The sequence below is a fragment of the Mytilus edulis genome, chromosome 7, assembly GCF_963676685.1.
Source record: "Mytilus edulis chromosome 7, xbMytEdul2.2, whole genome shotgun sequence".
In the NCBI taxonomy this organism is placed as follows: Eukaryota; Metazoa; Mollusca; class Bivalvia; order Mytilida; family Mytilidae; genus Mytilus; species Mytilus edulis.
Window position 1 is genome coordinate 61768523 of NC_092350.1, and position 72089 is coordinate 61840611.

Sequence of the window (72089 nt, forward strand, 5' to 3'; positions counted from 1 at the left end):
TGCAACGTTACATTATCCGTCTTGTTAACTTATCATGAATTAGAATTCACAGCGTTAATTTAAAAAAAAAATAGAGGAAAACGTCTTTACGTCACTCTCATTTAAGGAAATTTTCAAAATAATTTCAACAGTGTCCACTTACCATATCTTATTTCATTTAACGTCTTTGAAACAGTCGGCTGTAAGATATGCAACCAGAAATTATTTCCAGGGCCCACCCGTTGTTGCTCTTACTCCAAAATGCATCAGGTTTTGTAGAACAGCAGCAAATCCCAACATTCAATTCTAAAGGATTTTTTTAAGAAAAAGTCTCTGAAATATTAAAACATGCGAACATTTAATTATGTCTTTGTCTTTCTATAAATACATATTAAGTTTTCTGTATGCTTGCATCTTCTTTATTTTTGTTATTTTATATAGTATATAACCATCAATTTACAATTTCTATTTTAGGAGTCAATTTTCTATTTTATGAAGTCAAACTAAATATTTTAATAAAATAACTAGATAGTAATTTGATAAATTATCTCATGAAAATTTAAATATGTAGTTAGGATAATCGAGGACTACATCAAAATGTAAGCTAGTATCACTGGATTTCCTTCAGCTGTTCGATTTTCCCTTGATTAAAAATTTGATTGCTAGTTATACCTTGTGGACAAACTAAATCGAAAAAGGTTTGATGACAGCTACACTGGGCCACTATATGGGTATATTTGAAACGCCAATCATTAAATGGACGATATGGGCCAAATAATATAGTTAGAGATTCATAGCATTTATATGTGATCAAGCAGAGTATGAATTGAAATAAAAGCGACTGAGCATTAGGCTGGACATCCATGTATCAAATATTACTACATAAGACTTAGCCTGTTCTGACATTAGATATTCTAAAGTAATCTTGTTTTAAATGCAAACTAGCTTTTAAAGCATTAACCCAAGACAAATAATAAAAGACAAATTATCAAACGTATTAATTTTGTATTTTAACTGTTTATTTTTCAGTGTCAAGTACAGGTTATAGGTGAGTTTTTATTTATATTTCATGTATTATGATAACATAAGATATTCTTTTATTTGATTTTAATCATCAAGAAATCATCAACAAGATATTTTGCATGACAATACAGGAACGAGGCGGGAGAATTAAGTGTGTTTTGTATATAATGCTTTGTTCTGTATTTTGAGAATTTCAAATATGCATATCTTTCTTTGTTTTTTCCTTCATTTACCTTTAAGGTCTTTTCAGTAAATAACCTCTACGGTAGGCAACACTTGCATAATAATTCTCATTGTAATAAATATGTTTGTGTTAACTTCATCAAGGTAGCAATGAGTACGTTGGATGTTTTATTGATACATGGACAAGACTGTTACCTCATGCATATTTGTTGAATAACGGAAGTCATCCACCAGATATGGAAAACAACTTGTGTTGGCTTTACTGTAAAGAACAGGGTTATATGTATTCTGGAACAGAGGTAATATTGTAATAAAACAAAAACAAATTAACACCTGGCAAGTGGTATCATCAAAGGACAGCTAAAACCATAAATGAAAACATGTTGAGTCCTAAAATGTTCTTCAGCCGTGAGAAAAATGATTAATAAATTCAGACCTATTAGAAAACCAAATATGAACATTAGAACAGTACTTAAATTCCAGAAAATAATTATTGCTTTTGACCTTCTTTCCGCGGTTTTTACTTGCAATTAGACTTAGAAAACAAAATATGTTGTAACAATTTATTGGAAACACACGTCAATAGTCAAACAGATCTGTATAAATGGTTAGAAATGTTGCCTATTGGTAGTACGTTCAGTACAGTTGTTTTTTTAAATGAATTACAATTGAATGCATGAAACAGTATATGTAACACGTGTGAGGAATATATGCAACGGAAATATACCGCTGTTCAAAAGTCATTAATTGATTTACAAAAACAAAAATCTATGCTACAAACCAAAACCGGAAAACACATTTACTATAAATGAAAACAACGGAACAGCAGAAACACTGAAGTGAATCAAAATAGAAAAACACTCAAAAACATCAACATATATAGAAACGAACTGTGTGATAATAACTTAAATATCAAGGGAAGTCATTTTCATTAATAAATTAAAACATACAAATTTGAAAAGCGGTTAATTAATTTATCCACATATACAACATTTTCAAAATATCAAATGCTAACACTAGTAGCACGATTTCAGTCTGAAACGGTCATTTTGGTCTGATCATATCTTAATTGACTTGATTTACCGTTAGAGAAAAACATTAAGACTTTTAAGACCGTTAAGACGCCGTTCCGATTGATAGGCTCATCAGGTAAAACATCCGTTAAGGCATATCAAGATTAACAAGACTGAGTCTTCTAGCGAGCTGTTTAAATATTAGAAAGAAAACGGTTTAAGTTATCTGAAACTATACCACGTCCACTTAATCATGTTAATAAAATAATAAAAATTATCAATTTTAATTCTTACTTCTTCTTGTTTAATCATTTAACATTTTTTGATATTATAAAAATAAGTTCCTCAAAATCATACTGCTGCACAAACCGCAGCGAGTTGATTGCCGAAATAATATTCATGTATTGAATATAATCATCTGAAACTTTATATGGTTTACAAGTGATTTACAAGTGATTGCAAATAGATACTTGTGCAATTACAGACTGGTGCCGTGGTGAAAAAATTGTCAACTTGACGTAACAGATCATTTGTTTACCCTTACAAAATTACGAATGTCGAGGTGAACACTTGAAAACGTGATCTAAATATGTTTAATTAAATTTTTTATGTAACTTTTTTAAATATTGTAAATGAATCTGAATTATCATATAACTTTTTATGTTACCTATATAAATTACATTTGAGTTATTGTAAATTTGAAGCAGGGGAAAACTATAACTATGACTTTTATCGTTTTCCGTTTATTGTCATGGCATTGTTTGTTCTTTTTTCCAGACGTGTGCGTTTGACCTTCAATCTTTATTTTTATTGTGTCTATAATTCAAGATCCTTTTATAACTTTTTTTTACATACCAGAAGCCTTCGTTAAAAAATAAAGTTTGAATATTATTGCAGAAAAAGGCTAATGAAATTCATTCACATTTTTACTTGAAATAGGTTCGATAAATTATCATGAAAATGTTACGTCGGTGTACCTGAAGTAAAGACTAAGTTACTAGATATAGGAAGATGTGGTGTGAGTGCCAATGAGACAACTCTCCATACAAATAACAATTTAAAAAGTAAACCATTATAGGTTAAAGTACGGCCTTCAACACGGAGCCTTGGCTCAAACCGAACAACAAGCTATATATACATATATATTACATGATTACAGCAAAATAAAGCTTGTTTAATTTGATTTACTATATATCTATTAGGGACATTTTCCTATGATAATTAAAATCAAATCTGTCAAGTTTTATTAAAAACGGAAAATAATTCTTCACCCGTAAACGATTTAACGTTACCGTACCCTTCTTATTGTTGTTGCATGCAATGTCGGCAGAACATCGGTTTGGCAAACTTATTTTACACAAAATCGTAGACATGCATGATGGAGAAGGGAACCTACAGTACAATATAAGCTGAGCTGGACATTGCAATTGGTGAGTAGAAATGAATGATATTTTAAAACATGCCTATCAGAATAATCATGGATCCAAGATTTTGAAGGGAAAATGTGCACATTTGATACATTTGTTCATAGATGTATGAATCGACGTTCTATTAGAGAATTTTATGTTTCAAACGAAACTTACGTACGTTAACGCAAGTAACTTAGGCTTACAATTATACGGCCTTATAAAACATAATATGAATTGTGGTTGTCTCCCTTCGCCGGTTTCAACACTTCAGATTTTAGCCGGATAGTTATAGAATTGTTTTAATTTTTCTTTTAAATTTCATCTATTAGATTTTCGGGGGTGAGAGGGGGCTGTGAATTTTAAATGAAGATATTTCTGGCCCTGATTTTGACTGAATGAAATTGATTTTTTCACAGTTGGCCAGCACCTTCAGTTAAAAAAAAGATCTACATTATAATCACTTGAAAATTTTCCAAACAAAGATTCCGCTTCAAAATCTCCCCCTCCCCCCTCCCGAAAAAGTAAATGATCGATGACTTATAGGCAAATTAGACAAATGTGTGCGTTAAACATAATTCTTTATACAATCATAACTATTTAGTAGGGGCCTAGATAAAATTTTGAATAAACAGGCAGGACCCTCGAATTTATGGAGTATTTACAAAATCAAAAAGGCAGAATGAAAAAATAACCGCAATACAAGATGATTGGAATATAGAAAAATCATGTTGGCAAGCTAGGACAAATAAGGCTCAATTAAATTTATCCGAAAAAATTAGAAATAAAACAAATTTATCCATGCAACCCTCCCCTAAAAATAAAAGGGTTGCTTTCTTATCAAAAACATGGACACTTATTTAGCTGATAATCTGTAAATGTGTAAAACAATTAGAAAATAACACATTTACAGATTATCATATTTACCACAAACGTTTTTGGTATAATTTGAAAGTTAATATTTTCCGTTCCTTTTTATTTGTCTTCCGTCTTCTTGACACTGAGGGAATTTATCGACCTCACTATACCAGAATACATGCAAATAGGTCTGCATGGTCGGCGTTCTACCGAACTGACAGAAAGGAGTTTAAATACCTGACTATACCTCATAAGGTTGGGTCAAGTAAGATAAACGGTACAGTAGTTCCATGGGAAAACGGAGGAGTAAATCGGTTTAACGTAAGAAGTAAATCGGTTTATATGTATATAAGTTGGCAAAGTAACAGGTCGACAGTTTGACACTAAAAAGGTTGACAGGTTGACTTTTAAAAAGTCTACAAGTGTTTAGACCGACAGGTTGACAGGTCGACATGTTAAAAAGTCGATAAATGCATAGGTCGACAAGTGTAAAGGTTAACAGGTTGACAAGTCTACATGTTGAAAATTCGATAAAAGTAGGTCGACAGGTCGACAAGTGTAAAGGTTAACTCTCTAGTATAGTTGAGTTATATGCAGGACTTTCAAAGAGAAGGCTTGAATTTATAACCGATCTTGATTAAGAACAAGATGTTCCTCCGATTGCAGAATAAGGCCATGCAAGATTAGTTTTTTTTTTCTCTCGGTCTTATAAGATGAAATTGTCAAGATTTAAAAACCTTTTCAGTCCATTTTTCAAATTACAGTCCTTGCGGTAAATTAAAATTGGAGGAGTCCTTTTCATTTATTCATACCAAGTCGTGTAGGTGAGTGAGATTTGAACAGATTCAACTGTGATCTAAAAATTGGACTGTAAAAACTGAAAAATCTAAACATTTTATTTCTCGTTTATTTATGTTTAAGACTTTTCAGTTTGATTTGGCCATTTCAGTCTGAATATTGGTAACTAGTGACAAGTTTTACGTCGTCACTACGAAAAATGTTTGTGCATCAAGTTTAATTAAGAATAAACAAGTTTAATAACTTAAACGTTTGTCTCATGATTATATGACTTGAAACACAATATTCAGAGGCGGATTCAGGGGAACAGGGGGCCCGGGACCCAATTTTCTGGGAAAACTTTGGTAGCTTATATAGGAAATAACTAAAGTATGACCGGAGTGGGCCCCCTCTTAGGCAGTCAATGGGCCCCCACTTATGAAAATTTCTTGATCCGGCACTGATTATTGTAACTTAAATACAACGAGGAAAAGAGATATACTGAACAATAATGATATATTATCTATAATAATTCAAAGAAAAATTATGACTCAGAAAATAAAATAAATAAAATGTCAAATGTCAGGTTTATCACTTATGAAATTATGCGCTCAATTTCAGTTGATACCCAGAAATTCAAGTATCGTTGGTAATACTCGGTAGTTCCCTTGTAGACCATGCATACTTACATTGTACTACAGATAAAAACTTACAAACAATTTACTCAGTTGCTGTACCAGGGATGGGGGTGTGTGATTGGATACTACCTTTTTTCGGTAAATTAGAAAAATTACGTGAATATTACAGAAAAGAAGACAACAATTTTTTTTTGTTCTTTCATTCTGGAACCCCTCTTTTTGAAATATCTGGATCCGCCCATGTTACTAATCTTCCACTTTAGAACCAAGGTTTTGCTATATATTCAAGTTTGTTGTAGTCTGGATTATCATGAATCAGATAAAGTCTGGATTTCTTTTGGTCGACATGCCAACATTTTTTTCTTCCAGCGACAGCATTTTTTCCAGAGTAATTATACCCCTCCAAAGCGATGCTGCGAAAGGTAATCATAACACAATGGTACCGTCAACCCCTCTGCCTGTCCGTCGGTCCGTCCGTTCGTAACACCCCTGTTAACACTCTTGAATCTGCATCCTTCAAGAGATTATAAGCATGGCAAATTTATCACACCGCGATATGTTTTTTTTTTCAATTTGCCATTATGAACTTTCTAGGTAAACATTCTCAAACTGCTTTTCTTAATAGATCATGGAACACACGACACAGATCATTCATTTAAAAAAAGCTGAGCTATCAATAAGACAACAAAAAAATTGTTTAATATTTTCACATATATTTACAAAAGTTCTTATTCATTTTAAAGGCAATCAAATAAAATAACCCCTAAATAATCCAGGTGTTTTAATATGTTTAAATATTAGAAAAACATTACACTATTCATCATTGTTCATGTATAAATTTACCTAAATTACTGAACTAGTATAAGTTCCTTAATTTTTTATCAATTTTATCCTTTTTAGAATAAATATATTCAAAAACTCATTATCCCATATACTCTTTAAAGAACCTCTTTTGTATGAAAATAGGAAAAATGTTAACTGTATATCATTCAAAATATGTCTGTGTCCCCTGGGAACAAAATTTGCCTTTTCGTATGTTTAGATATAAGACAAGTGTAAAATCTCGGTCGTGGAATACGCTATATTAAAAAGATTTGAACTAAATGGAGGAAGGGAGACAAACACAATTTTACAACGACCAAGTTAAGGTGTATTACGTACGTCAAAATATACGATTTTTGTTCAATTTCCAAGTTAAATGGTCAAAGGCAGATAACAATGAACATTGTTTTGTAATGTTAAGGTGTTTTACGTTTAGGTACGTCCAAAACCTAAAATTCTCTAGTTCAACACACTCGTGCATAGTAGCTTGTTCAAACGCAAAAGTTAGGGTTTGGGTTTGTTAAAAATACCACCCCCTTTTTTTGGAAGATCAATGCATTTGAAAGGGTACCTATACAGATATAAACTATAGTTTGTATTCCCCCTTTTAAAAATGGCTGCATCCACCCCTGTTCATTGTCTTACTGTTAACCCCTGTTTGGTTGTGCGGGATGGCCTATTAAAAGACCTAACCCTACATATTGTATGGTAATGTATTGATAACTGTTAGTCCTAAATTTGCATGAAACGTTTGTCACTGGATTTTTTATAACCAAAAACTAACCAATCTTCACATGTACATATTCGTATAGCCGCTGGTGGATGATGTACAATAATTAGTATTACAAATAGAAATTGAGAAATTCAAGTTGAATATTAATACTACAAACATGGCAAAGCAAATATTTATATAAAATGTAAAATGTTGTGAAATATTTAATTTTATTGACTCATTTAGCATGAATGCATTTTCAGTATAGTTTTCAAATAATTCCTGAGTCGTGGAAACCAGGATAACAAAACATGAATATATTTTATGGTTATAAGGCATTGAAAATGAATATCTAATAGATGGTTCGTTTCATCATGTAACAAAGTAAGGATTGATATTGAACAAGTGTTGTGGAGGTTGCATCTCTTCTCAAAATGAATAAAATGTCTAAAGGTATATATATTATATCATGTTGTAGTGGAGGAACGACACTCTGCACATGGCACGCAATTATCAATCCAAAGAACTTCAAATCAAAATAGTGTGGCCTAAACTATTTATTTTCATGTGAACTCTGTCAGTTTTATATTAATTTTGCCCTGTGAGCATGATTTATGTATGCATTTTTACTTGTTTTTTTGGTGTTGGGCTGCTTTATTTATAATTATTTTTATATACACCTGTTTAACATCCAGTATGTGGGGAAAGCAAATACAAAAAATCTTTCTGTAAGGCAAGCATATTTTTTTGTATATAAATCTGGTATAAACTTAAGTATTGTATGAACTTTAAAGAAAGTGTATTACATAACACAGGTAAGTTGTCACAAAATGGAATATCTATAATTCAACTTCAAAGTAAATAATTATAAAAATATATTTACTGAGCCTGAATTCATGACCATGTAAATGCGATATTATAATAAGTAATAATCAGGACTTCTTATTTACATGTTATATGTAATTATGAACAGATTAAGACACAACACTAACAGTTTATTGCCTTTAAGGGTGAATATTAAAATGTCATGGGTATTGAAGATGATTGTACAATAATGTTCACAAATTTTAAATGTCCTCTCCAATTGTTGATAAATTAATAATTTATTTTAATTAAAAAAAATTGAAAAATATGAAATACCAGGATATAATTTTACTATGGTAGTTGTATTTTGGATATATATATATATATATATATATAGATAGATTCTACCACTGCATCGAGTGTAATACGATATTTATTAACTCGAGACAGTTAAATTTTCAAATTTAAAACGCGAGGCTTGCCGGAGCGTTTTAAATATTTAAAATTTAACTGTCGAGAGTGGATAAATATCGTATTACACGAGATTTGGTGGTGGAATCTGTTTCTCTAATGATTTTCTAACATTATGCAGGCAAACTTATTCCTTCTTTTCGAATGATCTGCAAAAAGATGTGTTCTTTCTATGTGACGTCATCAGGCATGGTCGCCTTTTTTCATGCCGTCACTATAAGAAATTCAGAGGAAAGCAAGAAAATTCGACGTCATAATCGGATTTTAACCAATGAAGTTCTGAGATCAAACGAACCACACGTTGATTAATTTTTTTTTATACAATGGGTGCAGAAAGGGATAAATTGACGAAGAATTAGAGAAATATATATATATATATATAATGCAAGTTTTAAAAGTTATATTAGTATTGATTGATCAACATGAAAATGGGTAAATAACTAATATATAAAGAAAATATGTTATCTGGGGTAAATAAACTGCAAAGCATTATTTAACACAAGCTGTAATAAGTAAAAAGTATACCGGGTAATGTTAAGATGTCAAATTAAACTCAAAGTTAATAATTTAATATAACAAGAAAATACTAGCGTTTTAAGATGCTTACAATTCTAAAGGAAAGGTTAATCTTTGGACAAAGATTCATGATTTCCCCATAAAAAAGTTTATTTAGTTTATTCATTTATGATACAAAAGTCTTTCATATATATGCACTTTACAAAAAGAAAGTCTATAGGGTAGCAACAGTGCATTTATTTCTTGTTTTTTTTTCATTTGTAATCTCATCTTTGTTAAAGTAATTTATTTCGTAACAAAATGATCAATGGAAATTACCAGTTGTGTTTTATAGAGAAATAACTATGATTGACTTTAAAGAATTGATCAAAACAAGTATGGTGCTAGCCTCAATTTGAAAATAACCCTTCAATGAGGTATACACCTAATAAGATATTAATGTAGAAAGAGAGAACATTTCTTTTTAGAAATATAATCTCATAAAAGGGTTTTATTCTTCTTCTCATATGGGACTTATAAATTAAATTGTATAAGTCATAAATTCATTTGTTAACATCATTGAACTTTGTTGTCAAGCAAATTAGGATCGCTAGTTTTTCTTGTAGATAAATAAAAGTTAATATATACAATATAATATAAGTTTCAATAATTTATTCTTAATGTATTGAATTTTTGTTTTGTAGATTTCACATTGGTTTGAGCATGATTCCCAGCCAGATTATGAAGCCTGCATATATCATGTATATATATAGGAAATATATAGGTGTCACTAAGTTACTCTCATACCTCATTTGTACCTGTAGCTGTAAATTGTGAAACAGTAGATTCATTTTGTTACTTAATGCGTCTGAAAATAACTTAAATTGGGCTTACAGCATTATGCCATGATATTGATGGGATGTTCTGATTGGTCAAAAAGGAAATTGTACATTGAACAAATAGCAAAATAGCAAACTTCAATTTGTAAGAAAGACTACATTACTTGATGACAGTGTATACCTTGATAACTATTCATTTGAAATAAGTTAATAACAATTAAGAATAAAGATAATTCATAGTTTTCAGGGCATATCTATAGTGCATCATATCTGAATTTCATGATTATCTTGGATAATTATTCATTTAGAATTGCAATTTGGAATAATGAAAATTCAGAGTTTCCGTGAATATAAATACTAAAAGTGCATCATATCTTAATTCATGAATACCTTGGATAAATATTTATTTAAAATAATAATTTGGATATAATAAGAATTTAAATGCTGGCATTGCTATTGTTAGCTACATGTACCACCAGGGTGTGTTAAACCTCCTTGACTTCCCATTAGGGTCTGTCACGGTCCGTCACTATTGGTTAGTGTCATATGTATGATGATCGAAGTTTGTAACTAGACTGAGTTTACAGCCCTGGCATGGCTGTTGGTTAGTGTCAAATGACTGCTTGCTATACTTATAAGAGTCTGAATGTATATACACGTATTTTGATAATCTTCTAAATTACTGTACATTCTGAAACTTGCATTTTATACTAGTTAAACATATTAAACAATACTTGTAATTCCTTTATTATCTCGTCTAACACAAAAGTCTTGAAAATTGGTTGTATGCGAGAAATAGGTATTACGATCTGGGGGTGGTGATGTAAACTATTTTTATAAAGCTTTATATTTTAAAAAATAAAAGAGCTTCTTTATCTTGTATTCAGTAACTAGCAGCTAATATGTTATGAAGTTTCAGTCTGTCATTTTATGTTCATTGCACCTGACCTCATTTTCATGGTTCAATGACTGCAAAAATTACTGTTATTTTATCGGCGAAATACTCTCTTATCATATACTTATACTGTACATGTTACATAAGTATTTGGATACATTTTTTGTATGAGTATCTTGCATGGTCTATTTCTCTATCCGGGTTGACCTGACTTTGACTTCATTTCATGGATAAGTGATTAATGTTATTTCAGTTTAATATAATGTCAACATGGTTAAGTTTGTTTATCAGAAACTATATATATATATATATATATTCATTAAATAAAATAATAAAATGAGTAAAAAGTTAACAGTTCCATTCTATCGATTTCATCCTTCCATTTGGGACTCTTCAGGATAACTGATGTAGTGTCGTTATAGGCGACGTCGTTAAGGAGGTTTATGACGTTCCGTCATTGTTCGGAGATATCACTGCTTCAAACCAGAAAACACCGATTTGAAGAAAAAATTCTGTCAATAGACGCAACAGTATTAGCCGAGATATCCGAAAAATGTAAAGGCAATATTGAAGCAAAACTTCACGATATGTGGACACAGGACACAAAATGTGAAGAAGAGAAATCAAAAGCGGTGTGGCAGAAACATCAAGAACATTTCGATAATTACGAAAAGAATTATGGCGATGAGTCCATAATGAAACTAAAACCGCAACGACCAGCTAGAACAAAGGGAAACAACGATATACACATGAATAATGTAAATATCAATACCACCCCTAATCAACCAAATGTTTCACAGAATACAAATACTGGAACATATGCCGCCGTTGCTTCTAAATCAACTCAAAAGAAAATTGACAACACCGCATTAAGGAATAAATCGTCAAAAAGACCGAACACTCAAAGCCGCAATCCGTCCCCAGAAAATTTTCAACAAAATAATGATGAATGGAAAGTTATCAATAATAGAGGCAGAGGACGCGGAGGAAGACGTGGACGAGATCGTGGAAGAATCGATAACTCTAATCGCGGTGGTATAGGTGGGGGCATCACTAAACATGGTGGAAACAGCAGAGGTCGAGGAAGAGGTGCACGACAGCCTTTTTAGAGAGATGCCAAAACTTGCAATCACCCGACCCGATTTCGACTGCAAACCAACATCCGAACCGACGATAGACTCCAACATTATAAACCTTTCACAAAGAACATTAAACGAAAATGAAATTTATTTGTTATCAAAAGGTTTTTAATTTGCTCCCGTTCCATACTCAAATGTTCCGGAATTAAAAGCTGACCATGATAAATCTCTCGTAAGAAACAAATCAACCTAAGACCGGGGAAAGATGATTATTTAGATTCTTACATTGAGACAATAACAAAATTTCCCGTCCGTACACATAAATGTAAACAGAATTTAACCCCAAAATGAACAGGATGCGTTAAACAGTCTTAAAGATGACGACTCCATTACCATTAAAGAAGCAGATAAAGGAGGAGCCATCATCATTATGGATACCGACTTTTATAAAGAAAAAGTTTTGGAACAGCTTTATGATGAGGAATACTACAAACAAATAACAAATAACCCGGACAAAGCAACTAAAAAGAGATTAAAGAAACTCATAAAAGTCTACGATCAATGTCTAACCGAGAAGGAAATAGCGTACTTGTGTGACTTTGATCCGAAAGAGAGTAATTTTTATGGACTTCCAAAAGTACATAAAAGTGCACAAATACAAGATACTGTTCGAGATCAAAACAATATTTACGTTGAAACATTCCGTCCCGCCGATTTGAAATTAAGACCAATTATAGCCGGACCGGAATCATTAACTCAAAGACTAAGTCATTTTATCGACCTTGTTATCAAACATCCATGTCCGTCAATTCCAAGTTATATCAAAGATGATATGGAATTTTTACATCACATGCCTGCCATAGTTCCGGAAGAAACACTATTAACAAGCTTTGATGTTACAAGTATATGCACACATATTCCCCATGATCTAGGTCTTACAGCCGTAAAATACTGGATCGAAGAAAAACGGGATGAAATTGACAGATTTGAAACAAACTTCATACTAGAAGCTACTAAAATAGTTCTGGAAGAAAATACATTTTATTTCGACGGAAACAAATACAAACAAATTAAAGGTACAGCCATGGGAACTTAAGTTGCCCCCACATACGCAAATTGAATGATGGGATACTTAGAGCAACAGATGTATCGACAAATATCTGTCTAATTCGATAAAAATTTCTGTGATTATGTCATTAAATTTTGAAAAAGATATTTAGATGACTGTATAATATTTTGGAGCAGATCAGAAAAAGATTTTATATAAATTTAAAGATCTTATCAACTCCTTACATCCTTCGATTAAATTCACCATGGAAACCAGTGACACACAACTACCATTTTTGGATATCCTCATCTTAAAATCAGGCAGGCATAAAAGAACGGATATTTGTTATAAATCCACAGATACTCATCAATACTTAAATTTTCATTCGTGTCATCCGTCCCATACAAAACGAAATATACCTCACTGTATGGCCAGACGAATTTGTGCTATAGTATCTGACCATAACATTCGAGAAGTACGTTTGAAGGAATTAAAAAGCTATTTGACACAACAGCTATACCCAGAGGGTTTAATCGAAAGTGGAATTCGAAAATCTAAACTCTTGACACTTCAAGAATTACGAACCCCGAAAGTGAAAGACACGGACGAAACCTTAAAGAAAATACCGTTTGTTAGTAAACATGACCAGTATTTAACAAACGTTTTTATTACAATTAAATCAAACCTTCTGATTCTACACGAAAGTGAAACTATGAAAAAATTGATACCGGAAGAAAACTTAATCTACAGCCAAAGACAACCTAAAAACTTAAAGAAACACTTAACCAGAGCTCGGTTCGAACCGGAGGTTAATGACTTTGAAATAAAGTCTTGCGGAGATTCAAGATGCGGAATTTGTGGCCAAGATACGAAATATTTAGAAACGGGTAAAATGAAATCATTTAAAGATGGCAAAAATTTCATGTGAACGCCAATATGACTTGTAAGACAACAAACCTTATTTACTGCGTCACATGTCCTTGTTGTCACGAAAATTATATTGGACAGACCGGGAATAGCCGTGAACGGGTGCGAGTTCACAAAAAACAAATAAAACACCCACAATACAGAAATTCGCCAATTAGTGCCCATCTTGACAGTTGTGGTAAAAAGCATTTTCAAATAATGCCTATTTTTAAATGTAGACGGGATGAAGCATATAGAAAAGAGACGGAACGTTGTTTCATAACAACGTTCCGATCAAAATTAAATCCAGAGAACTTTTAATAACGAACAATGACGGAACGTCATAAACCTCTTTAACGACGTCGCCTATAGCGACACTACATCAGTTATCATGCAGAGTCCCAATGGAAAGATGAAATCGATAGAATGGACTGTTAACTGTTTACTCATTTTATTATTTCATTTAATGAATATATATATCTGCACATGTGAAAATTATTTTTTACGCCTATATATATATATATATATATACACACACATTTATATATAAGCAGTACTCCAGTGATCAACTGCATGTATATTTAATGTATAGACATAAGGGAACAATTGTAGGTGTCTATGCCTGATTGGCAGGGGATAATCAGACATTGACCTGAATGTCATGGGTTCATTGAACAATAGTGAGTTTTTGTGGTTTGGTCTATTTTTCAATGTTATGATATAAGCTTCATTGTGCATGTATAGGGTCACTATTTTTGGCATATGGAATGAGTTAAAGGAGTACATGTTTGACATGTTTGATTGACTGGTTTTATCTGACAATGACACATTTTCATGGTTTGGATGTTTAGTCTTTTCTCTGTCACTATAAACCATACATTTTGGGTATGGAAGAACTGTAAGGTATACATTATCTGTCTGGCATGGTCTTTTTTGACTGGACGTCATTTTAATGGGTTATTGATAATGTAAATTTTATGTGATATTGGTTGATGCCACTGCTGGTGGAGATTTATTTCCCCGAGGGTACCACAAGCCCAGTAGTCAGCACTTTTTGTGCTGACATGAATTGTCATTGATATGGTTATATTTATAAATTTACTGTTTACAAATTTTTGATTTTTTTTTGAAATACTAAGGCTTTTCTACCTCAGACATAGATTACCTTAGCTGAATTTGGCAACTCTTTTAGAAATGTTGGTCCTCAATGCTCTTTAACGTCGTACTTTCATTGGCCTTTTTAACTTTTTTGGATTCGGGCGTCACTGATTAGTCTTTTGTAGACGAAACGCCCGCCAGGCGTATATACTAAATTTAGTCCTGGTATCTATGATGAGTTTATTTACAACCACTGGGTCGATGCTACTGCTGGTGGAGATTTATTTCCCTGAGGGTACCACAAGCCCAGTAGTCAGCACTTGTTGTGCTGACATGAATTGTCATTGATATGGTTATATTTATAAATTTACTGTTTACTAAGTTTTGATTTTTTTGAAATACTAAGGCTTTTCTACCTCAGACATACATTACCTTAGCTGAACTTGGCAACACTGTTAGGGATTTTGGTCCACAATGCTCTTCAACTTCGTACTTTATTTGGCCTTTTTAACTTTTTTGGATTCGAGATTCACTGAATTGTCTTTTGTAGACGAAACGCCCGTCTGGCGTATATACTAAATTTAGTCCTGTTATCTATGATGAGTTTATTTACAACCACTGGGTCGATGCCACTGCTGGTGGAGATTTATTTCCCCGAGGGTATCACAAGCGTAGTAGTCAGCACTTTTTGTGCTGACATGAATTGTCATTGATATGGTTATATTTATAAATTTACTATTTACAAATTTTTGATTTTTTTGAAATACTAAGGCGTTTCCTTAACGTTTTTGGAATCGAGCGTCACTGATGAGTATTTTGTAGACGAAACGCGCGTCTGGCGTATATACTAAATTTAGTCCTGGTATCTATAATGAGTTTATTGTAGGCTAGTACAATTTTCTTATCATGCTTATTGCAGAATTTTAATGAAAAATCATGAATAAGGAGATGTGGTATGAGACGACCATCAATCATAAACCATGTAGACCAAGTGATATACTTGTTAGTAACTATAAAATTGGTCACTGCACACCCTTCAACAATGACCAAAACTAAAACTTCATAATCAGTACCCTATAAAAGGTTCAGCCTGTCATGATGCCTCTAACACAGTTAATGTAAAACATTCAGACGAAAAACCTTACAGTGATGACAGTTTGATTTGTACTAGTATACAAAAGCTACAAACAAATACTAGTATACAAAAGCTACAAACAAATACTAGTATACAAAAGCTACAAACAAATACTAGTATACAAAAGCTACAAACAAATACAAGTATACAAAAGCTATAAACAAACACTAGTATACAAAAGCTACAAACAAATACTAGTATACAAAAGCTACAAACAAATAAATACATGATAAACAGCAACCAACAATACATTGAATAATATTAGCCTGTGGCAGGGTGGGCCAACCTACCATTTTAGCATAAAAGAAAAATATTGAAAAAAACCGAGATATATACATGTATAAAAAAAAGATTGGAACCAGAATATCATATATGACTACCAACACAATCTTATCAATATAAGATCAGCATGATCAGTGTTAAATTGTTTTACTGCATGCTGAAGAATATCTTAAGAACGGTTTGCGGGAAAATATAAAATGCCTACTCAAATGTCATCTATTAGAAAAAATCAAATCATTACAGAAGAGTTTCTATCACATGCACTAATATTAAAATAGTAGAATATATATATAGAAAGATGTATTCAATTAGAAGAAAAAATATATATACAGTGAAACCTGGGTAAACCGAACCCTGATAAAACCGAATTTCAGTTTAAACCGAACAATTTTCAAAGTCCCACAAAATTTCCCTATCAATTAACGTTAATTTAACCTGAAAAAACCGAACCCTGTCAACACCGAATTCCGAACGCTTTTTGAAGGCTCGTTAGACAATTTGTATCTAAAAATTACCTGTCAAAATCGATCAATACCAATCAAAACAATAAAATATAATTAATAATTTGCATGATTTAATTAAACAAACACAGGATGGCAGAGTATTCCCGAAGGTATTTGAGGTTTAATGAACTTGTGAGTTGTTATTACAAACTAATTAGCATGTCTGTGTCCATGTATAAAGTTATTGTTTTGTAAAGAAACGTTAAACTGGTCAGCTACCCCCATCGCCGATAATGACAAGAAAGGAACTTTCCCTCAGATCAATTAAATGCACCTTACTCAAATAATTACGGTCACAAAATCGAAACTGCCGTTCTGTAGCTAAACTGTTTAATCAAATAATAGTTTTAAAGCCTTTCACCGGATTAAGAAGTCGTGCAACACAACAAGGTCAATGTATTTCGATTGCTGGATTCCCTTTAGAGGCCCTATATATTTGATTCGAATTCTCCCGCAGACTTCCGTTAGCTATTTAGCAACGATAAAGTGCGAGAATAAACTGGACGCCTGCTGTTGTTTCACTGTTATCGTTTGCCGAAGTATAAATCAGCGGGTGACCAGTTTAGTCCGAGAACTCGTGTACAATGACATTCCCAATTCAACTACGGAATCGTCATGCATATGACAGTGACTGTGAATCTGAATTGGTCAGTGAATTAACGGATGAGAAAATAATTATAAAACGCAAAATCGCTCCACGTCGGACATCTCCCAACGACGACCGTGATTGACGGAGTGGCGTTTGATTTATAAACAAAAATGTAGCAAAACGTCTATCTTTTAAATTTTTTTACATTTACATCTAAATCAACACAAAAATAAACTGTCGGCTGTTGTGTCACCTATTATTGCTGCCAAAATTATTTTGGTGTCGACTTCCGTCTACCTCTACAATCCGAACACCTGTGAAAACCGAACAAAACGCAAAGTCCCGTGGGTGTTCGGTTTGGACAGGTTTCACTGTATATATAACAACAAACCACACACTTCTGGATTGTTTCACTACATTACAATAGTTAGTACAGTGAGGTTAAATTTCCTGTCATTAAATTTATTTGCACGAACTTATCTCTGTACACACGGTACATTTATTTCACTTATAGGTTTAGATATATGTGATTTATTTTCTGAGACCAGAACTCGCGGTAATCCGATGTTCAGTACTTCATTACTTTGATAATATTATATAAGTATCAGCAAAGGGGAATGTTATTGTCCAAAATTGTAAAATTTCGGGTGAGCGTAGTGAGTCAAAAATGTGTGTAAAATCTAAGGTGCACCCGAATCAGTTCTGCTGGTATAACTGTTTTCATCACTGATTGAATTTAAATGTAATCGGAATAATCCATTTGCAGGATTTATGTGACCATTTTCAGGTAAAAATTGTTGGTTTTCTATCTACTGGATACGTAATATCTCTAAATCAAGAATACATTTATATGACGAAAGGAAAAAAGATTGGTTCGCCTCTCTTTCTTTTCAGTCAGTACCAAAGTTTGTAAAATCAAAATTATATTTTCTGACAATGCACATATATATTGTATATGTTATTCCAACACTTACATTTTTCTTATTCATTTAATTGTGAGGCTATTTAATGACCATTTATATTTAAAGCCTCGATTTTCACCCTTCATTCTTAAGTGATCCTACATAGATCACAGTTAATAAAAGTTTTCTGTTAAACGTCAAGCAATCCACACATAAAAAAAAAGACATCTAGAGGACATAAATAGATTTTTCGCCTTGCAAAACGTATAAACCACAGTTATCCTAAAGTACAAAAGAAATGGAACAAAAATATGCTTTTTTATGACAAAACTGATAGGCCGAGGTGATCCATGCGTTTAGCTGCTGTTATGTTTCGATTTATTTAAAATTCATGTTAATGAAATTTTAGTTACTTTTGAATATTATACCACATGAAAACTTCACCGGAAGGTTCCATGTCATAAAACCACAGTTCGTCTTGAACATGCATGAAATATTTGCCACTGGACTTAAAGCAACCAAAAATTCATCGTATATATATTTTAAGGTTACGTTTAAGATTTTTCCACTACTGATTTTCAAATACGAAAAACATTTTCACAAAGGGTTCACAACATGTTAAGGTTAAATGTATGGCAAACATGTTTGTGTGTATACAATTAGCATACGTCCTTGCATTTAATAAGGCATATAAGTGAATAAACTTACATTCATTCAAAAATAAGCAAAATATATAGACTAATAATTTATTAGTTCCTCAAAACAACAACAGAAATTAAGAATCAACAGAGGATTTAATCTAAATTTTTCCTTTTTTTATTATTATTAATTCGAGAGATTATACTTCAAATTGCAATAAATATATACATTAACCTTAAATGCATTATCAAGCAGGAGGGGCGTAACTCGTAGTATCATACCGGCATACTGAACGGATCTAAACATGGTCTGAAAATTTTGAAAGTTAATTTTGAGATTTGATCTGTTTTGGGCTGACACCGTCGTAACGGATGCAAACAGCTCGCCAGAAGATTCAGTCTTGATAATCTTGACATGCCTTAATGGAATGATTTACCTAATGAAACTATCGATCGTCTTAATGGTCTTAAAAGTCTTTACCTTTTTCTCTAGCGGTAAATCAAGTCATTTAAGATATAATAAAACTGAAATCGTGCTACTAGTGTAGTATTCTGATAATTTGAAACTGATAGAGCAACTGCAAATAGCGGTTTGATAGTTTAAAATACTGGTGTAAATGCTATGGTTTAATTCATTTAGAAATTCCCTTTACGTCATTTCATATTTAATTACGTCACAAGTTAATTATGTAGCTATTGACATTTGAACAAAATGGCACATAGGTCAGGGAAACTTTGATAATAAATTACTTATGTTTCATATTGTAACCATCTTTGAAGTTACAAGATAAATTATGTAAAAGAAACACATAAGACTTTGTAAAGGAATAATGCTGTTAATGTAACATAAAAATTCCTTCCATAAGATATTTTACCTTTGTTAGATTGAGAATACTCATCGAATCGAAGACTTCTAATATAGACAGGAGAACCTGGATTTATTGCTATGACATGCAGTGGTGTCTTTACATTCAGACCTTTACTTTTACGTTGGACTTATAAACAATAAAATTGAGAATGGAAATGGGGAATGTGCCAAAGAGACAACAACCCGACCATAGAAAAAAACAACAGCAGAAGGTCACCAACAAGTCTTCAATGTAGCGAGAAATTCCCGCACCCGGAGGCGTCCTTCAACTGGCCCCTAAACAAATATATACTAGTTCAGTGATAATGAACGCCATACTAATTTCCAAATTGTACACAAGAAACTGAAATTAAAATAATACAAGACTAACAAAGGCCAGAGGCTCCTGACTTGGGACAGGCGCAAAAATGCGGCGGGGTTAAACATGTTTGTGAGATCTCAACCCTCCCCCTATACCTCTAGCCAATGTAGAAAAGTAAACGCTAAACAATACGCACATTAAAATTCAGTTCAAGAGAAGTCCGAGTCTGATGTCAGAAGATGTAACCAAAGAAAATAAACAAAATGACAATAATACATAAATAACAACAAACTACTAGCAGTTAACTGACATGCCAGCTCCAGACTTCAATTAAACTGACTGAAAGATTATGATTTCATCATATGAACATCAGGCACAATCCTTCCCGTTAGGGGTTTAGTATCATACCATCATAACATATATGAGAAGAACATAACCCGTGTCATGCCAACAACTGGTTTTTGAATACATGTGTTTAGTTCCGATGCAAAAACCCTATAAGTGAATCAATATTAACGCCAAAATATGCAATCTTTAATGACCTGACAACAGTATCGGAACTATATCCCTTCTTAATAAGTCTATTCAAAGGTTTTGTTAGTTTTTGAGGTGAATACTGACACCTTTGTGATTTATAAAGAATATTTCCATAAAAAATTGGATGTGCAATACCTGAACGTGTAAGAAGTCTGCATGTTGAGCTATATTTACGAATGATGTCCTTATACCGATGATAAAATTTAGTAAATGTTTTGACATTACAAATATTTGGTAAACATTTAATCTAAACTGAATGATTTTTTATTAGTTGTTCGTGGCTTTGAACTAGCTGTGAGTAACTGCAAGAAATCGCAGATCTGTACTTAGTGTTGTTTTGTTGTTGAGATATACAGGTTCTTAGCCGCGTCCAATCTGTGTAGTATTTCTTTTTGTATCCATCTGACGAGTTAAGCCTTTTTCAACTGATTTTCATAGTTCGTTCCTACGTTGTAATTTTACATCACTCTCCCAGATGAGAGGGAGGGTTGGGATCCCGCTAACATGTTAAACCCCGCTACATTCTGTATGAATCTGATGCACCAAGTCAGGAGCCTGTAATTCAGTGGTTTTCGTTTATAGATGTGTTACATATTTGTTTTTCTTTCATTTTTGTACATAAAGTAGGCCGTTAGTTTTCTAGTTTGAATTGTTTTACATTTTTAATTTCGGGGCCATTTATAGCTGACTATGCGGTATGGGTTTAGTTTATTGTCGAAGGCAGCACGGTGAATCTTAGTTGTTAGTTTCTGTATTGTTTGAGCTCTTGTGGTGAGTTGTCTCAGTGGCAAGTATACCATCTTCTGTTTTATTTGTTTGTCAATAGTGAGATATCCAGCTTTGTATGCACAAAAGACGATAAACGAGTATCGAAAAAGCCCTGTCAACTTATCCCATAGTTCACCAATATCCTGGCAATCGTTATAAATTCAATAGCTTTATTTAAAAGAAATCAAGAAATCACAATGCACGAATTCTATTTTACAATGCGTATTTTCTTCCACATTTGGATTACTGTTGTTCAGTATGGAGAAACTGTAACACGTTTTTAGTTGGCAGTTGACTTAAATTGCAAAAAAGGCAGCTACAATTATTTAAAACGAACACGATATTCGTAAACCATATATTCAACTATTTAAGGAATCTGGAATTATTCCTGTTACTTAATAAATATTCAACCACAAGTCATTATTAATGTATAAATCAAAACACTAACTGGCACCAAAATATTTATCAAATCTTATTGTGCCTACAAGTAGTAAACAATCATACAATAGTCCACTTTTATCATCAGATAATTTTATTGTCCCTAAATCAAATACAAAGCTATACAAATCAAGTTTTTCTTTTGGTGGTCCAAAATTGTGGAATTCACTATTCAGTGAAATTAAAATACCAAAAAGTATATCTGCATTCAAAAACTCTTACAAGTCATTGTATTTTTAAAATTGTTAAATTTATAAGTTAAGCCACAATGTATACCATAGGTGTTTTTGTTGTTGTTGTTTTATTACTTTAGATACGTCTTTCGTTTACATGTGTGTAATAGTAGATTAACTATGTTTTATCCATATTGTAAGCATTGTAGGTAGAAAGCCTTATTGAAAATTGGGTTACTCTCTTTAAATACATTATTATTATTATTATTTTTATTATAATTATTATTATTATTATTATTATAAGTATAATAGCCCTGTACATTTAGACATGCAATCTGTAGACTATATCAACAGTATAAAAAATGTACAACAGTTTTATATTTTGGCAATATCAATGAAGGGGAAGGCTTGTTGGAACGACACTTTACTCGAGACAGCTTAATAAATTGAAGTAGGAATAAATTGAAAACCATATAAAACGGCTTTGGATAGGAATCGTAGAGTCAATATTAAAACATCCATTATATATCTATTTGCATTTGAAATTTTCATTTGTAAAGGGAAATCAAGGAATCGATAAACACATATCTGGAACTTCATTTTGTCAGTATTTCCGTTCAAAATTCATTTTGAATTAACTGACAAAATTGTCGTTTTCATAAATAAATGTTCTTGTTAAATATAGATTTATATACTGTTGATCAGAACCTAAAATACAGATTCAATTTTATTTTAGAACGGTGAGGCATGTCATTGTGGTGATGACCCTTATTGGTACGGCCCTGAAGATGTAAGCTATTTGTACATCATGGATTATGATTGTAATAAGAAGTGTCTTGGTGATTCTGAACAGATATGTGGTGGTGGATGGAGGTTATCAATATATAAAACAGGTAATGCGATAAAATCGTGAAGATGGGTGAAAAGTTTTGAACGATTAATTTGGAAGTTGATAGTGTAAAACATGTATAACATCCTTTAATTTGTTTTTTAAATATGGTGCAACTGAGAAAAAAGACTGAAATAAAAAGAGTCTTAATATTTCTCAGAAATTAGTACCCTGCATGTATAATATACATTCTTTTCTAAAATTGAGAAAAAAGGATTCTAGCTTTGGCAACCGAATGCAGACAATACATGCTTTTAAAATGAAGAAAAGTGACGATCACCTTTTACGTGGAATTTGGTAGTGCTTCTTGTTGCTAACATTCGACAATTATCACCATCGGTAGCCTACTTGGATCACAAATCATTATATAAAACATAATATAATTCCTTCATCAATTTATCTTGATTATATACTTTTGAAACTCTATATAATGAGGCGTCTCGTGGTCTAAACAAAATCCATATTTCAATCAAATTTGTGTATCCGTTTTCTTTCTTGTTCCGACCTAATATATTGTGGTTATAGGTTGTATATTAGTGTAACATACTTATACATGATTAATTCATAATAAGATATTGCAAGTACGTGGTTTTTACTCAATTTCTTTTGCTTAACCTAGTTTGGTGAATAGAAACAGAAATAATTGCAATCATTCTAAATAAATAGAACACATTCGATAAAATACAAATACCGTTCGTTTACAGATGTTGACATCGCATGCATTTATTTATAAAATGCCTAAGAAAAACACTGATGAACTAAAGAAAAGAACAAAATTGGAGGCGTCAACAAGGTTAAAGTGTCTTGGTTTTCAGAAAAGAATAAAATTAAGGTTATTCTTAATATTCAGAACAATGTTAATCCTTGTGGCTCAAAACACGATTTTATTTCTTTCCGATTTCGTGTTTTTGCGTTTTCTCGTTTTCGCCTTTTCGACTTTGAGATTTCACGTTTATGCCTTTTTGACTGTCACCTTTTGGCGATTTCGCGTTTTCGGGTTTTTACGTTTTCGCGATTTCACCTTTTCGCGTTTTCGCGATATACATGTTATTATAACATAACATTTAAAATATAATTGGAGACCAGACTACAAAGTATAAGTCATTCAAATGATTGTCATGTAAATTTCATATCTGTGACGTACTTATATTTTCATAAATTAGACAATTCCTTTACATTCTTTGTTGACTGAACAATAACTTTAAAATGTTTTGTTATAATAACCTGTATATCGAAAAAAAGGCGGAAAGACGAAATCGCGAAAACTCGAAATCGCGAAAAGCGAAAACGCGAAATCGCGAAATCGCGAAAACGCGAAATGGGGATTTCGGAAAGTAAAAAATATTTCGGGATTTCCGTTTTCGACTTCGACTTTTCGCGTTTTCGTTTTTTTTGCGTTTTTGACTTCGCAATTTCGCGTTACGCGTTTTCGTCCTATAGAATATGAAAGGCAAAAACACGAAAACGCGAAATGGCCTAAACCGGCTATCATAATTAAGGGTTCACTAACAAAAACACCCGTTAACTGACCATTAACAAAGTTTAACAGCGCTTAATCTATAATATTTGATCTGTGCATTGATTGATAAAGTGTTCATTCTTTAAACATTTTGTTTTTAGGATACTTACCTCATACACAAGGACAAATCAAGCTCAAATTAGTCTCAAATAACACGATACTTACAGCACCGGCCAACCAAGTCCTAACATCAAGAAGTAAAATTGAATGTGCACGGTATTGCAAATTATATGACGACTGTAAAGTGTTCGTAATGTCCACAGAAATAGGACAGTGCAGTTTGTATAACAGCTACACCATTATGTGTGAGGGAGTTCAGTCCGTACAGGGATTCCAAGTTTATATGATGAAATAAGTTTAGAATATGCTGGTGAAGAAAAGACCTATAAATAAATAAATGACATCAATTTACCATTCAATATTGTAAAAGTGTAATCCGGCACATGTTGACACTAACGTGTAAATATCTTTGACTAATATATCAAACTATTTTATTTAAAACTGTTATTAACCCAAATTTGGTTAACTTAATCAAAAAAAGAAAAGAAAAATAAGCGTCCTTGAACTGATTGAATAATAAAGTCTAGTTTTGCAGCTATTTTGACTAACGCTAAGTGCAGAATTAGCCAACCATTATTTTTTCGGGTTTACATTTTCTTAATTTATAGTATGACACAAACAAATGTCTGCAAACAATTTGTTTTCTTTTTTCTGTTTTAAAAGTAAATAAAAACCTTTAATTTAAAACAAACGTCAATTCACAAAAACACTGAACTGCGATACAAATCGCTCATCATAAGATCACACACATCAAACGAATTGATAACAACTGTCATATTCCTGACTTGGTACAGGCATTTTCCTTTGTAAAAAATTGTGATTTAATCGGGTTTCAAAGCTAGCCAATCATCTCACTTGTATGACAGTCATATGGAAATCCATTATATTGACATCTGTTTATTGATTTTGGCGTAGTTTAAGAAAAAGAAATCATTAAATTTTGTAAATTATGTGTATATCGAAATATGTTTCATGTTGATAATGCATTCATATAATCAGATTTATCGTACATTTTTTTAATTTTAAGAATAGTCAACAATAATTGCAAATAATCATTACACTTTTTAAACATAACTTTGTGTATTTTGTCGAATATCAGAATAAAACAAGTATTTTAAGAAAATGTATATCTTAAACGACATTACATTACAATATTCACTCCTGAACTATATCAAAGGAACGAATGGAAAACGAATAAAAGATCCGTCTGAATGATATTTGATTAAAAATTTAAAAACACATATCACTTCCGATGACAATTTTGCTGTAAATATTCAAGAATAGTTTGATTGTACCGATATATTTGCCGAATGAAATAACTATATCCAAAAATATTCGACAAAAGAATCGATTTTCCATTCTCGAATATATTGTCCCCCTTGTGGACCTTTCCTACGATGTGCTTATTTAACAACTTGCTAGCATTAGCCATGTCTGTAGTTGCGTTTTATATTTCAATGATTTTAAGTAATGTGATACTGGTAAATTATCAAGCTTGGGATTTCGTTACCAGAAACTAATTTAAAACCATTCTATATTATGTCATAGTTTCAAAAAATGTGGCTCTACTGGTAAATGTAATTTAACAAACTGAATGTGTCATCATGTTGTTTACGTTTATGTTATTTAAGCCCGTAAATAAAGGAACGATCCAGGTAAAATAATTCTATGAATAAACTTATTCCTAAAGATTATTGATAAGCCACAGTTATAACATTTTTTGCAAATACTGTTATATTCATGATTTTTGTATTAATATGAATTTAGATTTTAAAAAGATCAAACAAAACTAAATTTTGTAAATATATATTGCTATACATCGAAAATTACAGGAACTAATTATCTAACAAACTGTCGATGTTGCTGACTTACATTTTGACATTACAAAAGACCATAAGATTCGCGGACTGTTTATGAAGTCATTACAATAAATCCGTTGGACGTTTAATGACTGATACTGATGTCTGAGAGGTAATGATCTATTTATTATATTGAAATGACTCTGAATTGGCTTTCCGTTATTCATAATACTGATAGTTTGGTGTTTGATGTATATTATTTTTAATGTAAGCTGTAATTATTGTATCTTTCTATTTTAATGTAACCAAATGACTACTCAGTTCTATATGTTGTTCTTATGTTGTCCTTTTGGTTAGGGGAGGTTGTATTAATGTGCCTGTCACATATCAGAACCATGTAGACATTTGATATATATTATTCTATGTTATCCAGAATAGTATTTGAATTGAAAGAGAACAACATATTTTCAATAAATGACTCCGTGTCACTTTAATATTGCATGTCAAGTAAGATTTACAAAAAGTATATTACTTCTTTTGACAGATACTTTATCACATCTAAGTGCTTGTTTATATTTGTCAACTTTTTTATGTTCCAATATTTATAATAAGTAATAATTGTTTGAAGAAAATTCTCTTCATTTTATTGCATCAACTTTAATTCAATAAACACATTCTTTTCTGTATTTGAATATTTTTATGGATAGTTAGTTCCAGTTTTTTTCTTCAAATTCAGTGTGGTCAATTTAATTAGCTATCGAATCAAATAAATAAATGTCTCAATAAGTGTGTCATTCATGTCAAAGCCTTTAGATTCCCTGTTGTTGGTAAAAAGTAAAATCACAAAAATACTAAACTTCATGGGAAATTAAAGATGGAAAGTTCCTAATCAAAGGGCAGAATCAAAAGCGCACGAAATCAAACGATTGGATAACAACTGTGATAGTATTGGCTTGGTACATACATTTCTCTTTGAGAAAATGGTTGATTGAACCTGGTGTAATAGCTAACTCAACCTCAAATTTCATGACATTGTAATCGATGTGTCAAGAAAACAAACTGACATAAAAGGTAAAGATATCATAACTAGAAATAGAGCCGTCAACATTGTGTGATAATCTTAATCACTATAAAAATAAATAAATATGTAACAAGGAAGCACAACAAGCTATATAGACAACGCACATCAGCAAAAATTAGAGACGACAATACAAAATTTTATCATCCTGTTTTCTTTTGGAAGTTGATACAGAGTATTTATTAGCAAGGTCTTGTACATTCTGGTGATCTTTTTTAGGAAAAGGTCGAGACATGTTTTGACATTTTTGTTGAGGTTTTTGCAAATGATTAGTATTTGTGTTCGATTAGTTTATTCGACACCTACAAGATTGGTTCTATTAAATGTCAAGTGTTATGAAAATAAAGATGTCAGAAGTGCTCAATGAATATGTCTTCTTCTGTATATTAAACATAATAATGTTAAAACGTAACACATGTTTATATATACACATTAGTTAGTACTTTTTTCAAAAGGGAAGAAAGGAGAAATGTGTAATAGTTTACATCATTCTCATATAGAAAGAATAAACAGTTTCTGTATCTGAAAACATGTATCTTCACAAGCACAGGTAAAATATACAGTCTGTTATTTCCAAAAATTCTTTGATGATCAAAAAGTAGATATATCGAATTCGCATCTGGTGCAGAAATGCTGGTACTGTTTATGTTATTTCATCCTGCAATTATGTGTCTTGTCATACTAACACAGCCAAACATATATCGCTAGGCTGTATCTGTACAGTAAATCTTGTACCACTGCCGGACTACGTTTAAGAACCTATGGGACCTCATAATGTGTTTTTACAGTCATATTTCAATGAACTATAGATTAATTTACGTTCTGTTTGTTTCCAAGCATTCATTTAGAGCATTAAAAAATAATCCTATTTTCTGCTAACAAACAAACATGCACAGCAGGATTTACTCCTTTTTCTATGGCGCCAATAGTCGAGATTAAAACTTGAATGTATACTTTTGTAACACAAAATGAACCGTACAGATAATCTTAATTTCAGCATGGTAAAAAATTCCGAAGCATAGGACAACTCATGCATTTTTGTTTCAAATTGGACAATTTTGTGTAAGCGAATTTTACTGTTGAAATTAGTTGTTATGTTAGAATAGATTAATAATTACTTTGAGCTATGTAGGTATTGTTGACAACTACTGATCGACGACCAGTTACCAGTTACTGTCATTTGTATTTTTCCGCGCAATGTCATTTTTTTTAACGGACAAGCATCACAAAGGGCGGTTAATTAAAATGAGGCATTTCTACGAGGTAAGAAAAGAGAAACAACTCCTGCGTAACGAAGACGACGCTTTAACGATAAAAAATATCTGCTTATCTCCAAAATGATTCATAACATTAAATGTAAAAAATCAATGCTATACATTTTGTTAGAATAGTTTGAGACCGTGTTTAAAGTTATCTGACAACCTTTGATAAGAGATTTGTAACAATTTCGGTGCTGACGGTAACTTGTCCTCGGTATCGTCAAATCTCGTACGAAATCGGACGCCGTAAAAAGTCATTTTCTCGAAAATTTTGCCAATATTAAATACTGACCAATTGAAATATTAGAGTATTTTTGGTTACCACTTTCCTTGTCAACGGATAGGTTCAAATGTTCTCACGTACAGGAGATAAATGATTATACTGACAAAAAGTTACGGTAACTGGTCCTCGAAATTGTCTGCGAACTGATTGTTTGACTTAAATATTGTTTCGCAGGCCTCAAGATATTTTAAATAAAAACAATAAATGCATTTAAAGTAGGTAATCAGTCTTTTAAAGCACAAACAATTAACGGAATTAATTGCAGGATGAAAACAATAACTTTTAAGGATATTTAAATATAAGCTGTATTTGTACTTGGTTCGAAACAGGCTCTGAACCACACCGGGTTACCATGGTAACGTGAGACATTCAAATATTGTTTGCGAATTTTCAACTTATACATCCAAAAACAGCGTACACCAACAAAATAAAATACATTTCTTTTTTGTTGGTAAAGACATAAACTTTCATGTAGTAGCTGTTTCTTTTTCAAATATATCCTTATCTATTAAAAAATACCTTATTTGACACATAATACAACCTTGTCTATACCATATACAAAATTCATTGTCAAAACAGAATCTCGATATTCATTATCATTCATAGAACACATAAGGGAAGTTTTAAAAAGATCAATGCACATTATGTTGCGTCAATTTTATTTTTATAAATGACTAAATCTTTTGTGGCGACATTAAAAAAATTAAATTATCAGGATCCAAGTTATTTCCATTTGCGGTGTCAAAATGCCGGAAATGAAGTGAACAGCATTTGGATAACTTTACTGGAAATAAACATTCTATGATGTGAGAATGTAATTTTCCTGTATGAATGTTTCAATAAATCTTCAAACAAACCAAAGTGTGAATATGAATTCCATGTGAAATAAAAGGGGATCACTCTCATATACTTGGCACGCTTGTTCTGATATCTTCCGTAAGTTTTTTTTAACTCCACATGTGTGACAACTCTTAAAAAATTAATAACGTACTCATTTAATTACCAATATCAAAACGTTTGAAACGACTTAAAGATGAAAAGTGAGACTTAATATAAGATATGATATCATCAGACAACTCTACACAAGAGACCGCAGAAAATAAAAATAAACAATTAAAAGTCAGAGTAGGTTTTCCTACAGAAATCAAAACCTACACCACATAGTGAGAAGTGAAGGCCCCGAAATAACAAATTTAACACATATCAAGCCAGAATAATGAACGAAATAAAATATGAAACATAGCAACAAACGACAAATGACAGAATCCTGACTTAAAACAGGCACATACATAATGTTGATTTAACTACTTTGACGGCGCCAATCGTTCCCTATCCTGGGACAGTGTTATACAATGAAATATAGGAACAAATTATAACTATCAATGAAAAGACGTCACTAAATGGATATTACAAGAGCACATTCAAAAAACAAAACTAGTGGACATTGCACATGTTGCAGGGTTGTTACGCATCACCACAAGAATGAGACACTGGTACGTTTTAAGAGTAATCGAAGTTACTAACAGCTAGTTTAAATCAACTTATTTCTCACTTGTTTAAGTTTGTTTTCTGTAATTTGTTGTACATTCGAAATTTTGAGCTGAAAACTATCCTGATCTTTTTTAGTTTACATACTCGAACTATCTTAAAATGTGTGTTTACGTTTGATGAAACATTTGTATTTCCAAATTTTTATCTAGAAAGGTATTATAGATATAAAAAAAAAGAAAATAACAAAATTAGCGGTTATACATAGCTATCATGACTCGTTAGCAATTTTCTTGATTGACAATCGATTTTTGTGATATTACTTTTTTCCCAACTAAACAGAGAAACATTTTGGTAAAGCTGTAATTCACCGAACTTCTTTTTCATATGTAATGTACCAACTACATGTATGTAAAAAAGATTGATTTGAAAATCTGTTTATAATTTTAGGAAACATTCAACCATTGTCTTTTTAAACGTATATTTCCTCAAATTACGTTACATTTCAAAAACGTTGAAGTTTGAATATATTGATCTAGTTCTTTAATTTAAAGAGATATGACTTATTCAATTGTACTTTGTGTATATAAAGGGACAACACTGGTAGATAGTAGATAACCGAATCTGATCAATTTAACAATTACAGTTGTTATCAAATAGTCATTGTCTATGTATGTTGGTATTTGATTTTGTTTGCACGTCAGTGTTTCTGTTTTTCCGTTGTTTTCCTCTTATATTTGATGGGCTTCAATCGGTTTTAATTTTAACCCGTGTTTGTTTTTTCTCAATTGAATGATGACTTTTGAACAGTTATATACTGATGTTGCTTTTATTAGACCCTTAATTAAAAAAAAATCGTAATTGAATATTTTTCAAAGTGTTTTAAATAAAACATTTTAGAGCATTGCAATTAAAATACATACTTTGAAAGCGACAATGGCACAATATTCATCTTAAGCAACAATACTGTATATATAATACAAATTACAAGATCGTATGAAAATATCTGAAATAAGAAATAGAACATTGTCTACAACTTTAAAGAAGACTCGTCTAAATGATTAACCATTCATAATTTGAAATATAAAAACCTTGTAGTTTGGTAAATCCATGCTTAAGGTAGCACAATACAAAGATTTTATAACTCCAACTCCTAAGTTTTAAAATGCTCTAACTTTCTTAATAATGCTTGAAAATTTATAAAAACGGTAGTTATGGATAGCTAACAGATGATTATTCTTTCAAATTATTGCAATGTTAGTATTATGCAACAATTATGTAACCAAATATAATGTTAACTGTGTCTAAAATATTTTTCACCAAATTTCTACTTTTAATTGAAATTAGCTTCTGCATAGGTTTTCCTAGAGAGTTGATTTTGTTACATGTTGTTTCTAACAACCAAATTTTCACCTAATCAAACATTATCTCCTTGCATGTGGTTAGAATGTTTCCACTACGTAGAGATTTATGAGAGAATGGAATACCAAAGGGACAATTTGAGACACCCTTTTGAAGCCCATGATGTGTTGATTTAGATTTATTTTGTTAAAATTTTATGTATAGTTAAAGAGATGATAGAGCTAAATCTATTCAAGTGAACTGACCTAAATGTTGCCACTAGATACATAATAATTGCAAAATAATTATATTGCATTCATTTAAAAGATTTATCTTTTATCTATCTATACAAACATGCCATACCTCTTTTATTATTTTTATGCATTCATACGGAAGTTACATCATTTTAAAGGTTAGTGATTGGAAGTAAACAAATCTTTGTATTGTGCTACCTTAAAAGTAGTTTTAAAGGACAGACAATAAAAGTTTGTTAAATAAAAAATTGACCTGCCGGCTTTTTACACGATTCTATATTTTCTGATTGAGATATAACAATCGTTACAATAATATTATAAGAACCAGTTATTACATAAAAAGTAAATTAACAAGAAATATTGAAATCCAAGGAAAGTACAACACGGAAAGTTCCAATGGCAAAATCAAAAGCTCTCAACAGATATAACAAATGGAGAACATATTACTTTCATGGAACTGGCTTTCATTGTGTAGAACATGGTTGATTAAACTTGATTTTAGAGATCGCGCATGCACTTAATTGTATGGCAGACACATACAATTCCTTACGTTGATAGCCATATATAAGTAAAAGAAACAGACATGGTCGGAGTTTAGTGTTAGGTCCATTTTCACGGTTATAGTATACAGTTTTATTTAAGGGACCAGCTGAGGACCACCACCGGGTGCGGGATTTCTGGCTGCGTTGAAGACCCATTGGAGGCCTTCAGCTGTTGTCTGCTCTTTGGTCATGTTGTTGTCTCTTTGACATACTATTCTCCATTTTATTATAGGTCAAAATATCAAGAATTTGGGTACAGCTCTAAATATAAAAGCATTATCTTAATCTTTAAAAACCAAACAAAATGGCTTAAAAACTTCTTTAGACAAAACACATGTGCATGAATGAAAGACAGGAATAGAAAAAATGACAATAACACGATGGTTTGATTCACAAATACGTCAAAAGGATATTACCAAAAACCTTACCAAACAATAAGGTTTACAATTCACTAACACAAATAAAGAGAACATTAACATAATTATGTCAATATAAAATGAAATTTTACCAAACAATAAAGTTGACAATTCCCTAACACAAATAATGAGAACATTAAAAATGTCAATATGATATGACATTGATATAAATGATGCATTGAATCAATTTCCGATACACATCTTGTTTTAACAATTCTATCAGAATTCGTTAGTATAATACAAACTTTTACATTGCATCTATCCAAATATTTGTTCAAATGATCGAACAGTTTTATGCTTTTAAATTAAATTTAAATCTCCAAAGTTTCCTTTTTAATTGTGTGAAATAGGAAATGCGAACTTCTATAAATTATTGTTCAAAATGTATTCTTTTTGGATGCTCATCTCCAAAATAGATCATCAATATAGACATTGGTCTATTAATTTATCTTGTGGTTACATAAATATTTTGTGTGTTTAGGCAAGGTGAATAAAATTTTACGACATTTGAGATGAGGAGAAACGTTATGAAACTATAAACCAGCAGCTTTTGACACCTTGGGACATACGTATTTAATATATAACATTACCTTTATTTTGTTTAAAGGAGCTGTTTAAGTCTAAAGTAGGTACATCCTATTGAATAAGTGACAAGTATCATGGTTATAAAGCTGTTTGGCCTTTTGATGTGTGTTTATTCTACGGAATCATTAAAGGTAATATTATTTAAGTCTGATTAATATATAAATATTCTTATATTTTATTGCGAGTGCACACAACCGACTACCTTTATGTTTAAAAACACAAAACGTATTTTTTGCAATATTAAAAAGTTAACTTTAAAATGTTTATAGCACTCAGCATAGAGATAAAGTTTGAAAGTCTGACAATTTTGGTTTTCTATATACATATCATGTAAAATTTGGCGTAAAATGATTATATCCACATTCAAAAAGCTATAAAAAAATATCAATGAAATCACCAGATTTTGAAGAATGGTCTTTTAATCTATATGTTATAAAACTTTTTTTTTACAAAATCCAAACAAGCGAACCTGCTCAATAAAACAGGAATATTACAGCTGCAGTTATTAAATACAGGATTTTTTTTCTAATCATGTTGCCTGAAACATGGCTTTTAAAGGTGGCTTTTACTTTTGAATTTACTCAGCGCAACAAACCGAATGAATCAAAAGACTCCCGGTATTGACACAATATACACACATATTTTAAAGGGTATTTATGTAAATATGTTACATGTCGTGAATGGTGTGAAAAGGGAAGTATGGTATTATGTATATGCCTCTGTCTGTGTAATGATAGTCCTCAAAGGTATCACGAGCCTGGCATAAACATACTGAGTGTTGTAAAATTGCTTTAATATAAGTTTGAAAATTATTTTAGATTAAGGAATATATATTTTTAATGCAAAACTCGGGTTCCATGTCCGACAGTAGCTATTCTTTTTTTGTCCATTTAGGTGTATAGTTCTTCGTGTGTGTTATATATCATCATACTTTGAATATGATTTTTGTAATCAAATTATCCCTCAAATATTATCGAAGAGACATTGATTATTGGAATGAGCAAGTGGTGCAGAATTGTTGCTACCATGTATGCTATGATACTAAATTGATTACACGATACAAAAAATGTGCGTTTCAACTTTTTGTTAGACAGTTCCGATATCAGTTTTAAGTGTTTTCGACGACTACTATTACAGAATATATTGGCTCAGCGCTAAACACCACGAAACATGGATTTAAAAAAGAGAGGGAATATCCTCCCCCTCTCCCACTCCGAAAAACATTGACATGATCAGTTAAATATCGTGCATTTTTATTTGTTATTTATCTATGAATAAAGTAAATATTTCTTTCATTTACGTAAACCCTAACGACGAGGTTTTATAGTTTTGTGAAAATGTGAGGATGAATGAAAAGGAATCAAATTTGGTATGATTGCCAATGAGACAACTATCTACAAGAGACCACATGATGTAAAATTCAACAAATTTATGTCACCGAACGTCCTTCAACAGTTAGCTAAGTCTCGTATTTTGGGACAATTGATCACTTTGTGGTAAAAGCATGAAACTTTGAACAGTGTTAGTTATGATGCATATAAATATTTTTGGATATGAAGCTTTAAAAAAAGAATTCAAAATGGCCGCCAACAGTCATGAGGCAGAGTCCAAAAAAAATGGTAAAACTGATCATTTGGATATAAATGCACAACACTTAACAGATTGCTAGTCATGATGATAATTAATCTTTTTCCAAATATGGAACAATAAAAATAATTCCATAATGGCTGCAAATTCAAAATGGCCGCAATAAATTAAAAGATAGAGTAAAAAAATTGTTAGAATTGATCACTTTATTGTAAAAGCATGAAGCTTTGCACAGTGTTACATGTAATTATGATGCTTATAAACATTTTGGGTTATGGAGCCATACAAAATATTGGCCAACAATGGTCACCAACTTCAAAATAGCCGCCGACAGTCATGAGGCAGAGTAAAAAAAATGGGATACCTGCCAAATTTCAAAATGTCCATGGGGGTTTAACGTGCAAGATGGCTCTTATAGTCCAACAAAACTTTCAAGGGGGCCTTCAAAATATATTATAATGTTGTTGTATTTTTTCTTTTCATACTTTTACAAGCCTATTGCCATTGTAAAATTGATTGTTTTGTTTAAATGTGTAGACAAAATTGTTTTCTAAATTTCCATTTTGGAGCCTTCATGGGAGAATCCCCCGCAAATAGTGACAGTTGGCAGGTATGATTAATGGTAGAATTGATCGTTTGAATATAAATGCACAAAACTTTACATTTTGTTAGTTATGGTGCTTATTTATCTTTTTCAATATGGAACAATAAAAAATAATTCCATATGTCCGACAAATTCAAAATGGCCGCCAAAAGTCAAAAGAATCCAAACAAAATTGTTATAATTGGTCCTTTTATATAGTCCAGCTGACATTATTTAGAAATTTCATGAAATGAAATACGATTGATGCTTGAAGGCATTTATGTGTCCACTGAAAACTTAGATGAGGGATCTTGAATAACACTGTCTTTCATTAACCAAAAAGTACGTTGGCACAAATCTTGCAACTTAAAAACTCAACAAGAAAAAGCCGAATAGAACAGAAAAAAGGACATCATAAGAGAGAATAGATGATTAAGCAACAACATCTAAAAAGAAAACTAGACATAGCTTTTCCGTTCAGTCCATCAGTAACCCGTCTGTGGGCTTCTTGTGTAATGAAAATTAGCAAGAAGCCTTTCATGAGTCCTCAACGTTTGGTCAAGATACACGTACGAGAGATGAGTATTAAATTAAATGACACGTTGTTACTTGCAAAGTAAAGCGTTTGTGATCTAATTCCACAGAAGCAAAGTACCACTCTAAATGTTAAGGTTCCTTATATAATCGAGCATCTCTAATTGAAATGAAATATGATATTGTCGAATCTAAGAAGGAAAGGCTAATCCATGGTATTGCATTTTCAGAACTAGTCTCTTTTATAAATAAAACAAGGTCATGCGATGAGACCATACCTGTTTACAAGTTGTCAGATCTGTGGAACTTTATATGGAAAGAATAACACGTCTAGGTGCTGATGTTCAATTTCGAGTTAATAGTTGTTGACTTAAAGACAGAATTGTATCTAATTTCCCTGACTTAGATCCTTACAAACAAGGCCGTGCAAACATTCTCATTTAAAAGATGACACTGGTCCTGCTTTGAAGAGAGTCGGTTCAAGCCACCATTTTCTACATTTGAGAATGTCTGTACAGTTTACCAAGTCAGGAATATGACAGTTGTTGTCCATTTGTTTGATTAGTTTTATCATTTGATTTTGTCGTTTGTTTAGGGACTTTTCGTTTTGAATTTTCCTCGGAGTTCAGTATTTTTGTTATTTTACTTTCTAGAAGACTTGGATAATAAGTTTGTCAACATATCAAAAGCAGCTACGTTTGTTCGTAAAGATTTTTTCGAATTAAATTCGGAATTTAAAGGAACCTTTCCATAGGAATGTCAGGAAGCTTCTGTACCCTAGTCTTTGCTTTCTTTGGTCATTATGATACAGTTTGGACCCATCATCATTGATCGTTCATATTCTCAGTCTACATTAATAATAGCATATCTTCTGATGTATACATGTAGTTGTAAAAAGAAACTGTCACATGAAACTCAGATTGTGCTTATTTGAAACCTGATCCACTGTGGGACTAGAAAACGTGATCCAGTAGATACATGTACTTTCTTCAAACTTTGACTAATTTCGACCAAGTGTTAACATTTTCTACTTCCATGGCCAATGAGGTATTGTTTGCCCTGCCAACCTATTAAAACCTGTATTTAGTTCATCTGCTGTAGACAACATTGACCACAATCCAAGCAGTATATCGTCAACAAGATTATTTCATGATACAGATATATCTTTACTCAAACATATTTCAGAGGATGTTTAAGGCGTTGTTCAAACATTTGACCAATCTGAACCTGTATTGATATGCCAGTCAAAAAGAGTTATTTTTTTACCAGATAGTTATTAAAATCCTCCATTAGATCGAGTGAACCAGATATCCCATTAGTTGAATAAGAAATTTCAATCATATGTCTTTATTCCCATCTGCATTAAAAGGAGAATTCAAATGGCGGAAACATGTTGCAGAAAATTCAAGTGTTCAGGCTAAAGTGGGTACAAATATGTCATGGTCCGCCTATCATGCAGCAGTACTGTTAGATGGGAAAAAAATTACCACCAGTGTCTGCCCTTCTACCTCTGTTTCAGGAGCAAGCAAAATATGTAGTAATAATAAAACATTATTCGTAGCGGTGTAAGAAAGATTAATCCAGGGAAAACTCCAGTTGTTGCCTTTGACACACCCCTTTTGTACAGTAGAAAAATGAATACAATGGAACTGGCCTCAGATGTATAGTAGGAAAACTTTATTATTATGTTCAGTGGCTTACACATAGAAATGGCTGAGTTTAAAGATCTTGCTAGTTGGCGGCTTGAAGAAAGTTAATGGAATTGTGTTTTAGTAAATGCACAGGTTACATCACAAGGTACAGCTGATTCATTCCTAAAGGGTCCTCATGTTACAAAAACACGTAGAGCACACCAAGTTACAGCGTGCACACTTTATCGTCTATTGACAAACGCTTACTGCTAATACAACGATGTTTTGAGGGATGATGAGGTTATCTTAGAATTTGAAGAGCGGTTTTCATCAAATTTTGAATTTTAAATTGAACATAGCCGTCATTTGAAAATATAATATATGCATCCAGGTATTAATGATACATTGTAGGCCTTTGTCAATATCAAATGATCAGTTTTACAGATTTGATAACTTTCTATCACACAATGATGGTGTAAACATACTAATACTGACAAACTCATTGAACGCCATTTTTATGATTTCTATATTATTAGGTTTAAAAAAATAATAACTGACATATCTTAATTGTATTTCCTTAAGTTTGTGATATATTCTGGACTCATTACAATTGGAAGACTTCCATCAAGTCAATGACTTTATACTTATGTCGGCCATCTTGTATTTGGCGGCCATATTGTTTTTTTTTCGTGGCCAATATCTCAATTTTGTCTATACTCCTTAAACTATCATTATGCCAAGTTTCATGCTTTTACCATCAAGTGATCAATTATTCTGATATCCGCTAGACTATACCAGCATGAATTCAGATTGTATTTTACTTAAAAGCTACTGAATCATATAATAAAATTAAAATGAGGTTTGTCGTCCATGAATCTTAGATTGCTTGTTCATGCTTTGCAGATTTTTTATTTCTATATATTCTAATAGTCATTCAATCTTAAGCATATTCAATTAATAGATGTAAAAAAAGAAAGTACATTCTTTTGTATTATAACTTTTTCTTTTTCAGTGTCAAGTACAAGTTATTGGTGAGTTCCTTTTTTCAAAAATATTTGATGTATAATGATAATATTTGAAACCCGTTATGATATTATTTTCAACATGAAAACAGCTGCAAGATATTTTAAACAACCATACAAAAACTAGGGGTTGAGTAGTATTGTATTCATTTTGTTTTCTTGTAAATTTCAAAGATACATATATAAAAATACATTCCTCTTTTTCCTTGAAAAGTATATTACATGTTTGACCAGCATTTCACCTCTACGGTATGCAACACATGCAGTTATTTATATTTTCTTACATTATTTACAAAAATCTGTATTTTAAGATATTCCAGTGTCTTTTGAACAGGTAGCAATGAGTATGTTGGATGTTTCGTTGATACATATACAAGACTGTTACCACATGTATATTTGTTGAATGACGAAACATTACCCCCAGATATGGAAAACAACTTGTGTTTCCTTTACTGCAAAGAGCAGGGTTATATGTACTCTGGAACACAGGTATGGTTGTAATAGTGTGTAAATACATTTAACACCTTGCAAGTGGTATCCTAGAAAAACCACGGAAGCAACAAATGATAACATGTATATTCATTAATTGACTTACAAACACATTCAAAAATAATTTGAATAAAGCAAAATTACTTTCAAAATGTACTTCAATAATAAAGGACAAGAACAATGTAACGGCTAGCACTAACTAAAAACACATTTCAGATTTTTTTCTTCCTTTCGCGGTTGGTTGAATTTTTAATATAGTTTATTGAAAATTGTCGAATTGATGTTATTGAGTAGTAAAGGTAGTAAAGGCTATTAAAAAAAAAATATAAACAGAAATATAATTTAAAAAAAGGTGTTTTTCATAACTAAGGACATACATTTAATAAGCATGATCATTAAAGTGTTTTAAAACAGTTGCATTCAAAATTTGTTTGCATTGTATGTTTCACATCAGACTCGGACTTCTCTTGAACTGAGTTTTAATGTGCGTATTGTTATGCGTTTACTTTTCTACATTGGCTAGAAGTACAGGGGGAGGGTTAAGATCTCACAAACATGTTTAACCCCGCCGCATTTTTGCGCCTGTCCCAAGTCAGGAGCCTCTGGCCTTTGTTAGTCTTGTATTATTTTAATTTTAGTTTCTTGTGTACAATTTGGAAATTAGTATGGCGTTCATTATCACTGAACTAGTATATATTTGTTTAGGGGCCAGCTGAAGGACGCCTCCGGGTGTGGGAATTTTTCGCTACATTGAAGACCTGTTGGTGACCTTCTGCTGTTGTTTTTTCTATGGTCGGGTTGTTGTCTCTTTGGCACATTCCCCATTTCCATTCTCAATTTTTTAAAACAGCCTATGATGGGCCATCAGTTTCCGTGATTTGAATTAAAACGTTGATTTAAAACGTTATTGGTTCAAATATACACAAAAGCAATATGTCTTTGTTTTAATAAAGTCTGATAATGATACATTTAAAGCAGATTCAAAAGGATTCACCTGTATTTAGAGGTATACTTTTTGAGGCTTATTGTGTGTCTTATGTGATACTGAATACATTCCTGTCATTTTAAAAATGACAAAAGAAGTTTTAAAATTTCAAAAAATGATAACTTTTTCTCATCGTTTTTGAAGACAAAAAACGAAATAAATGTCGTGCTACTTAAGGTTTATTTCTGTAGCCATGTGAACTGCAATTTAAAAAAAACAGCACAGCCCTACGGTTCTGGAAATTGGTATACCTCCCAACCGGTATTTTCGGAAGCATGATATAATGTATATAGTTTCATTGCATTTGATAGAAACAAGGATAATGTGGCAGATTAAACCTTAATTGTTGCAGAACATCCACAGACTTTTATGAATATAGTGTTGTTATAAACATTCGAATATAGATTACTCACTAGATTAAGTATGATGTACAGAGTTTATTGTTAACGAAAAGTCCTTACAACTTTTAAATTCAGAAATCCTTGTAATGAGTCACATGAGTCTTGTACATCCTAAAAGGAATATTTGAAATTGTCCATATTTATATTTGTTATAACCATTATTTAAATGTATAAATTCGTTTTAAGGAAATCATTGCAAGCAATGTACGCAATAATTCTCTGTCTTGCAAGAACCAAGTTATCAAATATTAGAGTTCAAGCTGAAAGGCTGCGTATTTTCTATAAAAAAAATCGACATGAACAATGCATCAACTTATGGGTACATACTCCTTTAATTAATTTGCCTAAAACACTTTGTAAAGAAAAAAGCCATGGATGAATATATATTCCATATACTTTTTATTTCTTTTCAAATGGGCACTCTTGACAAATATAGTTGATTTTGACAAAGGAAAATAAGGATGTATCGGTATGTTTTTCAGTTGTGTCTTTGCGTCAAGATATTTACCTGTCTAGAGGGTCCGAGTACACAGTTATCATCCTTTGATTTTCGTTGCCGACGAGTCCAAAGTGTGGACAGTGTGTTACTTGTCATTTTTTTTTAAAACCCTTCCAAATTTAATTTTTAATTTTTTATGTCTCAAATATCAAATAGGGGATAAAATTACACTGTAAAAAAAAAAGATTCATGAATTATAAAATAAAGTAGTGATTTGGTCCAGCTAAAAAAGGTTAACAATCAGCATTTCGGAAGCTGTCAAAAGATTTCAAGACCCCTTTAACATAAAATTGTCCATATTTCGAGTTAGAGCCGATGAAGTTTCTATTATTTTGTTAAAACTTGTTCCAAAAGTAGGACAACACACTGTAAAAACATTATTGAGCTAGCGCAGGTGTTTTATTTATAATTTCCATTTATTATCCAAAAGAAATGCACTATGAAATAACTGTGTTTTCGGACCATACATTTTTTCCAGTAAACAGCCTCTTTACGAATACACAATGGAATATGTGGCAAACGAGTATGACAATAAGACATCAGTTCAAAATTTGAATTATATATTTGGTCATGAAAGCAAAAAGGGAACTAGTCAATACAAATGTGTAGTCCTGATAAAAATCAACAGTGGGATTACAGACAAAATCTTTGTTATCATTAACTTTCTGGTTCTATATAGACATCATACTGTTCACTAGAACCGAAAATACAGATTTTAATTATTTTCAGAGTCATAGGGAATGTTGGTGTGGTGATGACCCTTATCAATTCGGCCCTGAAGATGTACACGATTGGTACATCCAGGATTATGATTGTAATCGGGAGTGTCTAGGTGATTCTGAACAGATGTGTGGGGGTGGATGGAGGTTATCAGTGTATGAAACAGGTTTGTATACTGATTCGTGAATATACATGCATACTTTAACATGTTTAAGAAAAAGCATCAGTAGCATACTGCTGATCAACTAAATAAAGGCAACAGTAGTATACCCCTGTTCAAAACTCATAAATCCATGGATAAAAAACAAAATCGGGGTAAAAAACTAAAACTGAGGGAAACGCATTAAATATAAGAGGAGAACAACGACACAACATTAAAATGTAACACACACACAGAAACGGTCTAAGCATTAGACAAATCCTATGAGAATAACAAATTTTACATCAAAACCATATACATGAAGTTTGGATAGATCAGTACCGTGACACGTCTTATAGTAATGTGAATTCACACTCAAAAATAAGAGGAAACAAACGACACAACGAAAACACAACGTTAACGGTGTAGCTGGCTGTCATACATGTTAAACAAACACTAAGTTATCAAGTGAGAGGAAATAGATGGGTTTCAAACTAAAACCGAGGGAAAAAATTGACAAACAGAGAAAAACTATGCAACATATGATTGGTTAACTCATATACATTGTTTGTATTCTTGTTCGTTTATGTTTCACCTAGTAAACAGAAACTGGAATAGTTGCTATTATTGATATTTATCTGACAATTTTGATCATTTTCCAATGTTTAACGTAACACGAGTAGTGCTACAGATAGAACCGAATCTGCTTAACTTTCCAGTATACCTGACATCATTAGGTGTTTTGTGGGGTTCGTCTTACGCAGTGTTTTATTTTTTCTATGAGGCGTTTTTGAACTATTTTTTTTGCCATGTTGTTTTTGTCTGTTTATATGTAACTTTCATATATTTCACATGTTTCACCTCTCTTTTGGAGCTCAGATGTTCGCTCTGAACAAACAAATCAAATCACAAAAACACCACGAATCGATTCAGAATAACTTTAATAAAACAACAACTTGAGGTGTCAACAAGTTGAAGGTGTCATGCTAATCTGACAAGAAAATTATGATAACAAATATGCTAATGCTAGTACGATGTTCATCCTTTTATCACTACGAAATCCAAAAGAGGCTTTTTATTATATTCAGTGATTGTAAACTGGCATAAACATTTTGCCCTTCTTTTCTATATTGATGACAACAATTGGTTTTAATTCCAACAAAAGATGCAAGAATGTAAAAAAGAGCTAAATTTTGTAATTCCATTAGTTGATGGAAAATTGAAGGTTTGTGTAGCAAACAAATTACATAGTTAACACTCTTATTTTTTATATGTGAAAACTTTATAGAAGTATTGAATTGAATTTTGTAAATGTTGTTTTCACAGGATACCTACCGTTAAAACCAGGGCACATTCAGCTCAAATTAGTCTCCAATAACACGATATTAACAGCACCTGCCAACCAAGTCCTGACATCAAGAAGTAAAATTGAATGTGCACGGTATTGCAAATTATCTGACGACTGTAAAGTGTTCGTAATTTCCACAGAAACAGGAAAGTGCAGTTTGTATAACATGTATGACAGCTACACCGTTATGTGTGAGGGAGTTCAGCACATACAAGGATTCCAAGTCTATATGATGAAATAAGTTTTTAATATACAAGTGACAAAACTGTAAATACAGAAAAATCGACCTTTTAATGTTGACTAAGATAGAAAACAATTTGTTTAAAATAGTAGTAACCCTGAAATTATGTTTTGTTTTAATAAAAGACCTTTTTCGAAAGCTTGAAAGATAGGAAATTAGCGTTGGTGTGCCCATAGGTTTATTCAACCTATAATAACACTCAGTGAAAAAATGACTGAACATTTTCCATAAAATATCGTCAAGTTAAATTGTAGTTCATTTACATTGAGCAAACTACAAAACATCAGTGACAGCTCTTCCGATACTAATTTTAAAACAAAGACATGGATCAAACTATATATTTCGTTTGTTTAAAAAACGATTGATTGAAATTATTGTAAGTTGTCTTTAACAGTTATTCCAGTGGGACTATAACTGGTACGTTGTACCATTAATTCCTACTCTTGTGTGTTAATTGATTTTGGTGCAGTTTAAAAAGTTAAATCGTACATATTCAGCAAATATATATCATTTTGTTAATTATGTTAATATGGCAAACATGGTTGATGTTTTATGGTGATAACGCATTTTTTTTGACAGCATACAAATAATCAAATGTGTCGTAAATTTATCAAATTGGGACACTTTATCAAAAAAGTTCGACGAGAGAATCAATGTTTCTTTGGCAATTATATTTTTGATTTATGTGACATTGCAAAATAAGGTGTTCAGTTTTACTTACTTATTAGTCTTTCATTAATTTTGCGATACAGATAATAGTCATTAAATATTTAATAAAATAATTGCTTTTGGGTGTAAGCTATGCTTACCAATTGTTTCGGTTGAAGGATATTGCAAAGTAAACACTTTAAATGTTGCATTCGTAAAATCAGAAGTGAAAACAATATTTTCCTTGAGATCAACAGATCAATGATTATTAAAGGTGTTTTTTGGACCATACACATATCACTTAAAGAAAACGCTTTCTTGAAAATAATTATCTGTTGTTTTACAATGATTTAATGAACATTGCAAACTAGGATGTTCATTGTCACTAACTGCTTCGTCTTTCATAAATGACAACATTCATTAAATATTTGATAAAATAATTCCTTTCGGATATAAGCCAAGATTGCAAATTGTCGGTAAACATTTTAAATGTTGTATACGTAAACCCAACAGATCAAAAGAGGTTTAAATTGGGCCAAACACATGTCGCATAAAGAAAACGGTTGCAATAAAAAGTCCTACAAATATACTTTGAATTGTGAAATAGCTTTAAATTTGAACTTGAAAAAGCCAACCCAACATTTTTTTCCCTGTGAGAGTTTTGAGCACATGTATTATGCATATTAACAACCGAAATCCGACTCTCATTGATCAAAAGTATAACTTTAATCAGAGTTTAATGGTGACAGGTACATAGTCGGACAATTTAGGTTGCTTTTAGAATTAAATCGCTTAAATCTGCTCTGAAGATTTTGATAAAAGTCATATAGTGTTTTTGCTTGTATTCGATGTATTTTCTATATGAAATTCAACAATGCACGTATCGATGTAGTCATACCTTCATTGGGATCAGCCCATCTAGACAACAGTTGTAATATTTCAATGAACTCTTAAATTCTTGAATAAAGCTATCCACGAAAACCATGAAAATTGGTACCCCACGAATAACAGTACTATATGTACCATATTATATTTTTTTAGGGAATTAAAAACAAACTTAATACACATTGATATATATATATTATAAGTTACGGTAGCTCATTGTCCTACACCCTGTCGATGTTCCTAACTTATATTTTGGATTGCGCAAGCTCGAACGATTTTCAGAGTGCCTATGACGTCATTACACTCGATCCGTTGGATGTGTATTGATTGATACATATGTCAAGGAGATTTTGATACATCTATTAGATTCAGCTGACTTTAATTAGATTTCACTTACTGAAAGTACACTTATTTTGTTGTTTGTTGTCTATTGTTTGTTTTTAAGCTGCTTACTTTGTCTTTAACCGATCTTTCGATTTAAACATATTAATACAAAGTTATGTATTTTTTCTTCTATTATAAATAAGGTTAGAGAAAGGTTAAGGGCCCATGTACAACCATGTTCGTTATTTGGCTGATGTCAGGAGCCTATATATATTTGATACATATTATCCAATATTAATTAGCCACAATATTGTTTTTATTGTACACAATGTTTCAAATAACTAATTTTAGTGTCACTTTTTATATTGCATATCAAGCTATACTTAAAAAAAGTATATAATGTTACTTTTGACAGGTACTCTATCACAACCCATTGCTTGTTTACATTTGTATGTATCAATCTTTATAATAAAAAAAATAAATACATACACTTTAAATTTATTGAAGAAATGTCTCATCATTATATTGCCTTAACGTTATAAAACAATCTGTTATATCTGTGTTTGGATATTTGTATAGATAAATATTTCCATTTTGTCTTTTTAAATTCAGTGTTAGTATGGCCATATTTATGAGCTATCGAATCACATAAATATTTGTTATCAAAAACTGTGTCAATCATGACATACCCTTTAATGATTGTGATTGTAAAAAGTAAAAAAAAAAAAAAAATACTGAACTCCGAGAAAAACTCATAACAAAAGTCCCTTATTAAATATCAAAATCAAAAGCTGAAACACATCAAACGGATGGACAACAAATGTCCTATTACTGACCTGGTACAGGCATTTTCTAAAATAGAAAACGGTGGATTCAATCTGGTCTTATAGCTAGCTATCTCTCACTCGTATGAAAATAAAAACAAATATCTCCATGATGTTAGCAAAGATTGGCACAAAACCACAATGACGGGATGTATAAATAAAGAACCACGTTATATGTATCAAAGAAATACATAAAGGCATACAGACAATGTCAAGATATAAAACTTATATCATTAATGGGCATCACGGTTATATTATACCTGTCCTATTAGGTATCCCGTTCTGTTTTTATGGACTCTTATACCATCAAAGGCGACGCACTTTTTTACTGGGTTTATCCTACGTTTCTTGATGGATTTTATTCCTTAATTGTTGAGTTTATGTTGTTGTCATTGTATAGTTTAAAAAACGACAAGCCCAAATGAAAATGATTGAAATCACAGAACAATCATCAAATGTTATTTAGAAACGTTTAGATAAGCGTTTACATTTTGTACTATACAGGAATGCAATAGAACATATTTAAAACATATAAAAACGCATTTCTTGACAAATTGAATATGAATCAATTACAGTTTTACCTATCAATGCAAATAAATAATATTGAAACTGTAAGTATAGAATGTTTAAAAGAGACAACAACCAGGAAACCGAACAGACGAAGGCCATCAATGGGTATTCAATATAGTTAAACAATCCCGCAATCATAGGCGTTTTTCAGCAAAAAATGTATACTTGTTTAGTAATAATTAACGTCATACGAAACTCCTAAATAAATAAAAGAGACTAAAATTAAAAAAACATACAAATCTAATAAAGTTCGAGTCCGATGTCAGAATAGGTCGCAAAGGAAACAACCAAAATGACAATGACAATGATACGTAAATTACCCAAAACTGCTAGCAGTTATTGAGATGCCAGCCACTGAGCTCAATTCAACTGATTTAAATATTATGTCTTCATCATATGAATATCAAGCATAATCCCTCTCGTTAGGGGTTTATCATCTTACCGTCATACAATATATTAGAAGAACATAACCAATATCGTGCCGGTAACTGGTTTTATAAAACATGTGTTTATTTGTGATACAAAGACCCTATAACTGAATCATTATTTACTCCAAACTATACCATATTAAATAACCTGACGACAGTATTGCAACTATATTTCTCCTTAATCAGTCTGTTTAAAAGCTGGTGTTAGACTTTTTCAGTAATATTATATATATATATATATATATTTCTTTTAATAAAATATAATACAATTTACCATCTCAATTGGATTATTAGCAATAGGAAATAAAAAAATCACCGCTTTTATCATAAATGTTGGTATTATGCTTCATTTCTTTATTTGTCTGTTTGTCTTTTTTATTTTTAGCCATGGCGTTGTCAGTTTATTTTCTATCTATGAGTTTGTCTCTCTCTCTGGATCTTTTGTCTCTCTTTTATCAAGAATTTCACTCCAACATCAGTTAATTTTACCATTTTCAAAGGCCTTATTTATACAATTTATTATCAAGTTTTTTTTTATTGTACCATGCGTATTACTACGGAGAATAGACAGTTTAGTAGTATAATAATTGCTTGAAGGCGAAGTATAGCATATACAGCTAAATCTACACAAAAATAAATCTACATATCAAAATGCCATCAAATAAGGGAGCTTGGTATCATGAGGTCCAACATATTAAACCTTACAATGGGAAATAATATTGGGTCTGATCTAAAAATAAACTTCAGGAATCGGAGGTTAATCTTTAAAGAAAAAACTAAACTTTGTTTCATACCATATTGTACATAATACTTAGGTTCAAATAATATTTAAAATTTTTATTACTTTTTTCCCCAACTGTCTACACATGAGGTTGTTTTCACTTTAATAAGCTGATCGGTGTTTGGTTATGTTTTTTTTTTTTTGATCAACGAATAAACGTCTTATGTCGAAATACGTATGGGGTCCAATTTATGGTTTGTTTAAAGTTGTATTACAACAAATTATTATCTCCAGTTGTATAACGAACAGTATAAAACAGAGGAGTTTGCTTTACATTATTGTCAGTTTGTTTTCTAATCTGAATGTTCCATTGTTTTATTTTCAAATCTAAAATGCCGCCAGTCACGCAAATCTACGAATTTATGTTGAAAGTTTAATTAATCAACAACATAAATGGATTTCCATTAAAGGTAGTCGACATGGTTTATGCGGAAAAAGAAAAAGCTATGACGGGTTTATTGTTAGAAAATACTCACTGTTTTGATATATGATTTGTGTCATCTTTGAGTACGGCACATAATTAGTTTTGCATGTCTGGTAGTGTTTTTTGTTTTGTTTTGTTCTTTCATGAAATCTCAATAACAAATATCGATATCCTTCAAAGAAGACGTATAAGATCAAGATCTAAATTATTTGCACAAACAGTGTAAAAGTGCCGGTAATATAATGAATTACATTTTGATAACTGTAAGCATAAAATGAACATTTTAAATGTTTGATCTATGATTGTTAAAAAAATCTTCAAATGAATAATACGAAATTTTATAAGAATAACGTGCCATAGCTCTGATGTACATTTTTCTATATATCTTTCGTCAGCTCAAGTTTATTTTCAACTCCATATGTGTGACTTTTCTGAAAAACGAAATTAATAACGACTTATGTAATTACGATTCTCAAAAAGTTTAAGTCGACTTAGAGATGACAAGCGGGACTAAATACCAATACAATTAAAAAGACAAAGTTTGATTGCTAATGACACTCTCAACAAAAGACAATAAAAACATACATTAACGGCTATAGGTAACAGATCGGGATAAAACAAAGAAAAAAAAACGAAACAAAACCGAATAACTATTCAAAAAAAAATTAATAACACAAAGTTCTCTTACAAAGAACAAATAAAAAATCTCAAACAAATTTCAATGAATGGAAAACAATCTCAAAACTATAACTTCGTTAAGTCATTGTCTTATGTATAAGAGAGGCTAAATATGCCAGAAAGGCATTCAAACTCATAAGTAAAAAAACACCTGACTACTCCATTGCTAAAAAAAATATATCATCAGACAAACAAAAGTACACAAAACACAATACACCACGAACCACTTTTAAAGGTAAAAGTGATTCAAGGTGATCCGGAAGGGTTAGCAGATCCTGCTCGGAATGTGTCACCTGTTGAGTTGCTAATTTTAGTACAAATCCGGTAATAAGTCTAATTCTATATGGCACCTTCAGGACAAGGGAGCGAGATTGTAGTTATGAACAGGTTATTCCATAACGGTCCATCAACTCTTGGTGGGTTCTTGGTAAATATTACAAAGAAATGATTTAACCTCACCACTTGGAACAGCTGGTTTGATAGCTTCATCATGAGCAGTAAGGAATCATGATAGGAAAAACAAGACCTAGAATATCGTATCACCTGTGCGATTTATACTCCATGTGCAGGTAATGACTAGTTCATAAGGAAGCTAACATTTTTTCTTTTATGACAACGTTTTGTTTTAAATCGACCCGCTTTGTTTATGTATTGATATAAGTCAACCTATGACGCACCCTTAACTGTTTCAGTTGTATCCATTATCTCAAGTCTCTACATTTAGAATTATTTGGTGAGAGGACCTCATCTTTATAGCGGAGAGTAAAGTTAAACAAAATGGCTTATGTAATCACTTTACACTACATCAACAAAAATGAAAGACAAGAATGCAAAAAATGACTATAGCACAATATAATATGGTGGGTATTATAAATACTGAGCCACGCCCAAAGCATATAACCAAAGACATACTAAACATAACATGATACAATTTTTACAAAGAAAAATAAAGAGCACAGTATAACAGGTTATTACGTTTGTATTTGATCCCAACTGATGCATTGCGCGTTACTCCTGTACATTTTAAAATTCTATCAGAATTCTTTGGTAAACAATTAAGGAAGCTTTTATATTGTATTTAATCAAATATTTTTTCAAATAAGTTCTTTTTTTTACATTAAGAGTGATTTTTTTCCAATTTACGTCAATCATTATGCGAAATCAGAAACCTAAACATCTATTATTTATTGTTCAACATGTTTTTTTATATACTTATCCCTAAACTAAATCATCAATATAGACATTGGTATTTTTAATATATCTTGCAGTTAAGTACTTTCTTCTGTTCATAGGCTCTGTTAATTTGCATTGATAATTTAAAAGAAACAATTCATATTGAGGGCATTCGGCTACAGAAGAATCATTATTCGGCTTTCAAATCAGTAATTTATAATGTTTTGAGACTATAGTATTTCAGATATGACGTTACCATTATTTTGTTAAAAGGAGCTTCTCAAATTTTTTGTTATGACACTACATCGTTAATATGAGACGATTCTAAATATCCGTCAATAAGTCAAAAACGAAATTCGATGGTAGGGAAAAAATAGCAACTGCAGTCGTTGTCTACAGTTTTATTTTTATTAATGATGTGGTCTTAAACAGGAATTATAAGGATTGCAGATTTAATTCAGTTGGACAACACAAGAGGTCAAAACACTCCCAGTATTTATAAAAATATACAATCATATATAGTATTTATGTCTACTATGCATTACAAAGTTTGATTTCGAGAACGGTTTTTATGACAGATCTTCAGTATGTTAATATTACCACTGGGTCGATGCCTTTGCTTATGGGTTGATAGTCTTGAAAGGTATCACCAGCGAGTAGCTAGTACGTCTGTCCTGGCATGTAACAAGTTTTCACAAATGTTGTTTCTACAAAATTTTGAAGACTTTTAAATAAAGGAAAATATATCTTTCATGCAATTCTGATTCCTTGCTAGGCTGTGTCTATGAATGTATTTTCAGTATGGTTTAAACCTCTTTGACTATTGGGATTTATAGGTCTTCTTATTTCCAATAAGATTTCGATTAAGATATCACCCAGATATGGAAAACAACTATTGTTTGCTGTATTGTAAAGAGCAGGGTTGCATTTACTCTGGAACACAGGTACACAGGTACGGTTGTAATAATGCTAGACTGCATTTAAAACCTTGCAAGCATCATCATATAAAGACAACAAAAGCCACAAATGATAACATATAAACATACAAAATGAACTTCTGCTTTATTGAAAAAAAATAAGTCGATAAGAATATTGTAAATTTAAAGGAATAATTGAATGGAGCAAAATTACCTTGACTTATGTTTTTCAATATTAAAATGAGAATTATGTCAAGGTTATCATTAACTTTAAAAACATTTCAAGGTCAGAATTCAGAAATTCTGTTTACCACTGCCAAACTACATATGTAAACCTGCGTGACCGCAAAATGTGTATTGCGGTCATATTCAAATAACCTATAGATTAGTTTATGGTCTGTTTGTTTTCAAGCATTTAATTAGAGCAATAAGACTTAATTAGATATAGGAAGATGTGGTATGAGTGCCAATGAGACAACTCTCCATCAAAGTTATAATTTATAAAAGTAAAACATTATAAATCAAGGTACGGCCTTTAACACGGAGCATTGGCTCACACAGAACAGCAAGCTATAGAGCCCCAAAAATACTATTGTAAAACCATTCAAACGGGAAAACCAACGGTGTTATCTTTATAAAATCAATAAACGAGAAACATTTATGAACAACATAAGCAGACGACAACTGCTAAACATCAGACTGCTGACTAAGGGTAGGTGCAAACAATTGCAGCAGGATTACACGTTTTGATGGTACCAAACCTTCTCCTTTTTCTGAAACAATAGTATAACAAAACAGCATAGAAAGTCAAAAGTACCAGGATTATAATTTTATACGCCAGACGCGCGTTTCGTCTACATAAGACTCATCAGTGACGCTCAGATCAAAATAGATAAAAAGCCAAACAAATACAAAGTTGAAGAGCATTGAGGACCCAAATTTCCCAAAAGTTGTGCCAAATACGGCTAAGGTAATCTACTTCTGGGGTAAGAAAATCCTTAGTTTTTCGAAAAATTCAAAAGTTTTGTAAACAGAAATATCAATTGGAAGATTAACTCAATATAAAAACGTAGTAACACAAATTGACACATAACCAACGAAAAAATCTAATCTGTAATAAAATGCAAATACAAAGTAATAAACATAAGGAATGAATAATTAAGTGAAAACGAAAATGCATAGGTTTAAACTAAGGTAAAAGTATAAAACCGCTGTGAAATGTTAAACAAATTAAAAAAAAAAACATCAACTTTGAAAAAAAATAATTACGTCATATTATCCACAGGTAAATGAAAAACATTTTGTTGTTAAGTATACTTCTTCTGCGTGTATAATCGTCTGTTTAGGAGTACAAAAAAAAGGACAAGATACGATAAGGCCTGTTTTTGCCCCCCCCTATTTTCTGATACTTACAGTTTCTGACAGCTACTTTAAAGCCAAAACAATTAAAAATGAAAAAAAAAATCATGCTTCACAGACTAAAATCAAATAAAACACATCACAGGGATTTAGTATTTTAACGAAACACATTTTCTGCTAACAAACAAATATGAACAGCAGGATTAACTCCATTTACTATGTCGCCACTCATCGAGTTTTAAACTTGAATGATGTATATGTGTAACACGACATGCATCTTGCAGGTAATGTCAAGTGCAGTACAAATTTCTGAAGCATAGGACAACTAATACACTTTTGATTAAAATTGGACAATGTTTTGTAATTAACTGTATACTGTTGAAATTCGTTGGTATGTTAAAATAATTATCATTTACCAGAAATGCACTATTATAGACCATTCGAGATTCTTTTCTACCAACCAGTCTTCAATAGAATACTGCTATATGATTTAATTATTACTACGCGGGCCTCAAGGGATTTTGAATGAAAATAAATGCAATAAATATGAGTTTTTCTGTCTTTTATAGCACAAACAATATACAAAATCAATTGCAGGATAAAAGGAATAACTGTGTAATGTCTTTAAATATCAGCTGTTTTTTCGTACTCGGCTCGAATCAGGGTCTGAACCACCAACCTGGTTACCAGGGTTACTGGTGCGAACCTTCAACTTTATACGTTCGGTAAACAACATTAAATTACACCAACAAAATAAAATACATGTATTGTTGATTCGAAAAGATATATACTTTCTCTTAGTTGCTGTTCCGTCTTCAATTATGCCCATATCTATGAACAGCAGTAAACTATTCTATTGCACCTGTTGTTGCTTTTATGTGTCACTTCAATAATTCCATATTTTTCGAAATATTTCAAAAAAACAATAGGAAATATCAATTCAAATACCCATTTTGAAAGCCGACAATCTCACAGTATATATCAGAAACAGCAATGCTGTAAATGTAAATCAAGAAGGTTTGAAAGTATCGAACATAAGAAATATGAAATTTCCCCTATCTATAAAACAAGTCTCTTCTCAATACTTACCCATTCATAATTAGAAAAGATAGAATACCCTGAGATTTAGTTAGCTTATTTTTTCAATCAAATTCAAAAGTCAACTAATGGCAAATTTTTAAAAAAATAAAACGGTTTTATATTTTCTGAAAGATATTTAGCAATAGTTAAAATACTAATAACAAAACAATATAGTATGTAAAAATAATTTACTAAAATCCCAAACTCCAAGAAAAGGTTCAAAACAGAAAAGTCCATTGTCAAATTGTATAATTAAAAGCTTAAACATATCAATCAAATGGAAAACAACTGTCATATCCCTGACTTGGTACACACATTGCCTTATGCGGGAAATGGTTAAATACTCTAACTTGTATGACGGTCGCATAGCATTCAATGATATTGTAAACAATGTGTGAGCAAAACAAATAGATATAAAAACAAAATAGAAGCTATGTATGGCAATAAGTGTGTTACAGTAGTCAATAAAATATTGTTATCTTAATCACTATAAAAAAATATGCCAACAAAAAAAAAAAAAACGGCGTTCAAAATCTATTGATATAGACTGAGCCACGTCAAAAGGATATTACTAAAAACTAAATAAACATTAAAGTTTACAATTCATAAAGACAACTAAATAGAACATTAACACGTAATTAAGTATGGAGATTTATCTCAAATGATGCATTGCTAGTAATTTAAATTTCTGTACAAATTTTGTTTAACAATTCTATCGGGATTTTCAAGTATAAAAGGAAGCTTTTACACTGTATTTATACAAATATTTGTTCAAATAATCGCACAAATGTTCTGCTTTTAAAGTAGATTTAAAACTTCTAAAGTTTTGTATTTGTTTGTGCTAAACTGGAAATGTAAACGTGTATTATTTTTTAATATATTCTTTTAGAAAATTATCCCATAAATAGAGCATCAACATGATCAATATGGACATTTATCCTAAATTGGCTTATAATATAACGTGAGGTTAACACATTTTGTTCATTTTTAAGCGTTTTTTATTTTCATTGACATGACAACAATATCATACTAACGCTATTTCGTAAGAGTGGAATTGTTATTCGAATATACAGTCAGTAACATTAAATGCCTTGAGACAAGTGTATATCAGATGTGACATTACCTTTTTTCATTGAAGGAGCCCCTCGAATCTAAAGTAGATTATGCCGTTTCAATACGTGATAAGTATCATGGTTATGAAGCTGTTTGGCCTTTTGATGTGTGTTTATTCTGTAGAATCATTAAAGGTAATATTATTTTTAATAATTTAATTATTATATACTTGTTAATAAATTTAAAAAACGAAAGCATAGTGCCAACAATTACGCTTATTAGTTTAAATCTTTTAGTTAACCCTTCTTTTTGTTGCATTGAAGCCACTGAATCATATCATTGTACTAATGCTGAAAATATGTGTATCTAGGATACTTCATAAGGCTTTGCCTGCTCTGACATTTTTCATTTTTTTATGTAACCATGGCTTAATTTTTATATTTTTCTAGGCATTTACTCTCAAACATATGCAATGAAATAATGTAAAAAGTATGCATTGTCGTAATAAAAGTGTTTATTTTTCAGTGTCAAGTACAAGTTATTGGTGAGTTACTTTTTATAACTTGCTGAATTTTCATTGTATAAAATCATAAGCTTTAATCTGTTTCATTTTCTCTTACCAGTAAGAAAGTATTCACGAAATGATAGGCACGATTAAAGGTTTGATTTTATTATCATATTTTTTTTATTTTTTTGGCCAATATTTAGCATTGATACGTCCAAATATGTGTCCTTATTTTCCATTACAGGCAAAACAAATGTAATGTTTGATCAGCCTTAACATTATACGGTTGGTAACAATTTCATAGTAATTTACCTTGACATTCATTATTTACCGGTATGTCTGTGTTAACCTCATGCATGAATTCAATTGTCTTTTGAACAGGTAGCAATGATTACGTTGGATGTTTCGTTGATACACTACACACAAGACTTTTGCCACATTCCTACGTGTTGGATAACGGAATTAATCCCATCGATATGGAAAACAACCTATGTTTTCTTTATTGTAAAGAACAGGGTTACAAGTACTGTGGAACACAGGTAATATTGTCATTGTACGAACATACATAAGATATGTTAAACTTTCAAACCGGTTTCATCAAAAGACTACGCGAACCACAAGTTGATTGAAAATATGTAATTCAGCAATGCGGAAAATATTCATATAAGGATACTTTTGATAACAATTCAATAAAAGCAAAATTACGTTTTAAAAATGTAAATCGGGTGAATCAGTGACAGAGGAAAAAACTCAGGTTTTGTCCTTCCTTCTGCGGTTGCTGCAAACAGCTTTTCAATTTCAACATAGTTCGTTGACATATAATATGATACAATACAAGATATAACAATGATAAACAAATAATGTGTAGAAGAGTTAAAGTTACATGTACAAGTAGATTGAAATATGCAAAACGTATGTCAATAGAAAAAGATGTTGTTACCCCCACACACCCTAAACCGTATTCAGTTACTGCGCCCATTCAAGTCTTTGACTTATATGCTTTCAACATTTATATTAAATGTATGCTTTCAACAGCCTATGTACATAATGTAGGTTTATATATAGATAGATCTAACATTTCAGAAACCATTAAGAAGTCCGTTAACTTTACCACACATGAGATTGTAAATATTCAGTTGGATAAAGAAGTGTAATATTCGAAGTTTATTTTACACCTGATACGGTTAAATGAATTAAAAAATTCCGCGTACTTCATCGGAGAGTTATTTACTTTGATATGTTCGCAGATTTTTGTGGTCAATTGACACTTGGCCTAACAAGAACATGGCTAAAAAAACACTAACAAAACAGGAGATATCCAGAATTGTCGATAAAAAGACGACAAAAAATAACGAAAGACACTTGAAACCCCCTTTTTCGTATACCCCATTGTACTTGCAATCGTTTTTTGAAACAATTCCTCACTTTTAATGTACAGCAAAGACAAACATGGGATAGCCCTGTGCATGCCGTAAACTTAGACAAGCGACCCATTAATGAATTGAAGATGGAATATATCGGAAACCTTATATAAACGGTTCTGTTCAACATGAAAACATCAATTATACATGTTTATCCATTTAACATTTGAATTTTCGCTTTACAAAACGCAATCAGGACACCTTCATTTGGGTAGTACTCATGTTAAAATTTCACATTGATATTTCAGTCCCATTCTTCGTTTTCATCATCAGTCTTCTTCAATTGACACGTCATACTGTTGACTAGAAAAAAAAAACAGTTTTATTTATTTTTAGAACAGAGATGAATGTCATTGTGGTGATGACCCTTATCAGTACGGCCCTGCAGATGTTAGAGATTATTACATACAGGATTTTGATTGTGATCGGGAGTGTACTGGCGATTCAAAACAGATGTGTGGGGGTGGATGGAGGTTATCAGTGTATGAGACAGGTATATTAACTGATTCGGGAATATGCATGAAAATTTTTAAGAAAAGGATGTAAATAAAGGCAACAGTAGTATACCGTTGTCCAAAGGTCATAAATCGATTGGGGGAAACAATTCTGAGTGACGATATAAACCAAGGGAAACACATCAACTATAAGAGACATAACAACGGAAAAAAAACAAGCGCCAGCATACATTGAAACAGCTGATTTATATGTAAAATCTTAAAGTTTAATTTTATTCTAATGTCAAGGTGAAACTGAAATAAGTGTTATTGTATTCATCAGAAAAAAACATTTACCTGAATTTGTAGAATAATTTTCATTTAGTAACAAGGGAAATAACAATAACATTTTATAAAGTTTGGAAGTTTTTCTTCCTTTAATTATCGACGTTACATGATTCTATTTCGTATAAATCATTAAAACAAAACAATGTTATATTCCTTTTTAAATTATCATCCTTATATATACTATACAAACTCAACTTTATTTGGCTACTCGGGGTAAAAGCAAATACCTGTTTCAATCAAAGCACTGTGGCTGCTATCTTTCCAGTTCTATCCTGATATATTGCGATCAGATTTATATTAAATTTTAGTATCACATTTCGATTTTGTTCTTTTTCCCCCATATCATATAATTGTATAACGCATAGTCATTAAAAATTATTCCAGTTCATCTATTTTGTACCAAGTTCAGTAAACAGAAACATGAATACATTAAAATTTTAATAATAATCCGACACATTCGGTGAAATGGAAATATAAATCATTTGCCAATGTTTAACATAAGACGACTAGTGCTAAATATCGAACAGGATCTGATTATTCCATCAGAATGCCTGAGTTCATCCAAAGTTTTTGATAGGGGCCGTGATACGCAGTGTTTTAGTTTTACATTTGAGGTTGTTTTTTTGTACTATTAATTGTTGCTCTTGTTTGTTTTCAACCATGGCGATGTAAGGTTAGTGTTGACTTATAAGTTTAAATGTACCTTTAAAATGTTTTACATGTGTCCATTTTACACATACAAATCAAACATGTCAAACCAACAAAAAAAAAACAATTGATTTTAAGATAACTTTTCAAAAACATTTGGAGGCATAAACAAGTTGAATGTGTCCTGCATATTAGAAAGGGCATTATGTTTAGTTGCTCATATTCATTAAAAAGGTATTGAATAACCTATGTAAATGTTGTTTTCACAGGATATGTACAAATAAAACAAGGACACGTTCAGCTTAAGTTAGTCTCAAATAACACGATGCTTACAGCACCGCCTAACCAAGTCATCACAGCAAGAAGTAAAATTGAATGTGCACGGTACTGCAAATTGTCTGACGACTGTAAAGTGTTCGTGATGTCCACAGAAACTGGAGAGTGCAGTTTGTATAACAGCTACACTGTTATGTGTGAGGGAGTTCCGTACGTACAGGGATTCCATGTTTATATGATAAAATAAGTTAAAAATATACCTTAATAAAAAAAAACTTAAAACAGTGTAAAGTGTCATCATTAATGTTACATTTCAAGTTAAAATTAAGGTCTATTTCAGATTAACGCGAAATTGCAGACAGCCAATCAAATTGCGTATTATAATGAAACATGCATGCACACATTCTACTCAACGTAATCTGTGTATTACTGGTAAATTATTAACCCAGGGATTTTGTTACCAAAAATTACTTAACACCTTTACTTCAATCTTCTATAAATATACAGATTATGTTTTCAAGTTTGGTTTTACCTGTAGAAAACTTATTTCAAACGGGATAGCACATTCTCATTTTCACGGAAATGTCGTTTACCGTTCCCGAAAATTAAAAAACGATTCTGGTAAACTTATCGATCCTTTAAATTAACTTATTCTAAAAGGCTACCAATTCAACACTGTAATTAGATTATTAAAAATTGTATTATTGGTATTGATATTGATTTTGTTACTAGTAAATTAAGATTAAACTGAATATTATTGTTACATACATATACACATGTATGGATCTACAATCTGTCTATACCTGTATCTTTGCATGCACAAGGTCATGTTTGTCTATGACTGTTTATGACGTCTTTACACTAAATCACTTGGATGTTGGATGTGTACTGATTTATATTTTAGTTTTAGATACATGATTCTTTTATTAGTTGTTAGTGGCATTGAACTAGCTGTCAGTAACTGCGAGTACTCTCAGATAAGAATTTTGTCATTTTTTGTTGTTGGGATATACAAGTACCCAACCACGTCCACTCGTTTTTGTTAGATGTATTTCTATTTGTATCCATCTGAAGTGTTAAGCCTTTTTCAACTGATTTTGTTAATTTGTTCTTATGTTGTACTGTTACCCCACTGTCCCAGGTTAGAGGATGGTTGGGATCTCGGTAACATAGTTTAACATAGTTTAACCCGCCACATTTTGTTCTGTTCAATAAATCAAAATTGGTAGAATTAATTGACGATTGTGAAAAACCATTATTAACGGTAATATGGCGCTATGATGTCTTTCGATTCCACCTCATGCGTGTCTATTGACTATGACTAATTTTAAAAATATAAATTGCATAGTTTCCAGCAATAAAAACAATATTTGGTCAATCATCTATATATATTACAACCATACCATGTTTATTGTGCAAAATAAAGACAACAATAATATACCTGTGCTGAAAAGTCATAAATCAATAGAGAGAGAAAAAAATCCGGGTTGCAAACCAAAGCTGAAGAAAACACACCAAGTATAAGGAGAAAACAAAGAAACAACAGGAACACGCAAGTGCAACAAACACGAACGCCAAAACAAATAGAAACAAACTATATCAACTGAACTCAAAATGTTCAAAACTCAAATGGAACTTGACAAACAAAGAGTACTTTTTAACGCTTGTATTACATACATTATTTCACAACAATACTTTACAGTTTTAAAAAAATGCAGCTAATGACATGTCTTACGTTAAATTTTCTTTTCTGCAAAGTAGAGAAAATGAATGCTGTTTATTATTATTAAAATAATTATATTTTTTGTCAAATGTTTTGTAGCATATCTAGTGAGGAGGGGCAACATTACTTATATTCTAATCTATTAATTTGTACCGTCTGTCATTGTACGCTATCGAATCATTATGTTGGGTTTTTTTTGTTGAGTGTGAGAATAAAACAAGTAGGTTAAGAAAATGACCAAACTCGAATGTAAATTATAAACGACACAATATGTTACAATATATTTCTACACTAAATCAACCAACGAATCAGGTAATAAGATAAATATAAGATCCGTCTATATAGCATTCCATTAGTACATTTTCATACAAATACTGTTATTGTGTTGTCAATAACTCAAATTCTTCAAAAGCTATACGAAGATAATCACAACAAGGATAGGAGGATTAAAACAAGTTATCACAAATGTGACAATGTAGCAAAGAAGCAATGTATAGGGGGAAGGTTGAGATCTCATAAACATGTTTAACCCCGCCGCATTTTTGCGCCTGTTCCAAGTCAGGAGCCTCTGGCCTTTGCTAGTACTTTATTATTTTAATTTTAGTTTCTTGTGTACAATTTGGAAATTAGTATGGCGTTCATCATCACTGCTCTAACAGGTTGTTAATATTTCGCATAAAAAAATTAACTGCTGACGAGCAATTGGTATTATCCAGAGGTTTAAAACTCATTCCTTAACCGTCAGTCAAAAAGGCAAAGCAGGATGTATTTCATGATTTTAATGAAAGCGGGACGAAAGATACCAGACAGTCAACCTCATAGATTGAAAATAAACTTACAACGCCATGGCTAAAAATAAAAATACAAACAGACTTATTAAGAAGGGATATAGTTACGATACTGTTGTCAGGTCATTAAAGATTGCATATTTTGGCGTTAATATTGATTCACTTATAGGGTCTTTGCATCGGAACTAAACACATTTATTCAAAAACCAATATGTTCATATGATGAAATCATAATCTTTCAGTCAGTTTAATTGAAGTCTGGAGCTGGCATGTCAGTTAACTGCTAGTAGTCTGTTGTTATTTATGTATTATTGTCATTTTGTTTATTTTCTTTTGTTACATCTTCTGACATCATACTCGGATTTCTCTTGAACTGAATTTTAATGTGCGTATTGTTATGCGTTTACTTTTCTACATTGGCTAGAGGTATATAGGTAGGGTTGATATCTCACAAACATGTTTAAGCCCGCCGCATTTTTGCGCCTGTCCCAAGTCAGGAGCCTCTGGCCTTTGTTAGTCTTGTATTATTTTAATTTTAGTTTCTTGTGTACAATTTTGAAATTAGTATGGCGTTCATTATCACTGAACTAGTATATATTTGTTTAGGGGCTAGCTGAAGGACGCCTACGGGTGCGGGAATTCCTCGCTACATTGAAGACCTGTTGTTGGTGGCCTTCTGCCGTTGTTTTTTTCTATGGTCGGGTTGTTGTCTCTTTGGCACATTCCCCATTTCCATTCTCAATTTTATTTTAAATAATAGTACAGAAGACACAACATAGAAAACTAAAGACAAGCAACACGAACCCCATTAACAACTGGGGATGATCTCAACATACGTTACAACTGAAACTAAGCAAAAGGACAATCATTCACACAGATTAAAAAAGGACTACTATCAGTTACTGACATGCCTGTTTTCAGAAGGTTTTTTCGATGCAAAGACCAAAGGAGTGAATCAATATCAATTCCCCAAAAAGAAGTCATCTTATTGACTCAACAACGGTATCATTCCAATATTTTTTTAGTCTTTTTAAAGGTTTGGTTAGCGTTTGAGTATAATTGCGACATGTTCGTGCTTTGTTTAGAATATTACTATGATCATAGATTGGAAGCGAATACTATTAATAGTCGTAACGTATCAATTGAGACATAAAAGTGCAACAAATGCATGCAATATGTGCGGATCGTATGCTCCTGTTCAAGAAAAAAACTAACATCTAATGTTTGAATATAAACTCCTCAAATATACAAGGATTACAAATTTTGTTCACCAGTCTACAGAAGACTCGTCAGGAAGGCTCAAATAAAAAAAGTCACAATAAAATTACCGCGATGATAATATTGAGCTGCTAATTTTTATTTGACGAATACATGAATTTGAAGTATAAGTGAGTGCAATTTTATTGCCATGATTTATTAGCATCAGATCAGTGAACGAGAGAAAACAATAGTATTTTGGAAGAATCATCATCCAACTTCAACATGTTAATTTTCTATCGAAAAACTAACCATTCAAATTAAATTGGTTTTCAACCTCGAAAAGCAAAACGGAAAATATAAATTATGGAGTCGAATTAAAACAGATAATGGACATTTTCAATACAATATAGACGAAATACTAAATGAACAAGTTAAATTCTACTCAAATTTATTTAGCTCCGAGGGATGGAATTTGGAAAGTGCTAAAGAATTAACCAGTCACATCGAAAATAAACCAAACGATGACGACAAAAAATTACTTGACCGTGATATTACAGCGGAGGAAATAATGAAAGTTTTAAAAATTATAAAAACAAATAAATCCCCAGGGGAGGACGGGATCATATCTGAATTTTATGTATTTTTTTGGAATATCATAAAAGAAGAATTTTGTACGTTATTGCAAGAAATATTTAATGACAAAACATTGTCGGACTCGCAATATAAAGGAGTTTTAACATTATTATTTAAGGGCGGGGAACGGGAAAATATACGAAACTGGCGCCCCCTTACTCTACTGAATTGCGATTATAAAATTATAGCTAAAATACTAGCAGAAAGATTAAAAATAGTCCTTCCTAAGCTTATACATCCCGACCAAAAAGGGTTTGTAAAAGGCAGACATATAACGGAAGCGAATAGAATGATACAGGATATCATAAAATATATTGATGATGAAGATGAAGAGGGCATAATTGTCTTTTTAGACCAACAAAAGGCCTTTGATAGAATGGAATGGGGATGGCTAGATTTCGTTGTGAAGGAATTTAATTTTGGGGACAATTTTCGTGGCTGGGTTCAAATGCTATTAAAAAGTGCAAAGACGTGTATTAAAACAAATGGCTACGTCTCAAAATATTTTTCAATTTCTAGATCAGCCAGGCAGGGGTGTCCTATAGCCCCCTTTTTATATATATTACAGGCAGAGCCCTTGGCCTGTGCAATAAGGACAGAAAAGGAAATTCAAGGCATTATATTGCCTGGGGAAGAAAATGGGGAGCGAATAGAAACAAAATTAAATATGTTTGCAGACGACACGCAATGATTTAATAAAAATGAAAGTTCTGTAAAAAAATCTTTTGAAATATTAGACAAATATGAAAAGGCATCGGGTTCTAAAATTAATTACGAAAAGACTAAGGGATTAAATATTGGCGCAAATAAACGCAGACGACCTACTTTTAAAAAGATAAGCTGGACAACAGATAACATAAAAACACTAGGTATTCACCATGGTTATAACATTGACAATGACAAAATTTGGAAATCAATATTAGAAAAAGTACAAAATTGTGTACACGTCTGGAAAAGTCGAAAATTGACTTACTCTGGAAAAGTCCTTATTATTAAAAATTTAATTATATCAGTGTGTGGATATGAGTTAGAAATAAGAGGTATACCCGAAAAATACAAAAAAGAATTGAATAAGATAATATGGAATTTTATTTGGGATGGAAAAGTGAATCAAGTAGACCGGAAGGTTTGTTGTTTAGATGTTAAAAAGGGAGGCATGGGGATGGTAAATTGAGATAGTTGGATAGAAAGTAAATAAATCAAATCTTTATATTCGATATTACATAAGCCATTATCTAGTTGGAATGCAATAGGTAAATTTTGGTTAAAAAAATTGATAAGAAATTTGAGGATGAACTTTTTCTGTGTAAATGTTCTGACCTTTCAGGTCTTGAGATAAAAAACCTACCACATTATTACAAAAGCGCTTTACAATCGTGGTCAAAATTGACAAAGATCACACAGGGTATATTTAACGAAATGGAAGTAAAGAAACAGCGATTATTTGGAAACTCAAATATTTTATTTCAGGGCAAATCTTTATTTTATTCTTCCTTTTCAAAAAGTCAGATCAAAACTATTGGTGATATATGGGACGATAATACCAAAGATTTTAAATCGTGCAATGAAATATATAGACAATTAATAGATAAACGTAATTGTATTTCGGAATATTCACGAATTAAAAGTTCCATACCACAAACATTCATGCAGATTTTAAAAAATAACGATGATCAACCTGCTATAAAAAGCAACAAAATAGAAATGTCTGAAAACCTTGAATTTTTAAATCCAGACAAGAAAATTATTAAAATCAAGGATTTGACATTAAAATATGTTCAATTAAACATTAACATAACTGAGACCCCTAAGTGTCAAACAAAATGGGAAAATTTGTATAGCGAGTATATAAATTGGGAAAAATTTTTGACTAAATCTAAGTAAAATGAATATTAATAGGAAAGTTAAAGAATTTCAATGGAAATGTATACACAGGATTATATATACAGAAAACAGACTGAAAATAATGCACATGTCAAATGGAAAATGTCACTTATGTGATGATATTAATAATATTGAAACTCTTGAGCATTTATTTTATCAATGTATCAATGTTAAACCATTGATAGAAACGGTTGTTAGAAATTTACAACTTTGTAACCTTATAAGCGACGAGGCTCTCGTTGAAAAAGATATTTTACTAGGAACTTGTACAGAGAATTCGAATAATTCCATTGTTAATGCACTAAGTATAGATTATTACATGGCATTTTTCATATCAGACCCTTTATCGGCCCAAGGTTATGATATCAGCCCAAGAGCCGCAGGCTCGAGGGCTAATATCATGAACGAGGGCCGATAAAGGGTCTGATATGAAAAATGACATGTAATTATCTTTTTATCATATACTTCAGCAGAAGAAATACAGACAAGAACTATTAAAATTTTATTTTGTTTGTCTTTGCGCTTTCAGATAATATTTACAGCCGACAACCAAAAAAAATCTTATCTTTAATTTTTTTTATTGATATTACAAGCATTTTATTTATCTTGTCACAACAACTATCATGTTCTTCAATAATATTGTTACCTCATTTATGTCTTTCAAATATTTTTAACTTAATTTATTTTTGCTCCTCAACCATTTTGTGAAAAGTCTTATCACTTGCCGTTTTCCGCGTTCTGTTGTCGTTTCAAACAAATTTCCGGAAATGCACGAAGTTGCATGTGATAAACGTCACGGAAATTAACGGAAAGGCATGTGATAACATTCCGGAAGCAGTCAATAAAGGTATCTTTATCAGCCCGCTATGGAGTTTCTTAGGAATCTGATCAATAAACCTAGTAATCCTTTCATAGCCTTTTGATATTTTCAAATGTTATTGAACTGTAAAATTTTAGTAATATTTTATACAAGTATATGATAATACTTTATTTCAAATGGGCTATTTGGAAAATACGTAATAAATGCAAATTCGATAAAATTAAACTGAATGTACAGTCTATACAGGCTTTGCTAAAACTGCACATGAAAAACGAATTAAAATTTCTTCTGCTACGCTCGGATATAAAGTATATATGCAAAACGAAAATTAAACTCTTTATCGAAAAAATTTAGGAAGATGTACTTAGTTCTACTGCTCTAAACGAAAGGTGTGTTCGATTCCATATATACTTATCTTATTGTATCTTGTGTATAAAGTAGTGAACAATATGTTATTATAATAGAAAGAAAAAACAATATTTTGTATTGTAATTATTGTTTAAATCTATGTCTGTGCATATTAGTTGCATTAGTAAATTACCACATATATTATGCTTCGTAATACATTTGTACTCACCACATGTGCTTTATCCTTGTTTTATAATCCATAAATATATATTAAAGAATACTTTCAAATTCTGTTCAATCACATCAAAATTCTTCTAGTCAAACTATAACTTATTTTCGCAATCAAATTTTTAAGTATTTCCAGTTTAAATCAACACATGTTTGTTCAGTGAACCGGATATACGATAGTGATTTTATACAGTGATCTTATCAGGTGTGAAAATCAATTGTATTGGTTATTTAAATATAATTATGTATGTAAAACTATTGAATAAACTCATTTGATATTTTCCCTGGTCAAGTGAGGCTGTTAAAATACAGGGGCCCCTAAGTATGCGACCTGGGCTACTTAGGTATTTATATATCAGGAAATGATTGAATAAAATATTTGTTATCGTTAAAAAAAAAAACAAATTGGTTTTTTTGTCTGGTCACAGCCATATATCTTTTCTGACACATTAGATTATTTTCGATCTATGATTTTGACTGTCTCTCTGGTATCTTTCGCCCCTCTTTTCTAACGTTGACGCGGATTTTCCTCCAACTAAATTGTACTGTATCTTTTGTTGTGTGTTTGTGTATACAACATTAGAAGAACTATAGGGGAATGATTCAGAAGTCATGAACACTGTTTAAGCCTGCAGCTATTTTGAATCTCGACCTTTGTATTTTTTGTATGTTTTTCTAAAGCTTTGTTAATTTGTATATTTTTGGGGTTTAATGTGAAGTCCATCTTTGCTGCAGTAGTCATTTTTGTAAAGGGCCACCTTGAAGCCCGCCACTGTATTTCGTACAATTGTTTTTCTAGACATACAAGGAAGATATCTTCAGCTCTAATGTCTCGCCAACACTATCCTTCAGGGGTATTTTATAAATGACACAGTTATTGATCAATAGATTTTAATGCTTTTCGATGTCTCATAGATACCACGTTAATAAGTTTACATGTCTCACTTTCTATATATACATCAATGTACATGCACACAAAGAAAGAACATATGGTTTTTATTGAATAAAGAATAAGCAATCTGATAATGAACGGTAAACATTTTTTTTCTAAAATATGAAAGTGTAGTTATGTGTCAAGAATTGACACATACAGTAACTTATATAGATAAACAAACATTTAAATGTTATAGAGTGCCTGTCAAAAGAAAAACACTATGTAATTTTAATAAATCTTGCTTTATTTCTATTATCAAAAGAGGCACTAAATTATTTATTTATTTAAAAATTTTGTGTTCATTTTCATTTATAGCATGTTAATTTGGTTTAATAAATATTTAATTTCATGTATTAAATCTTTGAACTGTTTAAAGGGCCTCGGTGATTTAAATAGTCGTAGTACAGTCTGAATTAGTGATTTGAAAAATCTATATGTGGTAGGTGTTTTTGACTCATATCTGAATCGTCTAGTTTTATCATTTTGTCTACAGAAAGTCGGTTGTTCACTCCATGCACACTAGTTTCTTTCACCAACAATGTTTTATGACAATGATTAACAAATGTTGCAATGAAAAACAATTCACATCAAGAGATAAAAAGTATATAGTATTCGTTCTCGTGACTAGGTGGGTTAAAATGCTTGTTTACTTAATAGAAAAAGATACATGTAGGTTTAATCAAAATAGATAACCGTCCTTGTCTTTTCTTTGCAGAAAAAAAGAAATGTAATACAAAAAAAGAGCCGAAAGATTCGTAATGGACATCTAAAATCATTGATAAAAAATAATCTGACATCTCATTGACATAATTAGAAAAAAAATCATTAGACAAAATACAAATAACAGTACACACAAGAAATTTTAATAATTAGCAACACGAACCAAACAAAAAAAAGGATACAATTAACTGCAAAACGTGAAAACGAAAAAGAGTTGTTACTGTAGAATAGTATACATAGGTTATATAAGCGTGTCTTAGAGTCACAAATCATTACTACGTATACTTTATATTCCTTCGATTTTATAACCTTGTAATTGTATAACCGAAACGAATGAAATCGATTATTATTCAATATAAAAAAAATACAACAGAAACAGATCTGATTAGATGTATACTTGCAGAAATAATAATGCGTTCTCAACGTGTGAATTACCTAATTGCAATATATACTGCTTCTTCTTTAGAATATCGTTTAGAGCCTTATAATATTCAACTAACACTTGCCAGAGCTAACTAAGTTGGTACGAAGAACATTATAACCGCTGGAAAACGGTTTAAATGATCTGTAATTTTCATTTGTGGAATATAATATATTATTGAATTGTAAAACATGGCTGCATAATATTTTTTTATATTTCTCGAAATAACAATCATAACAAATGAATGGTACTTTGTTGTTTACATTAGGTAAAGGGATCGAAATTTGACACAAAAAACATTGATGAAAATGTCACCTTAAAGCAAATTGTTTTATTAAGCTAAAATCTACTAAAAACTATACTGCATATTCGTAGGGCGTATAGAAGGTAATTTCATTTTGCGTCAGGCTTAACGAAAAATTGTTATCTACAGTTATAAAAACGTAACATAAATATGCCTTATTAAAAAAAACATCCACACATTTATATCGTTCGAAAAATTATATCGATAATGAACATGTGCAAACTGTCACAATAAAGTATTCTGCGGGATTAGCTGACAATAATTAAGCCGATATATATATGCAGTTGTTCATCAATCTTAACTTATTTCATCATATAAACTTGGAATCCTTGTGCGTGCTGAACTCCTTCACACATAACGGTGTAGCTGTAATACAAACTGCACTGTCCTATTTCTGTGAACATCACGAACACTTTACAGTCGTCAGATATTTCGCAATACTGTGCACATCTAATTTTACTTCTTGCTGTCATGACTTGGTTGGGCGGTGCTGTGAGCATCGTGTTATTTGAGACTAACTGATACTGAACTTGTCCCTTTTTAAATGGTATATACCCTGTGAAAACACATTTATAAAAACTAGTTTGTTGAATATAAGATTTTTTTGTTTATAAATTGCAATTCAACGTGTTTGGTGGATAAACATCAATCATATTTCAATTGATATAATTCGAAAACTTGATTTTTTTAAAATTTTAATTATACCTATTTTTCTTTTAACATTTCACTGAGTTTTGTTATGTGAATAGAAAAAAAAGGCAAAGGCAAATCTTTTCAAACTTTAAATCAATACAAAATAATGCAAATAGGGATTTAATGTAATCATTTAGGTGAATATTTGCCGATAAAGAAAATAGTAGTATCATTTTCAGTCTGACCTTGATATGAGAAGTGAAGAATATTAAATAATGATTTACAGCGATGTTTACACCATTATTTTCGGTATTAAGCTTACAACCATTTTATCTAAACATGTTCATGCAAATTAACATATCAATTAATACTGGCGTCACACATTGGCGTATAGACCGGCGAGCACTAAACGTACAGAGAAAATTGACAAAGTCGGTATACCTTAGTTGCACGCCATAGGAACGCTAAGCAATCGTTAAACGCGCGTTGCATAAGTTTGAAGTACGTCGAAATACAAAGGTATACGCTTGGTGAACGCTACAACTCGAGGACATTTGTATGCAGAAGAACAATTTTCATCCAGCTCAAGCGTGTGTCTAGCGTATACCTGTACGCTACACGCACGTTATACATACGCTACAATCGCGTTTAACGCGCTACATATAAGTTTGAGACATGTTTAGGTCACGTGGTATACGCTTCGAGATCGTTCGACTTTAACTAAAACGTATGCAGGTGTGTTTGTAACGAACACCCAATAATAAACCGTCCAAGATCCGACCGGGACGCTTCTCAAATACATGCAAGAAACGTTTTTCCTACGTAGCGTGCATCCAATCTACGTTAGACACGCCAGGCATACGTTTCTTGAACGCCCGATAAACGTTTAGGTACGCTTCTCGTATGTCCAATACACGCTTTAAGCTCGTTGTGCACACGTTACTGATATGATTGACTAACGTATTGGCAGCGTACATGATTTTTTAACACGTCCGGTGTACGGCGGAGCTATACGCTGATGTGTGACGCCGGTATTACATACCTGTTTTGTATACTGATAACCTCCAAGAGCCTCCACAAATCTGTTCAGGATCGACGATGCACTTAGTATTACAATCATAATTGTTGATGTAATTATCGGTTACATTCTCAGGGCCGTACCAAAAAGGGTCATCACCACAAAAACACCACTTAATAGCCTAAAAATAATTGAATCTCTATTTAAATGCAGGTAAATAGTAAATAAGCTTAAATCGCACAAGAGAGTTGATGATTGCTACGATTTGCAGGTTAGTGAAATGATTATTTCGAAAAGGACTACTGCCCAAAAATTTCAAAAATTGTATTGACTGGTTACCTGACCATGCTGATTGTCATTTGATAAATGAAACATTCAAATGTGTTATAAGTAAAGTAGCAGTCAAACAACGCATTCTCTGTATTGATATTCACAAAATATACAGCTTTTGTTTCACTGAAATGTACATTGCTATTTTGTTTTCATCAGATTAATGGTTAAAATGATATGGGCCATTATGTTTTCATACTTTTTTTAGATTAGAAATATAAATATTACTCATAATAACTATCTTGGTGTTGAGTTTGATTTTTTTTGGTTTTTTTTTTGGGGGGGGGGGTCTCATTTTGTTGTTGATGTTAATATTTTTTTTGTAGATAAAGTTTTGATATCTTAGTATTGACAAATACGTTTACCACATATTCGCAAAGGAGTTGTGTACCTAAAAAATCCAAGGTAAAGGTCTGCAATACATAACGATACATATCGGTTCTCCTTTGTCCATCAGCAGTCTGTTATGAGTGCTACCAATTTAAAAGAGGTCAAATGTTCTGCGGAATGTTCTTTTTTGTTTCATTAACAGCATGACTTTTTTAAAAAGTCTTGAATGATTGTTTTCATATAATTTAGTTAACATATACATGATATATAACGTATTGTTATGCTTTTACTTTTCTACATTGGCTAAAAGTATAGGGGGAGGGTTGAGATCTCATTAACATGTTTAACCCCGCCGCACGTTTGCGCAAGTCTCAAGTCAGGAGCCTCTGGCCTTTGATAGTTTTGTATTATTTTTATTTTAGTTTCTTGTGTACAATTTGCAAATTAGTATGGCGTTCATTATCACTGAAATAGTATATATTTGTTTAGGGGCCAGCTGAAGACCGCCTCCGGGTGCGGGAATTTCCTGCTACATTAAAGACCCGTTGGTGACCTTCTGCTGTTGTTTTGTCTATGGTCGGGTTGTTGTCTCTTTTGCACATTCCCCATTTTCATTCTCAATTTTATATAATTTGTGTCGTGCTTTAACTCCAAAAACGATAAAACAAGACGTGTATCAACAATCATACATTATCCCAGTGCCATATATTTATGTTCTAATTGGTTCAAATGTTAGTAGACGAATAATAACCGGCAAACATACAACATTATTCACTCTTTTGTGACGTAAACGTATTTTTTTCATCATATTAATTAAACCATAGTATGGACGCCATTAATTCCAAATAATATACCGCTTTATTTAGCTTCGCTATAATATCAAATTACCAGACTTCTAGTATTTAATGTTTTGAAAATGTTGTATCTGTGGATAAATTTCAGATACGACTGTGTAGAAATATTTCAAGGAGAGCTTAACGAACGTACTACATATAGTTTGGGCCTCAAAACGTCTAATCAAGTTTTGAAAAAATTGTGATATTTCTTTTGCTACTTTTTTTTTTAGAAAAAGTACAAGTTAGATGTCGCAACCGCGGAAGGAAGGACCAAACCAGAAATATATTATA

At 31.6% G+C, this 72089-nt stretch overlaps 2 protein-coding genes across 2 annotated transcripts; both read left to right on the top strand.

Annotated features, from left to right (window-relative positions):
* Nucleotides 1–12424: 12424 nt before the first annotated feature.
* Nucleotides 12425–13090, top strand: LOC139483302 (uncharacterized). The gene has a single exon (XM_071267332.1). The coding sequence runs from the start codon at nt 12425–12427 to the stop codon at nt 13088–13090; it is 666 nt and encodes a 221-aa protein (XP_071123433.1).
* Nucleotides 13091–22988: 9898 nt separating this feature from the next.
* Nucleotides 22989–43872, top strand: LOC139483303 (uncharacterized). The gene is made up of 4 exons (XM_071267333.1): nt 22989–23073; nt 39385–39539; nt 42154–42310; nt 43610–43872. Exons 1-4 carry the CDS (start codon nt 22989–22991, stop codon nt 43870–43872), a joined length of 660 nt encoding a protein of 219 aa, XP_071123434.1.
* Nucleotides 43873–72089: the final 28217 nt, after the last annotated feature.

Excerpts from the sequence above, each read along its gene's own strand:
- LOC139483303 (XM_071267333.1), top strand. The coding sequence starts at position 22,989 with ATGGATTATGATTGTAATAAGAAGTGTCTTGGTGATTCTGAACAGATA. Across the intron at positions 23,074-39,384 it reads GTTATCAATATATAAAACAG|GTAGCAATGAGTATGTTGGA; the intron begins GTAATGCGATAA and ends TCTTTTGAACAG. Across the intron at positions 39,540-42,153 it reads ATATGTACTCTGGAACACAG|AGTCATAGGGAATGTTGGTG; the intron begins GTATGGTTGTAA and ends AATTATTTTCAG.
- LOC139483302 (XM_071267332.1), top strand. The coding sequence starts at position 12,425 with ATGGATACCGACTTTTATAAAGAAAAAGTTTTGGAACAGCTTTATGAT.